This window comes from Rhinoderma darwinii, chromosome 3 (genome assembly GCF_050947455.1).
Source record: "Rhinoderma darwinii isolate aRhiDar2 chromosome 3, aRhiDar2.hap1, whole genome shotgun sequence".
NCBI classification, from domain to species: domain Eukaryota; kingdom Metazoa; phylum Chordata; class Amphibia; order Anura; family Rhinodermatidae; genus Rhinoderma; species Rhinoderma darwinii.
In genome coordinates, this window is record NC_134689.1 from 70,752,241 (window position 1) to 70,824,329 (window position 72,089).

The following is a 72,089-nucleotide window of genomic DNA, read 5'->3' on the forward strand; positions in this document are numbered from 1 at the left end:
GTCCCTGCATCGCTGCCGGACAACTGTCGCGTACTGAAAACATGATTACAGTACGGCCGCAGCGAGGCAGGGACTCCTAGAATCGTACATAACTATGATGCTAGGAGCCCGGCTCCCTGCATATTGTGTATATGTGTGTGTGTATATATATATATATATATATATATATATACACACACACATACACACAATATATATATATAGTAGGTGTGAGTGCAGAATGCTATAGCTATTCTATTTATTTCACTCGTAGTTTAAATTCTGCAGATTTTACCAATGGATTTAGTAGTGGAAAATCCGCAGCATAACGCTCGTCCACGCGTGTTGGAATTGCTGCAGAAAATGGTGCGTATTTTGCTACGTTTTTCTCAATGTTGGGGGATGGTGACATATTCTCTGAAAACGCAGCAATTCAGTCCTCTTTCCGCAGCCGGGATTGACATGCTGCAGTACGAAAAATACGCACCACAGGTCAATTTCTGGTCAAATATTTTACACAGCGAGTGGATGGGATTTGATAAATATTACCCACTATGCTCCTACTGTAATATGCTGCGTATTTTCCCTCTGCAATTCCGGATGGAAAATATGCAGCAATTCCATTACATGTGGACCAGCCCTAATACAGTAGCAGCAGAGTGGATGAGATTTGAACAAATCTCATCCACACGCGGCGTAAATGATAAGCGGAAAAAAACGCTCAAATTTACCTGCGGTGCAGTATTTTAATCTGCAGCATTGCAATTGTATTTGCGTAAATGCTGTTTATTTGTTTTGGGTTTTCCCCATTTACTTCAAAGGGAAGTAAAATCTGCAACAAATAGCAGATGTTGTTTTTTTTGCGGCGGAAAAGCAGCAATTCCGCCATAAAAAAATAAATTCAGAACATTTTTTAATCTTATACTTACACACAATTCTGTTTCTTCGTCCGGGCCGGCCTCCTAAGATGACGTTTCATCCCATGTGACAGCTGCAGCCAATCGCATATACGTCACCCCAGGTCTGTAGGATGTAGGAGGGAAGCGTCGCCATTGTAAGTATACATTTTTTTTTTCTGTTCAGTTTTCCGCAGCGGCCATTCCTGGCTGAAAAACTGCACTACAATTTGGTGCAGTTTTTCAACTGGGATACTCTGTGTGCTTTTACACAGTGTATCCGCCCTGAGTGAACATACCCATACAGTATATACATATAGTAGCTGCTGTCTTACATCGATACAGCTGCAAACCACACCAACATGCTGCATTCCCACAAGTCAGCGCAGTTTTCAAATTATTGTTAATGTCCATGAAGTTTTTTTGCAGACATTAACCCCTTCCCGCCGCAGCCCTTTTTCAGATTTTCATTTTAGTTTTTCCTCCCCACCTTCCAAACGCCATAACTTAAAGTCGATATAGTCCTATGAGGGCTTGATTTTTGCGGGACAAGTTGTAGTTTTTGTAGCACCATTTATTGTGCCATATAATGTACTAGGAAATGGGAAAAAAAATATTTGTGGGGTAGAAAATAAAAAAACAGCTATTCCTCCATTGTTTTTTGCACATAGTTTTTACGGAATTCACTGTGCAATTAAAACAACATGTTAACTTTACTCTGTGGGTCAATACGATTACAGCGATACAAAATACATATAATTTTGTCTATATTTTATAACTTTTACAAGTAAAAAACGTAGTGTAAAAAATAAAATTTATTTTATGTCGCCAAATTCCAAGAGCCATAACTTTTTTATTTTTCTGTCGATTATGTGGTATGAGGGCTTATTTTTTGCGGGATAAGCTGTAGTTTTTAATAATACCATTTTGTGGTACATGCGACGTATTGATCACTTTTTATTTAATTTTTTGTGGGAGATGGGGTGACCAAAAAATAGAGATTCTGGCGTTTACAATTAATTGATTTTTTTTACGGCGTTCACTGTGTGGGTTAAATAATGATATATTGTAATAGTTCAGACTTTTACGGACGCAGCGATACCAATTATGTTTATTTTTTAATTTTTTGTTTACATGAAAAAACAAAACCTTTCATTTTACTCATTTTTACTTTTTTATTAGTCCCCCCTAGGGGACTTCAACCAGCGATCGCTTGCACTATATACTGCAATATTAATGTATTGCAGTGTATCGTGATTCTGACAGGCTTCTACTAAGCTCTGCCGGAGACAGGGCTTAATAGGAGCACAAAGATGGCGAAACTTCATTAGGCCCCCAGGCAGCCATAGCAACCATCGCCACCCCGCGATTTCATTGCGGGGGCGCGATTAGCTGTTAGAGGGGGTCATCCCCCTCTTTCTAACTATTTAAATTCTGCGGTCACTATTGACCGAGGCATTTAATGAGTTAAATGAGCGGGATCGTGCTCGAGCGCAATCTCGTTCGTTACTCTGAACTGTCAGCTTTAACAAACAGCATCGTATGTAGCGCGTTCAATCCGTGAGCCCATTCCATACTTCCCCTACCCAACTTTGGCATATGGATACGTTAAATGTCGGGAAGGGGTTAACAATCATTTAAAAACTGCAGCAACTTTTGGTAAAACTGCATGTGCTACGTGTTTTACTGGACAATGGTTGTTACGACCTGATTGCATTAAAGGCTGTGTACACCATTCAAAGGGAGCGTCCCCGCTCTTAAAGGGGCAGCGCGCGCACCCTGCGGGCTCCGGCGAAGGTGAGTGGATGCAAGCGCTGGCGTCTCCTGAGGAGGAGGCTGGGGCCAGCGCTTGCCGACTCGTGGCTGCGGCTGTCAGCGGGAGGCTGGAGCTGACAGCCCGCAGCCACGGACGTTACATCTTGTATAGCTGAAAGGTGGTCCCAGCCCAACACTGGCAGCTGCGTATGGCCTGTGGTGGGCCTGTGTGCTTAAAAATGCCAGGGCTGATTTTAAGTCCAAGTCCAGCCCTTACCGTGGTCTCAACCAGATCACGGTCCAGAACACATACCCGCTGCCACTTATACCTGAACTGTGTGACCATATACGAGCATAATTTGACCCGAATCCGTCAAGGTGACGAGTGGAAGACTGCGTTCAACACCCGAGACGGGCACTCCGAATACCTGGTGATGTCCCATGGCCTGTGTAACGCTACCGCGGTGTTCGAGGAATTAGTCAATGATATCTTCCGAGATCTCCTTTATGTCTGTGTTGTAGTCTATCTCGATGATATTTAGATTTTCTCCCCAGATCCGATGACTCATCAGAGGCATGTCCGTCAAGTTCTACTGCGAATAAAAGAGAATGATCTATATGCCAAGCTGGAAAAGTGTGTCTTTGAAAATAATTCTCTGCCCTTCCTGGGCTACATCATCTCGGATCAAGGTCTCAAGATGGATCCTGAGAAAGTAAAGTCTGTTCTGGAATGGCCACGTCCTCAAGGCCTGAGGTCCATACAATGTTTTTTGGAATTCGCCAACTTCAACTGGCAGTTTATCCCAAATTTCTCATCACAGACAGCTCCCATCTCTACCCTTACCAAGAAGGGTGTGAATGCCAAGTTGTGGACCCCAGAGGCAGAGTCTGCATTTAACAGCCTCAAGAAAGCCTTCACTTCAGCCTCGATCCTTCATCATCCTGACAAGTCTAGGCAGTTCTCATTGGAGGTGGACGCTTCTTCTGTTGGTGCAGGTGTACTTCTGTTCCAGGTGAGTTCCAGTGGAAAGGCAGTAGTATGTGGCTTTTACTCGAGACTTTTTTACTCTGCAGAGCACAACTACTCTATTGGGAATCGGAAGCTACTGGCCATCAAATTGGCTCTGGTGGAGTGGAGACATCTGCTAGAGGGCGCAGCTCACCCCATCCTCATCTACACCGACCACAAGAACCTCACCTATCTCCAGTCGGCTCAACGACTAAACCCCCGTCAAGCCAGGTGGTCGCTGTTCTTCACCCATTTCCAATTTGTACTCCACTACCGTCCCGCTGATAAGAATGTGAGGGCCGATGCCCTGTCCAGGTCATTTGAGATGGATGACACGGTGGAGTCCTTTTATAGTATCATAGACCCGTCCTGCATTGTCACTTCCAATCCTTTGCAGGTTAGAGACATCCCTCTGGGGAGGACATTTGTTCGGTTGGCAGACAGGAGAAGAATTCTCCGCTGGGGGCACAGCTCTAAACTGGCTGGGCACGCTGGTGTTCGTAAGACTCAGCCTGCTCATACCTCTGCTTGTACCCAATGTCCCCTGGCAGCACATTGCGATGGACTTTGTCACAGACCTTCCTCCCTTATCAGGATGCAACACTGTCTGGGTGGTGGTGGACCGGTTCTCGAAGATGATACATTTTATCCTGCTGACCGGCCTACCTTCTGCTTCCTGACTGGCGAGTCTCTTCATTCAGCACATCTTCCACTTGCATGGCTTGCCCCTTTGTATACCAGCCTTTTAAAACCCTTCACATCGTGTCCGATCGGGGGGTTCAATTTACCTCAAAACTCTGTAAACTCCTGGATGTGAGATTGGACTTTTCCTCAGCCTATCACCCCCAGTCAAATGGGCAAGTCGAGAGGATTAACCAGATCATGGAAAATTATCTCCGCCACTTCATCTCCATGCAGCATGATAACTGGGTACAGCTTCTTCCATGGGCCGAATTCTCGTCTAACAACCACGCAAGTGAGTCCACCACTTTCACACCATTCTACATTGTATACAATCAACATCCTAGAGTCCCTCTTCCTGTGTCGGCTACATCTCAGGTACCCGCTGCTGACTGGCAACAGACCCGGTCCTCTATTTTGCTAGCAGTCGATCGCATGAAGTGAAAAGCGGATATAAAAAGATTCGCCTCAGTATTTTCCAGGTACTAAAGTCTGGCTATCCTCATGGAATATTCGTTTAAAGGTGCCTTCATACAAGTTTGCTCCCAGGTTTCTCAGTCCTACTACAAAAGATAAACCCTGTCTCCTATAAGCTTTGGCTGCCTCCTACACTCAGAATCCCCAACTCCTTTCATGTATCCCTCCTGAAACCAGCGGTCCTGAACCTCTACAGTAAGACTCGCAGTCCCGCAGTTGCTCCCAGCGGTTCATCTGATGTGTTTGAGGTGAGGGAGATCCTGGACTGCAAAAGGATAGGAGGAAGGACTTTCTATTTGGTGGACTGGAGAGGGTCTGGTCCTGAGGAGAGGTCCTGGGAGCCGGTAGAGAACCTCAGTGCCCCTGCCCTCATTAAGAAGTTCCTCCCTCGCTCTGGCCCCAAGAAGAGGGGGGATACAGTAGCGTCCATGGCCGCGGGTTTTCTCATACTCCGGCGGCCTAAACCATGAATCTGTGAGCGCTGGCTCGCATCTCCTTCCTAGGAGACGCCAGCGCTCACTTCCGGTCCGGTCCACTGTGTCCCGTAGGGTGCGCGCGCACGTGTGTGCCCGGCCTTAAAGGGCCACCGCGCACACATGGGAATCATCATCATCATCAATTAGCCCATGATTCCCCTGGACTATAAGAAGGGCCCTGCCCCTTTGCTCATTGCCTGAGCGTTGTTAGTATTCCCATGTCAGTCTTGCAAATGGTCCCTTAGTGTTATGCTGTTCCCGTTGTTTCCTGTGCCCTGCTACATGTATCCTGTGCTGTGTCCTTGTTCCTGAGCCTGTTAGTGTTGGAGTCGTGTCCTACTGCACCTGCTGTCATCTGCCACGTCCCGTGTCATCTGCCACATCCAGTGTCATCTACCATATCCAGTGTCATCTACCATATCCAGTGTTATCCTCCACGTCTGGCGCAACCTGCTGCACCCAACCCATCTGTGCTAAAGCCTCGGCCACTGTCTGGACTACTCGGGTACCCCAGAGTTGAACTTTGTATTGATTGGGTACTCTGTTGCTTGGCCAGCTGCCTCCTCATTACGGCGGTGCGGCCTAGTGGGTCCACATACCCACAGACCAAGACACTAAGTACATATTAACAGCACTAGAACAAAGCTCCGTACATAAATACAACACCAGACCCAAGCTCAGTACATATATACAGCACCAGAACCAAGCTCAATACATATATACAGCCCCAGAACAAAGCTCAGTATATAAATACAACACCAGAACCATGCTCAGTACATATATACAGCACCAGAACCAAGCTCAGTACATATATACAGCACCAGAACAAGCTCAATACATATATACAGCCCCAGAACAAAGCTCAGTATATAAATACAACACCAGAACCATGCTCAGTACATATATACAGCACCAGAACCAAGCTCAGTACATATATACAGCACCAGAACAAAGCTCAGTACATATATACAGCACCAGAACCAATACATAAATACAGCACCAGCACAAATACTGCTCCGTACAGAGATCATTTGCAAATTCAGTTTAACCCCTGCCATATAATTTTGAACGACATAAAATGACAGCTCTCAGTATAGCCAGAACAATGGTTAGGACATGCTGGGAGTTGTGTTTTTACAAATTAGAATGATACACCCATCATCTCACTGCAGATCATACAGTGAACACAGTACTGATCAGCCACAGGGAGAATAAACATTTACATTGAGTGACTCACAGGTGACGCCCCACATTCTTTTTTGTTATTTTTCTCTTCTCCATCCGGTCCAGACCTCTATGATGACTTCTCTTGGCCACAGCTCATTTCTGCAGAGTTTGCCTCTCCAATGTTTTCGGCTCCTCACTTTTCCAACATTTTTGCACCTATAAACGAAGATAAAATTCTCATTGTGCCACACTGCATGCCCCTGAAAATAATAGTATCACATACACTGCCACTGAATACAATAGTGCTCCTGAATATAATAGTCCCCATGAATTAAATTGTATCAAACACTGTAAAATAAAACACCACACACACACTAACAATGGCCCCTGTAAATAACACCCATCACAATGCCCTCTGTAGATAGCGCCATTCACAATGCCCTCTGTAGATAGAGCCATTCACAATGCCCTCTGTAGATTGCGCCAGTCACAATGCTCTTTGTAGACAATGCCAGTCACAATGCCTTGTGTAGATAATTCCAGTCACTGCCCCCTGTAGATATTGCCCAGTGTAGATGTTACCCAGTTTAAATAGGGCCCCCTGTAGATATTGCCCCCAACACTGCCCACAGAAAAAAAAAATACATTCTCACCTGTCCCCGTTCCCGCGTCATCCTCCAGCGACATAGTACTGGTCAGTGAGGCGAATGGTGAGGCGGGAACTGACAGTTTCAATCTTGCCAGTGCAATAATAATCAATTGTATCCGCGTCCTAAGGATGCGAATACAATTGGGTGAGAGGTCCCGCTTCACCCGGTTCTCTGAACACGCTGTAATTTTAACTACCAGTTAACTGGGCACCCTTTTAGCCTCGGGCCCTGGGCACGTGCCCAGATTGCCCTCATTGTAATCCGCCCCTGAGGCTAATAATCTAAATACCCTATTTCGAACACTACAGCCAGTTTCATAGAAAGCCATTTACCCTATGAGTAGTTTTTTTGGATTGTGGATGGAAACCCACGCAAACACAGTGAGAGCATACTAACTCCATGCAGATGCTGTCCTTGGTCGCATTTAAATCCAGAACCCCAGTTCTGCAAGGCGTCTTTGCTTCCCTATACAATATTTGTACTGAGAGAAATGTTAATCAGGCACTTGGAGCGATTTCTCAAAACATCGATCTTCCATCTGTTGTTTGAAAAATTGTCCTGTTTAAATTTGTTAATCGAATCACTGAGCCAAAAGAGGCAACTGTATGGTAAAGTAAGTGCAATATCTACAGTACCTAATAAGAAAGCAATAAATAAATGTCTTTGTGACAAAGGAAACACCACAAGGGCATCATGAACAATAAATATTGGCAGGACAACAAGGCAAGAAATAAAACCCTGCCAGTGATTAACAGGAGTCCTATATCATCTCACCTTTCCGCAGAGGCAGCATACTATAACCTGCACACACTGCTGAGCTCATTCTGCAAACCTTTCTCACACTGCATAACTCGACTAACATTCTATAATGTTTCAGCCGTGTTAGTCAAAGGAAGAGGCTTAGTGTAAAGAATAATGCAATAGGCAGCCATTTCTAATTGCTCCCCTGGTCCCCAGCAAGTAAAAACCGCATTACACAGCATTCATTCTGAGATGTTAATCAACTTTCTGTGCTCAGGAAAGCAGCTGAATAAGCAGTTTACTTTATTTGTAATTTGTCTGTAACATAAAGCCAAAGTAAGTTCCTTATGCAATAATTTATGTAATCAATTCCTCATAGAAATGGCTGTTAATTATTTGGACAACTGGTATCATCAGTTATATTAAAGTAGCTATAAAATATTCATGCTTTATTTATTTATCCTTAGCATTTCAAATGACTAATCTGAGACATTGATAAGATCTGCAGAGCACACACGCACACTAGTTGTACTCTTTGTACAGTCAAGTGGCTTACAATGTTAAAAATAAAATTTCTGATAAGCTTACTTTATTAATTCTATGTTGGTGCCCGCCCTATCATGTCGTCATTGCAAAGTGGTGTCAGGCAGACCAACATGAATACTGCAGTCAAATACAGATGTGTCCACCGTTACATTTTCTTGAATTGGCTCAAATTATAGCATTTATCATGCCAATTCATCACAATTTTGAAACATCTAGTAAAAAAGGTATACATTTAAAACATTACATTTCTATTGAACAAGTTAAACAGTTCACATAGATACAATGTTCCAGGAGTGTGGGGGATACTGCTGAATGAAGGGGTCAAGTTCTCATGACTAATGTAAAAGGGGGGCCAGGGAAAGTAGTCAGATTAGGGAATATTATATGCCTGTCTAAAAAAATGTGTTTTCAGGGCACGTTTAAAACTGTGGATGTTGGGAATTGATCTGATTGTCTGGGTAGAGCATTCCAGAGGACTGGTGCAGCACGAGAAAAATCTTGGAGACGAGTGTGGGAGGTTCGGATTATGGTGGATCTTAATCTAAGGTCGTTGGCAGAACATAAATCGTGAGAAGGGTTGTAGACAGAGATGAGGGAGGAGATGTAAGGTGGTGCAGCACTGTGGATAGCTTTGTGGGTGAGAGTAATAAGTTTATTCTGAAGGGGATGGGCAACCAGTGCAGTGACTGGCACAGAGTAGAGGCATTGGTGTAGCGGTTGGTCATAAATATGAGCCTGGCTGCTGAATTAAAGATAGATTGGAGAGGGGAGAGTTTAGTGGGGGGAAGACTGACTAATAATGAGTTACAGTAATCAAGACGAGAGTGAATAAGAGCGACAATGATAGTTTTGTCTGTTTCCACAGTAAGAAAAGGGTGTATTCTGGAGATATTTTTAAGGTGAAAGTGACAGGAGTGTGGATGCAGGGCCGGCCTTAGGGTAGATGGCGCCCTGTACGAAATTATCTTTCAGCGCCCTACGCCATTATAAAAAATGCCCCATGAAAAAGCATAATTCCTCCCCACAGTAAAATGCCCTATATAGTGCCCCCACACAGTGTAATGCCCCTTTAGTGCCCCACACACAGTATAATAATAATAATATTTAATAATGTAATATATTATAACGCCTTCAAGGACACAGTATTTTGTCCTCTAATTGTGCCCACACAGTGTTATGCCCCCTAAGTGCCACACACATTATATTGCCCCCTGTAGTGCACACAGTATGATGTCCGCTTAGTATAATGCACCCACAGCCCCCCTTGTAGAAAGTGACCCCTGTAGATTGTGCCGTACAGCCTCCCTGTAGATGTCACACAACCCCCTTGTAGGTCGTGCCACACAGCCCGCTTGTAGGTCATGCCACATAGCCCCCTTGTAGGTCGTGCCACACAGCCCCCTTGTAGGTCGTGCCACACAGCCCCCTTGTAGGTCGTGCCACACAGCCCCCTTGTAGGTTGTGCCACACAGCCCCCTTGTAGGTCGTGCCACACAGCCCCCTTGTAGGTCCTGCCACACAGCCCCTGTGTAGGTCCTGCCACACAGCCCCCTTGTAGGTCGTGCAACACAGCCCCCTTGTAGGTCGTGCCACACAGCCCCCTTGTAGGTCGTGCCACACAGCCCCTTTGTAGGTCATGCCACACAGCCCCTTTGTAGGTCGTGCCACACAGCCCCCTTGTAGGTCGTGCCACACAGCCCCCTTGTAGGTCGTGCCACACAGCCCCCTTGTAGGTCGTGCCACACAGCCCCCTTGTAGGTCGTGCCACACAGCCCCCTTGTAGGTCGTGCCACACAGCCCCCTTGTAGGTCGTGCCACACAGCCCCCTTGTAGGTCGTGCCACACAGCCCCCTTGTAGGTCGTGCCACACAGCCCCCTTGTAGGTCGTGCCACACAGCCCCTTTGTAGGTCGTGCCACACAGCCCCCTTGTAGGTCGTGCCACACAGCCCCCTTGTAGGTCGTGCCACACAGCCCCCTTGTAGGTCGTGCCACACAGCCCCCTTGTAGGTCGTGCCACACAGCCCCCTTGTAGGTCGTGCCACACAGCCCCCTTGTAGGTCGTGCCACACAGCCCCCTTGTAGGTCGTGCCACACAGCCCCCTTGTAGGTCGTGCCACACAGCCCCCTTGTAGGTCGTGCCACACAGCCCCCTTGTAGGTCGGGCCACACAGCCCCCTGTAGGTCGTGCCACACAGCCCCCTGTAGGTCGTGCCACACAGCCCCCTTGTCGGTCGTGCCACAAATCCCCCCTTGCTGCACAGCCCCCTTGTAGGTAGTGCCACACAGCCCCTTGTAGGTAGTGCCACACAGCCCTCTTGTAGGGAGTGCCACACAGCCCTTTTGTAGTTCGTACCACACAGCCCCCTGTAGGTCATGCCACACAGCCCCCTGTAGGTCGTGCAACACAGCCCCTTTGTAGGTAGTAGGGATGTCACGATACCTGAATTTGGACTTCGATACCGATACTTCGTGTAGTATTGCGATTTCGATACCAAAATTATACTTTGCCAACAGTAATAAAAAAAAAAAAAAGTTCTTCCATTTTCTGATGTGAGGCACGTGGTGTGATGAATTTAACCTCCATGTGCCTCACATTAAGGCTGGATTCACACGAACGTGTATTGCGTCCGTGCGGGCCGCATGGTTTTCACGCGCCACGCACAGACCAATGCAAGTCTATGGGGCAGTACAGACAGTCCGTGCTTTTTGCGCAGCGTTTGTCTGCTGCGCAAAAAGCGCGACACGGTCAATATCTCCGCGTATTTTGCGCATCACGCACCCATTGAAGTCAATGGGTGCGTGAAAACCACGCAGGTCGCACAGAAGCACTTCCGTGTGAACTGCCTGTTTCGCGCACCAGCTGTCAAAAGGATGAATGTAAACAGAAAAGCACCACGTACTTTTCTGTTTACAAACATCCGAATGGAGTGTCATAATGATGGCGGCTGTGCGAAAAGCACGCAGCCGCGCATCATATGATACTGCCTCACGGAGCAGTTAAGTGTCGTTTGCGCAGGCAAAACGCCGCGTGTTTTGCGTGCGTAAAAACGCCACTCACGTCTGAATCAGCCCTAATAGTAATTAACCCCATCATGTTTCTCAGTCATAATGGGTTAATGTGTGAGGTACATTCACCTTGTGCCTCACATTAATAAGTGAAAGAAGTTTTGTTTTTTTTGTTTTTTTACAGCGTACACATCATAAATGACGCAAATAAATTGTTGTGCAGGTTATTACGGCCGCGCCAATACCAAATATGTGTATATTTTATGTATTGAGACTTATTTTAATGTTTGTTGTAAAAAAAAGCAGTATGTGTATTTTTTTTAAATTTAACATTACTTTTTACTTTATTTTTAAACTTTAATATAGTGGCATATATCAGATATAGGCCTGTACATTAGCCTGTGTATGTATAGTACACAGGCAATTGTTAGAACATACCTAAGTATGCCCTAACAACAGGAAATATGGTAAGACAGCCCTGGGGTCCTTCACTAGACCCTGGGCTGTCTGCCCATATTTGGTATGGCCCTCGATCGCTTCACATGAATTCCCTGTGACACGATCCAGGGGCATCCCCCCTCCTCACTTTCCCCTGAATGCTGCAGTCGGCTTTGATCGCAGCATTCAGGAGAATAGCGGCGGAGATAAGAGGTTTCTCTGATCTCCGCCGTTATAGAGCGGGGCTGCGGCTGTGTAATACAGTCATTGCCCCGCTCCTGACATTAAGTGCACGCGCGGTCAGCATGAGGTGATGCGCAGACACCGAAGACAGAACACGGGGGTGTTTTGCAGTGCGGCCGCCATGTTCTGTTTTCAGTGCCGCCGCTCATTAGTGCAGCACTGGCCGCATCGCATAATCCACGCGTCGAGCACTTGTCAGGACTCAGGAGCGGGGCAATGGCTGTATTACACAGCCGCAGCCCCGCTCTCATTTATCATGTATTACTATACTTAGCTGTGTGGCTCAAACCATTTGGGGATGCACAGTATCAAAACAGTATCGAAGTTTTGATGCATTGTGCATCCCTAGTAAGTAGTGCCACAAATCCCCCCCTTGCCGCACAGATCCCTTGTAGTGCCACACACACCCTTGTAGGTAGTGCCACACAGCCCCCATGTAGGTAGCACTCCCTTCCTGTAGATAGCGCCACTGTAGCTCCCTGTGGCTGGGGATTCCGCTCCTTGACACTCCGGCTTGATGTCTCTGTCCACTTAAAAATTGAATAAAAACGGATCAAAAAGCCGCATGCACCCCATGAAAAGTACAATGAATTCCTCAAGGGGTCTAGTTTCCAAAATGGGGTCACTGTTGGGGGGTTTCCACTGTTTTGGCACCACAAGACCTCTTCAAACCGGACATGGTGCCTAATAAAAAGGAGGTCTCATAATCCGCTAGGGGCTCCTTTGCTTCGGAGGCCAGTGCTTCAGTCCATTACCGCACTAGGGCCACATGTGGGATATTTCTCAAAACTGGAGAATCTGGGCAATAAGTATTGAGTAGCGTTTCTCTGGTAAAACCTTTTGTGTTATAGAAAAAAATGCTATAAAAAGGATTTTCTGCCGACATTTTTTTTTTTTAAATTTCACCTCTACTTTGCTCTAAATTCCCGTGAAACACCTAAAGGGTTCATAAACTTTCTAAATGCTGTTGTGAATACTTTGAGGGGTCTAGCTTCTAAAATGGGGTGTTTCATAGGGGTGTCTAATATATGGGCCCCTCAAAGCAACTTCAGAACTGAACTGGAACCTAAAAAATAAATAAATGAGGCAATACTTCGCTTCTTACATTATACTGATAATGAGCACTGCCCACCCCGAGATGAACCCAGTTGTGACCGTTTGTATAAACGGAGACCCCTATCAGACCGTTTCAGTGCCCGGTTTTTCCAAGCATACACCCCAGAGACGTGTATTTCTATTGAGTCCTTGGTAGATTTTAAAGGGAGGCTTCAATTCCGCCAGTACCTGCCGAGTAAGAGGGCAAGGTATGGCGTGAAGTTGTATAAGCTGTGCGAGAGTGCATCAGGGTATACCTACAAATTTAGGATATATGAAGGGAAGGACACCAGTATTCAGCCCCCAGAATGCCCCCCCCCCTTCTTACTGGGAGTTAATGCAAAAATTGTGTGGGATTTGGTGCACCCACTGCTGGACCAGGGTTACCAACTCTACCTGGATAATTTTTATACCAACGTCCCACTCTTCAACTGCCTCACTTCCAGTCCTGCGGCATGCGGCACTGCTAGAAGAAATCTGAGAGGCCTCCCTAAGACTCTGCTTGGGCAAACAAGAAGGGGTGAGAGCAGGGCACATTCTAGCAGCAACATATAGTGTGTCAAGTACAAGGACAAGAGAAATGTTCTTGTATTGACAACAATACATGGCCACACCAGTACCCATGAACCTGTACAGAGACCCTGAAACCAGACTGCATCCAATAGGTACATGGGAGGGGTGGACTTGTCAGATCAAGTCCTGAAGCCCTACAGCGCCATGCGGTGTGGTATAAGAAGCTGGCCGTGCACATCATTATCAAGAACCTAATCCTTAGGGACTGTAACGTCTAAGGCCACGGCCCGTCTATCGGTCGTTAACCCCGACGGCCGTGGCCAAGAACAGCTTACCTGCCTGCAGCGTCGTCCCCCAGTCAGGCGCCGACACTCTCTTCCGGATTTCGAGTGTCTCCGGCGGGTGCGCGCGCCCGCACGTGCACGGCCTTAAAGGGCCAGTGCGCGCGTTTTTGCAAAAACTGCAATCTGGCCCAGGATGCCCTGGGCTATAAAAAGGGCTCTGCCCTCTTGCCCTTTGCCAGAGCGTTGTTAGTTTTCCCATTGTTCGTCTTGCTTATGGTCTCCCAGTGACTTCCAGCCTCCCAGTGTACCCTGCTCCTGTATTCCGTATCCCGTATCCTGTTTCCGTGCTACCTAGTGCTATAGGCGTGCTGTGCTACCTACCGTGCTGTCCTAGAGTCTACGCTGCCCTGCTACGCCTCACCGAACGACTTCCCACCGCCTGGTTCTGGACGTGTCCGCCTCGCTACTGCCTACGATTGCCTCAGGTACTCTCGCTGAACCATTGAACTGTGTACTTTCCGGTTTGGCCAGCTGCCATCCCCGCTACGCGTTACGGCCCAGTGGGTCCACACCCCGCATCGTGACAGGGACCAAGAAGGGGGCACCCAGTACTTCTGGAAGCGGGACCACAGGCATCGTACCAGGGCAACACTTTCCAGAAGAAGTTCCCCAAACTGGCAAGAAGGGAAAGAGTCAAAAGAGGTGCAAAGTCTGCTATAAGAGGGGGTTAAGGGAGGACACAATATATCAATGTGACACGTGTCCCGAAAAACCAGGGCTCTGTATGAAAGTGTTTTAAAATTTATAGTACATCCCTTAGATTTTTTATCTACCCTGATGCACTCCACACAGCTTATCCCCCTCATCTTTCCCTTCTGAGCCCTGCTGTGTGCCCAGGCAGCTGATAACAGCCACATGTAGGGTATTGCCGTACCTGGGAGAACCCACATTACAGTTTATGGGATGTATATCTCCGGTGGCACATGCTGGGCACACTATATCGGACACTGAAATGGCATTGATATATAGAAAATTGCAAATCTCACACTGCACCATCTGCTGCGCATTATCTTTTACACAATACCTGTGGGGTCAAAATGCTCACTACACCTCTAGATGAATGTCTTAAGGGGTGTAGTTTTTAAAATGGGGTCACTTCTCGGGGGTTTTAACTGTACTGGTACCTCAGGGGCTTCTGCATACATGACATAGCACCAGAAAAGCTCCAGTAGGCCAAATGGTGGTGTTTTCCTTCTGAGCCCTCCCATGGGCCCAAACTGCAGTTTATCACCACAAATGGGGTATTGCTGCACTCAGGAGAAATTGGGCAATAAAATTGGGTATTTTGTTCCCTGTGAAAATAAGAAATTTTGATCAAAAATAACATCTTACTGGAAAAAATGAATTTTTTTTTCATTTCACAGCCCAATCCAAATACGTGCTGTGAAAAAACTGTGCGGTCAAAATGGTCACAGCAACCATAAATTAATTCCTTGAGGGGTGTAGTTTCCAAAATGGGGTCACTTCTGGTGGGTTTCCATTGCTTTGATACCTCTGGGGGTCTGCAAATGCGACATGGCACTCGAAAACCAATCCAGCAAAATCTGGACTCCAACAAACACATAGCGCTACTTTGCCGTCTGGGCCCATGGGAGGGCTTAGAAGGAGTTTATCACCACAAATGGGGTATTGCTGCACTCAGGACAAATTGGGCAACAAAATGGGGTATTTTGTTCCCTGTGAAAGTAAGACATTTTTATCAAAAATGACATCTTATTGGAAAAAATTACATTTTTTTAATTTCACAGCCCAATCCAAATACGTGCTGTGAAAAAACTGTGCGGTCAAAATGGTCACATCAACCATAAATTAATTCCTTGAGGGGTGTATTTTCCAAAATGGGGTCACTTCTGGTGGGTTTCAATTGCTTTGATACCTCTGGGGGCAGGGGCGTAGCTAGGGGGGGGCAAGCGGGGCATGTGCCCCGGGCGCAGTTCAGAGGGGGGCGCCAGCGCCCCCTCCTCCTGCACTATAATTGTACCTGTGTCGCAAGGACACAGGTACAATTAGAAGCAATGAATGACCGGGTACGTTCCGTGCCCGGCCATTCAGCGCCTCTCCACGAATGAAGCGACTGGTACGTTTTGTACCAGTGACGCTTCCGTCCATGAAAGGCGCTGACTGGCAGGGAAAGTCATCCTGCCCAGCCAATCAGCGCCTTTCATAGACGCCACGTTCAACCCCTTGGAGATCAGCGCAGAAGAGAGCAGGTCTCCATGGCTGCCGGACGGCGTGGGAGAGGGAATAAGGTGAGTTTGAAATTTTTTTTTTTTTAAATTGTAATAGAAGTGTGTGGCTATATCTGCGGGGGGACTTTGTCTACACGGGGGACTTTATCTACGGGGGGTGTCTATCTACAGAGGGACTATATCTACAGGGTTGGGCTATATACAGGGGTACTATATCTACAGTGCTGGGCTATATCTACAGGGCTGGACTATATACAGGGGGACTATATCTACAGGGGGACTATATATACAGGGGTACTATATCTACAGTGCTGGGCTATATCTACAGGGCTGGGCTATATACAGGGGGACTATATCTACAGGGGGACTATATCTACAGGGGGACTATATCTACAGGGGGACTATATCTACAGGGGGACTATATCTACAGGGGGACTATATCTGCTGGGCTATATACAGGGGGACTATATCTACAGGGAGGCTATATACAGGGGGACTATATCTGCTGGGCTATATACAGGGGGACTATATCTGCAGGGGGGCTATATACAGGGGGACTATATCTGCTGGGCTATTTACAGGGGGACTATATCTACAGGGGGGCTATATCTACAGGGCGGGCTATATACAGGGGGACTATATCTACAGGGGGGCTATATACAGGGGGCTATATAGAGGGGGACTATATCTACAGGGGGACTATATACAGGGGGACTATATCTACAGGGGGGCTATATACTGGAGTGGGCTGTCTATAGAGCACCATATACAGGGGTGGGCTATATAGTATATAGCCCCCTGTAGATATAGCCCACCCCTGTATATGGTGCTCCATAGATAGCCCAACCCAGTATATAGTCGCCCTGTAGATATAGCCCCCTGTAGATATATTCCCCCTGTATATAGCCCCCCTATGTATAGCCCACCCCTGTAGATATAGCCCCCCTGTGTATAGCCCACCCCTGTAGATATAGCCCCCCTGTGTACAGCCCTGTAGATATGGTCCCCCTGTAGATATGGTCCCCCTGTAGATATGGTCCCCCTGTAGATATAGTCCCCCTGTAGATATAGTCCCCCTGAAGATATAGCTCACCCCTGTATATAGTATCCCACAAATAACTCCCCCTATAGTGCTCCACAGAAAGCCCACCCCTGTATATAGCCCCCTTGTACATATAGTCCACCCCTGTATATAGTGCTCCACAGATAGCCCACCCTTGTATATAGTATATACAGGGGTGGGCTATCTGTGGAGCACTATATACAGGGGTGGACTATCTAGTGGAGCACTATATACAGGTGTGGACTATATGTACAAGGGGGGGCTATATACAGGGGTGGGCTATCTGTGAAACACTATATGTGGAGCAGTATATACAGGGGTGGGCTATATCTACAGGGGGGCTACATACATGGTTGGGCTATCTGTAGAGCTCTATTTACAGGGGTGGGCTATATCTACAGGGGGCTATATACAGGGGTGGGCTATCTGTAGAGCACTATAGGGGGAGTTATTTATGGGACACTATATAAAGGGGTGGTCTATATGGGGGCACTATCTACAGGGGCTCTATGGCAGGCACTATCTACAGGGGGCACAGTGTGTGTGTGTGTGTGTGTGTGTGTGTGTGTGTGTGTGTGTGTGTGTGTGTGACATGGTGTATGGTGCTATTATAATTAGAGGTGCAGTGTATGGCGCTATTATATTTAGGGGCGTAGTGTGTGGTATAATGATAACTTTATATTTATTTATAGGTGCAGAAATGTTGGAAAAGTGAGAAGCTGAAGACATGTCAGCGGCAAACTGCAGAAATGGACCGGGAGAAGTCATCATAGAGGTCTGGACCAAATGGAGAAAAATAACTAGAATCTGAGACGTCACCGGTGAGTCACTTAATGTAAATGTTCACTCTGCCTCTAATCAGCACTGTAGTCACTGTATGATCTGCAGCGAGATGATGGGTGATATGATTATGATAGGATTTATTTTTTGTGAAACGGCATCTCCCAGCATATCATTCTCATTTTTCAGGCCATGCTGGGAGCTGTAGTTTTACGCCGTACAAACCTATACGGCAGGGGTTGCACTAAATTGATCTGTATTTGTGCTGGGGCTGTATATATGTACCGAGCTTGGTTCTGGTGTTGTGTATAGAACCATATTGCTTGTGAAATGTACAAATAATTTTATGCTCGCGTTACATAAAAAGAAATGACACGTCGATTGGTAGAGATGTCGGGAAAGAGGTTGGGGGGGGGGCGCCAAACTGAATCTTTGCCCCGGGTGCTGGAGAACCTAGCTACGCCTCTGTCTGGGGGTCTGCAAATGCGACATGGCACTCGAAAACCAATCAAGCAAAATCTGGACTCCAACAAACACATAGCGATAATTTGCCGTTTGGGCCCATGGGAGGGCTCAGAAGGAGTTTTTTCCACCACAAATGGGGTATTGCCGCACTCATGACAAATTGGGGAACAAAATGGGGTATTTTATTTCTTGTGAAAATAAGAAATTTTATCAAAAATGACATCTTATTGGAAAACATTTCATTTTTTAAATTTCACAGTCCAATTCAAATACGTGCTGTGAAAAAACTGTGTGGTCAAAATGGTAACAACAACCATACATGAATTCCTTGAGGGGTGTAGTTTCCAAAATGGGGTCACTTTTGAGGGATTCCTACTGTTTTGGCACCTCAACACCTCTTCAAACCCGGCATGCTGCCTAAAATATATTATAATAAAAAAGGGGCCTCAAAATGCACTAGGTGCTTCTTTGCTTCTAGGGCTTGTGTTTTAGTCCATGAGCGCACTAGAGGCACATGTGGGACATTTTTAAAAACTGCAGAATCTGGACAATACATATTTAGTAGTGTTTCTCTGGTAAAACCTTCTGTGTTACAGAAAAAAAATGGAATAAAATTGAAATTCAGCAAGAAAAATGAAATTTGCAAATTTCACCTCCACTTTGCTTTAATTCCTGTGAAATTCCTAAATTGTTTTAAACTTTCTAAATGCTGTTCTGAATACTTTGAGGGGTCTAGTTTTTAAAATGGGGTGTTTTATGGGGATTTCTAATACATAGGCCCCTTAAAGCCACTTCGGAACTGAACAGGTACCTTAAAGAAAAGGCTTTTGAAATTTTCTTAAAAATATGAGAAATTGCTGTTTATGTTCTAAGCCTTGTAACGTCCAAGAAAAATAAAAAAAACGTTTCAAAAAAACGATGCCAATCTAAAGTAGACATATGGGAAATGTGAACTAGTAACTATTTTGGGTGGTATAACCGTCTGTTTTACAAGCAGATGCATTTAAATTCAGAAAAATGCTATTTTTTCAAAATTTTCTATAAATTTTGCAATTTTTCACAAATATACACTGAATATATCGACCAAATTTTACCACTAACATGAAGCCCAATGTCTCTCGAGAAAACATTCTCAGAATCGCTTGGATAGGTTTAAGCATTCCGACGTTATTACCACATAAAGTGAAATATGTCAGATTTGAAAAATGGGCTCTGAGCCTTAAGGCCAAAACAAGGCCTGCGTCCTTAAGGGGTTAATCATATTTTTTGTATGTGCCATTCATATATTTATATAAGTTAATCATGTCCCCCCTTAGTCGTCTTTTTTCAAGGCTAAATAGGTTTAGTTCTTTTAATCTTTCCTCATAACTTAGATTCTCCATGCCCCTTAGCTTCGTTGCTCTTCTTTGTATTTGTTCTAACTCCAGGACATCCTTTCTATGAACTGGAGCCCAGAACTGAACTGCATATTCTAGATGAGGCCTCACTAATGCTTTGTAAAGTGGCAATATTACATCCCTGTCCCGTGTGTCCATGCCTCTTTTAATACACAACAATATCTTGCTGGCCTTTGAAGCAGCTGATTGACACTGCATGCTGTTATTTCGTTTATGATTTACAAGTACACCCAGATCCTTCTCAACAAGTGAATCCCCCAGTGTAGCTCCCCCCTAGGACATATGATGCATGCAGGTTGTTGGTACCCAGATGCATAACTTTACATTTATCTACATTAAACTTAATTTGCAATTGGACGCCCAAACACTCAGTTTGTTTAAATCCACTTGCAATTCACGAACATCTTCCATAGTCTGAACTATATTACATAGCTTGGTGTCATCGGCAAAAATAGAAATAGTGCTAATAATCCCATCCTCTATAGAATTAATAAATAAGTTGAATAATAGTGGTCCTAGCACGGAACCCTGGGGTACACCACTTATAACCGGGGACCATTCCGAGTAGGAATCATTTACCACAACTCTCTGGATACGGTCCTTGAGCCAATTTTCAATCCAATTACAAACTATACTTTCTAAACCTATAGTCCTTAATTTACCCATTAGACGTCTATGAGGGACAGTGTCAAATGCCTTTGCAAAGTCCAAAAACACTAAATCCACAGCGGCCCCTCTATCTAGGCTTCTACTCACCTCTTCATAAAAACAAATCGGGTTTGTTTGACAACTTCTGTCCTTAGTAAAACCATGCTGGCTGTCACTTATAATAATATTTATTGTCACATAATTCTGTATACAGTCCCTCAATAGCCCCTCAAACATTTTCACCACAATAGATGTTAAGCTACACTGGTCTATAATTACCAGGGGAAGACCTAGAGCCCTTTTTGAAAATAGGCACCACATTTGCCCTGCGCCAGTCCCTTGGCACTATACAAGTCACTAGAGAATCTCTAAATATTATGAAGAGGGGGACAGAAATAACTGAACGAAGCTCCTTAAAGGAAGGGTGTCGCAAATTTATTTATTTTTTATATCAATTTGCTTTTAGTATTTTATTAAAAAATGTTTTATTTATTTGTGTGTTTGACTTTTTTTTATTTTTGAACTTTTTCTTGTCTATGGGGGGTTGCCATTTTTTTTTCATCTCTGTATGTGTCGATTAACGACACATACAGACATGGAATACGGCACATACAGCCCCATAGTGAATGCGAATGGGACCCGTTCCATTCACTATGCTGTACGCCGCCTGTGTGGGAACGGCGCATGCCACACAGTCCAAATGGAAGGTCTTCGACCGAGCGACGTCCGGCGCCATTTTCTTGTGGACCTGAAGCCGCGGCCGGACAGTAAGATTACTACTTCCGGTCGCGGCTTCCGGACATGTGTTCTAATGCAAGCACTAGGAGCGGAGGGGACGGACCGGAGGGAGCGGCGGCGGCAGGAGCAGGTAAGTTAGTTCTCTGTTGCTACGTGTTTTAGTGTGTGATTACTACTGTATGTAAGCCTACTACACTGTGTGTTCGCTCAAAAAATGGCGACACACCGTGTAGGAGGTTTGAACGTTCAATCCCCTCCTTTCTCCTGTCACTAGCCAGGATAAGGGAGGGGGGATTGTTTGAGGACGCTAGAGCGAGTGTGTCTTCTCAAATTTTGCAGCATAAAGCAATGTGGTTACTTTACCACATTCCAATGCTGCAATTTTGGGAATTGATCCATCTAGTGACCAGCACTGGGAAATGTTATAAATTAGAATCTAATTTATAATATTTCCTGACTTAAAAAAATTAGAACAATGTTTAATCATTTATACACTAACTGTTTAACTAAAAAAAAAAAAAAAAGAACTCTTTAAGAACTCTAGGGTGTAACACATCTGCTCCCGGAGCCTTGTGTACGTTTATTTTATTTAATTTAGCTTGCACCATATCTATATTAATCCAATTCAGTATATTAACAGCACTGGCACCAGCTATATCAGCTGTTCCAACTCCCCATTAACACTGTCTAGGGGACCTACATGTTCAGACCTTGGCTTTTTTGCATTTATATACTTGAAGAATTTTTGGGGATTTGTTTTACTATTCTTGGCCACCTGCCTTTCATTTTGTATTTTTGTTGATTTTATTACCTTTTTACAGATTTTATTAAGCTCTTTATATTTTACAAAGGCTACAGCTGTACCCTCAGATTTGTATTTTTCAAATGCCCTTTTTTTGTCAAGTATTGCCCTTTTTACAGAAAGTGTAAGCCATGTGGGGTTTTATTTTAGTCGTTTATACTTGTTACCTATAGGAATAAATATTGCACTATAATCACCGAAAATAGATTTGAATATCTCCCATTTATCATATATACCATTATTGTAATGTCGGGGTAGGGAGACAGAGAGGTGAGCCCTAATCTACCCGCCACTCAGTCCCTGCCTACTTGCACGGCCTGTCCTAGGCGAGGCCTTACAACTGTGCGATGGTCCCTACGCTCAATATGTGCACGACAGACAAACAGACAAGGGTACACAGAAGCTAAGGGAAATGGGGCAGTTGCCCACGGCAACACCGTGAGCAACAAGAGTAGTGAACGAGCCGAGTCAATCCAGGAGTGTACGAGGTACCAAACGCAGAGCAGGAGCGTAGTCAGTAAAGCCAGGGTCAATATGAAGCAGAGGTCAATAGTAATAGCAGGAACAGCAGAGCCAGGAAACAATAGAGAATCACAGGCAAAGGACAAGCAGCAAATAAAGGTATAAATAGACCGAGGGCGGGAGCTAGAACCGTCTGGCCAGCCTGTGTGGTAGCAGATCGAGTCACTCTACCAGACCTAGGAACAGATGCAGACTGATTAACCACGGGCGTCGACACAGGAGCTGTGTCTGGCAGATCCTTTACAATTATTTGACATTAGTTCTTCCCAGTCTATATCCTGAATTACAGCCCTCATCCTGGGGAAATTGGCCTTCTTAAAATTAAGTGTTTTTGCCCTCCCAGCCTGTGTTTGTTTTTTACAGTATAGGTAAAATGTAACTATATTGTGATCACTGTTACTGAGGTTTTCACGAACATTGACGTTCCCAACAAGCTATGCATTGTTAGAAATGACCAGATCCAACAGAGCTTCACCTCTAGTCGTGTCTTCCACAAACTGGCCCATAAAATTTTCCTGCAATCGGTTGAGGAAATGTCTCCCCTTTGCAGTTAAAGCCGAACCATGGCACCAATTAATATCCCGGTAATTAAAGACTCCCATTATCACTACGGTACCAGCCTGTGCAGCCCACTCCATCTGTTTATATATCTGACCTTCCATCTCCTCAGTTGTATTGGGGGTCTTTATATTACACTAAAAGTAATTTTACAGTGTTTACCTCCCTTTGTAATTCCACCAACAAGGTTTCAACCTCCTCACAATTTTCACCCTCTAATGTCTCTTTCACACTCGCCTTCATATCACTTCTCACATACAGACATACACCACCACCTTTCCTTTTCACCCTGTCTTTCCGAAACAGTGTAAAACCCTGTATATTTACAGCCCAATCATGTGAAGAGTCCAGCCATGTTTCAGCAACACCAACTATATCTATATATTCTTCCAGTAGCAAGGCCTCCAGCTCCCCCATTTTGCTTGCTAGACTTCTGGCATTTGTGAACATACACTTTAACTTGCCTTTAAATGTTTCACTTTCAGTATCAGAAATGTGATTATTTGACATTATTTTGGCATTTTTATTTTCACTGCTGTTTTGTAACAAAAGGATCTCTGTAAAGGATCTGCCAGGCACAGCTTCGGAGTTAACTCCCATAATTAATCAGTCAGCACCTGAATCTACATCCCTGAGACTGACTCCAGCTTCCACCACTCAGGCTGGCAGGCTTAGGAGTGGGAGATCCTATCGCAACCTGGCCAGACTCAGCAAGCTCCCGCCCTCGGTCTATTTAAGCCTGCCCTTCCTGTCCCTCGGTGCTTGTGATTCTTTTCGTGTGGTTTCCTGGCCCAGCTACAGCTCCTTCTATTTTGATCCTGCTCCATACAGACCCTGGCTTACTGACTACTCTTCTGCTCTTCGTTTGGTACCTCGCACACTCCTGGCTTGACTCGGCTCGTTCACCACTCTGGTTGCTCACGGTGTTGCCGTGGGCAACTGCCCCTTTCCCTTGCTTGTATTCCCTTGTATGTTTGTCGTGTTTGTCGTGCACTTACTGAGCACAGGGACCGCCGCCCAGTTGTACCCCGTCGCCTAGGGCGGGTCGTTGCAAGTAGGCAGGGACAGAGTGGCGGGTAGACTAGGGCTCACTTGTCCGTTTCCCTACCCCCCGTCATTACAATCTCCTTATCTTGTTGCCTAGTCCTCTCCACACAGTCTGTTTCTCCCCCCTCTCTAACCTAACTACCCCTTTATTTTCCACCTTGGCCTCCCTCTTCAGACCTAGTTCAAATACTCCGCCACCCCAGCTAGAATTCTCTCCCCCAGCACAGCGGACCCCCTTACATTTAGGTGCAAATCATCTGCAGAATACAGTTTGTACCCCAATGAAAAGTCAGCCCAATGCTCTAGGAACCCAAAGCCTTCTCCTCTACACCAAGACCTAAGCCGTGCATTTAACTGCCTGAGCTCCCGCTGTCTTTCCACATGGCACAGGCAGTATTCCTGAGAATACTACCTTGAAGGTCCTTCCCTTCAGCTTGTAGCCTAGATCTTTAAAATTATTCTTAACTGCTGATTGGACCCACAGCAGGGCTCAGAAGGGATACAGCGCCATTTGGATTTTGGAGCACAGATTTTGCTAGAATGATTTTCGGTGCCATGTCGCGTTTGCAATGTCCTGGAGGTACCAAAACAGTAGAGACCCCCCAAAAATGACCCCATTTTGGAAACTACACCCCTCAAGGAATTTATCGAGGGGTATAGTGAGCATTTTGACCCCACAGGTTTTTTGCTGACTTTAGTGGAATTAGGCTGTGAAAATGAAAATCGACATTTTTTCTAATACAATGTTGACATTTTTTTATTTTTACAAGGCATAAAGGAGAAAAAGCACCCCAAAAGTTGAAAAGCTATTTTTCCCGATTACGGCAATACCCCATAAGTGGTCATAAACTGCTGCTTGGACACACGGCAGGGGTCAAAAGGGAAGGAGAACCATTTGGAGCTCAAATTTAGCTGGAATGGTTTTCGGGTGCCATGTCACATTTGCTAAGTGCCCGCGGGACCAAAACAGTAGGAACCCCCCAAAAGTGACCTCATTTTGGAAACTGCACCCCTTAAGGAATCTATCTATTGGTATAGTAAGAATTTAGACCCCACTGGTCTTTTGCAAAATTTATTGGAAATAGGCCATAAAAATAAATATTTGTGTTTTTTCCACTAAAAAGTTTAATTTTTTCATTTTCACAAGGGATAAAGAGGAAACAGCACCCCAACATTTTTAAAGCAATTTCTCCCGAGTACGGCAATACCCCATATTTGGTAAAAAAAAACCTGCTGTTTGGACACACAGCATGGCTCAGAAAAGCAGTAGCGCTATTCGGCTTGCAGATTTTGCTGGCTTGGTTTTTGGGCGCCATGTAGCATTTGCAAAACCCTGAGGTACCAGAGTACAGTAGAAGCCCTGAAGAAGTGACCCCATTTTGGAAACTACACCCCTCAAGGCAGTTAAAGTTTGCCTGGACATATGACAGATCTCAGAAATGAAGAGCAACATTGGCCCACAATTGCAGGGCTCTGAGGTCAAATAGCAAAACAAACCCCCAAGTAGAGAACCCTATTTTGGAAATGACACCCCTTGAGGCATTTTAAGGGGTGTAGTGAGCATTTTGCCCACACAGGTGTTTTTCCATCAGTAATTAATGCACAGCGGATGGTGCAAAGTGAAAATTGCAATTTTCCGCTGATATGCCATTTTAGCGTGCAATATGTTGTGCCCTGTTTGTGCCACCGAAGACACACATCTAGTAAACTGCTAATATGGTTCCCCCAGGTATGGCGATGCCATATATGTGGACGTAAACTGCTGTTTGGGCACACTGTAGGGTTCAAAAGGGAGGGAGCGGCATTTGGTTTTAGGAGCGCAGATTTTGCTTGGCAGTTGTTCTGTTTGGGGTTTTGCTGGTATTTCAGTTTCTAATGTGGGGGCATATGTAAACTGTGCAGAGTACAGCAGGGCATAATAAGAGGGTATAGTAATGCGGTAAATAAATAATATTTCAGAGATATGTGGCCGATGTCGCACTGATAAATGGGGCCAGACGTTATCCGCTTTTGAACACTCTGCACATTATGTGTCGCTATTTTCTGAGAGACAGAACTTTTTTTATTTTTCAGTCAAAGAAGCTGTGTAAGTGCTTGTATTTTGCGGGACAGGTTGTAGTTTTTATTGGTACTATTTTGGGGTACATGCGACTTTATGATCACTTCTTATTCCATGTTTTGTGAAGGGTGGTGATACAAAAAATAGTCACTCTGGCGTTTTTTTGTTTTGTTTTTTTTGCGGTGTTCACCGTGCGGGAAAAATAATATAATAGTTTTATAGTTTGGGTCGTTACGGACGCGGCGATACCAAATATGTGTACTGTTTTTAACATTTTCACTTTTTTCCAATAATAAAAGTCTTATTATAGGAAAAAAGGCAGTGTTTCTTTTTATTAACTTGAAACTTTTATTTTAACACTTTTATGAAACTTTTTTTATTATCTTTTTTCAACATTTTTTCTTGTCCCACTAGGGGACTTGAGGTCCTGCACATCTGATCTTTACTCTAATGCATTGCACTACTCACGTAGTGCAATGCATTAGAGCTGTCAGTCATTCACTGACAGCAAGCCTATTAGGTCCCGTCTGTGGGCGAGGCCTAATATGCTATCGTACGTGGCAGACCAGGAGGGCATTATTAGGCCTCCGGTTGCCATAGCAGTGATCGGATTAGTCACGATAACATCGTGTCGATGTCGATCACTACAAACCACTAAGATGCTGCGATCGCATCTGAGGGGTTAATGGCAGGGATCGGAAATAGCTCCGTTCCCTGCCGTTACAGCACGGTGTCAGCGGTAACATACAGCTGACACCAACGACTGATGTCGCAGGCTCAGCTTCTGAGCCTGCGCCATCTTGAAATTGCGGCCGGACGCCTTTTAGGCCCCGCCTTTGGGGGGGACCTAGCAGGCTACCGTACTTGGCAGACTGCCAGAGCAGTCATCGGAACCCCGCGATTTCATTGCAGGGCTCCAATCGGCTTGTAAACACTATAGATGCAACTCTCGGTTTTGAGGGCTGCATCTAAGGGGTTAATCGGCCAGATCGGAGGCTTGCTCCAGTCCTGGCCTTGAAGCTGTGATAGCATTAAGCTATCACTGCTTTAAAACTGTGTCTGCAGACGTGTCAGTACCCTGTTAATGCTGTGACGTAATAGTCCGTCAGTTTGCGTTAACAGGACAACTCCTGTGACGGACTATTATGTCACATAGCGGGAAGGGGTTAAGAAGAGAGGTAGGATGAAAATTGGATGTGGTATCAGTTCACTTCCCTAGTTTTGGCAACGTAACAATAAGGGCAGTAAGCATTTCTTTAGGAAAAACTCCAGTAGACATCACCACGTTAAACATCGATAGCATATAGTCTAGTAGAGTATTGGCAATTTTTTTATAATAGTGGTTCGAAAGCCCGATGGGGCCGGGAGATTTGTGGAAGGGCAGGGAAATGGTAACTTTGCTAATTTCATCCTGGGTGATCGGCATATTCAACCAGGAGAGTTGGTCTGGGGGGGATTTTAGGTGGTTGAAACTTAGCCAAAAATGACTCTATGCCGTGTGAGATAGGTTGGAGTGTATTACTGCCATTCTTCAGATTGTAGAGGGATTGGTAGTAATCCTTAAAGGCATTCGCAATACCTCTTTATGTACAAATGGGTTGATGGATAAATGGGTGTTTGATGTGTGTTATTCTAGATTTTTGTGTCAGGGATTTGAGCCTTTTAGTGAGAAGTGCTCCGGATTTGTTATCCTGGGAGTAGAAACGGGTCTTCAGTAGTTTTAGAGTTTTAGAGTTTTGTCATGTTTTTTGCAGTAATAGATTCCTCAAATGGAGTCTAGAATTGGCCAGGTCTGTGGAGAGTTGGAAGGAATATTGTCGTTTGTTCTGTAGCTCTAGCTTTTAGATTTTATCTAATGACTACCGTATAGATTTATCCATCTGTTTCCTGAGCCTACTACCTAGTTGAATAAAAGTCCCCCTTACATAGGCTTTGTGGGCATTCCAAAGTGAGAATTAATTTGTTTTTGAATTTGAAATAAGCAGAGAGTAGTGACTGTATTTCTTGGGAATGTAAATAGTGAGAAATAATATATGAATTGGCCCGCCAGTCATAGTCAGAGAATTTTGGGAATTGGTCTTTTAACCTGTTAGTGACCGCCAATACGCCTTTTCACGGCGGCCACTAACGGGCTTTATTCTGAATCATATGCCTTTTTACGGCACTGCATCAGGATAAAGTAAACAGAGCAGGAGCCGTCAAATCTCCCTGCTCTCAGCTGCCAGAGGCAGCTGAGGGCTGGGAGCGTCCCTGCTCTACCGTGTGAGATCGATATTAGTATCGATCTCACCCGTTTAACCCTTCAGATGCGGTGCACAATAGCGTGCACCGCATCTGAGTGGTTTTGGAGAGAGGGAGGGAGCTCCCTCTCTCTCCCACCGACACCCGGCGATACGATCGCCGAGTGTCTGTGTCTCCAATGGCAGCCGGGGGCATAATAAAGGCCCCCAGGTCTGCCTGTGATGAATGCCTGCTAGATCATGCCGCAGGCATGACCTAGCAGATGCCTGTCCGTTTTAAACGGACAGGCAATAATACACTGCAATACAAAAGTATTGCAGTGTATTATAATAGCGATTGGAGAGTCGCATATTAAAGTCCCCTAGAGGAACTAGTAAAAAAGTGAAAAAAAAGTTTAATAAAGTTAATTTAAAAAAAATTTGAAAAAAAATTAAAAACCCACCCTTTCCCCTTACAAAATGCTTTACTATTAAAAACCAAAATAAAGTAAAAAAGTTACACATATTTGGTATCGCCACGTCCGTAACGACCCCGACTATAAATCAATTATAATATTTTAACCGCATCTACTCCAAAATTGTACCAATTAAAACTACAAGTCTTCCCGCAAAAAAAAAGCCCTCATACAACCGCATCGGCGAAAAAAAAATTATGTTACGGCTCTTCATATATGGAGACAGAAAAACAAATAATTTTGAAAAAAAAAAAGAGTTTTTACTGTGTAAAAGTAGTAAAACATACAAAATCTATACAAATTTGGTAACGTTGCAATCGTAACAACCCGCTGAATAAAGTTATTGTGTTATTTATATCACACGGTAAACGGCGTAGATTTAAGACGCGAAAAAGAGTGGTGAAATTTCAGGTTTTTTTCTATCCCCCCCCCCCCCCCAAAAAAAAGTTAATAAAAGTTAATCAATAAATAATATGTCCCCCAAAATGGTGCTATTAAAAAATACAACTTGTCCCGCAAAAAACAAGACCTTATAAAGCTATGTCGAAACAAAAATAAAAAGGTTATAGCTCTTGGAATGCGACGATGGAAAAACTTAAAAAATGGCTTGGTCATTAAGGGGTTAAGGTTAGAGTTATAGGAGCGTGGTCAGACCAGTGAATTGTGCCTAATTCTGCCGAGAACACACGGTATATAAGTTGTTCATCTACCCAAAACATGTCGATATGAGAATAGGATTTATGTCTGGCAGAAAGAAGGGTCTAGTCCCTTTCATTAATATGTAGTAAGCGCCAGATATACAGATTCTCACTCAGTCTTAGTGCACTAATAGTAGCTCTTCTAGCGGTAGAGGGCGAGGAGGAGTCAAGTAGAGGATCACATATAGCATTAAAATCTCCACATAGTATTAACCCCTTAGTGACCAGCCCATTTTAGGCCCTAATGACCAAGCTATTTTATTCGTTTTTCTATAGTCGCATTCAAAGAGCTATAACGTTTTTATTTTTTCGTCTACATAGCTGTATGAGGACTTGTTTTTTGCGGGATTAGTTGAGCTTTTTAATAGCACCATTTTTGGGTACATATAATTTTTATATTAACTTTTATTAACCCTTTTGGGGGGGATTATAAAAAAAAACTGAAATTCCGCCATTGTTCTATGCGTTTTTAAATTGACGCCGTTCACTATGCGACGTAAATAACATGTTACCTTTATTCTATGGGTCGGTACGATTACGCCGATACCACATATGTGGAGGTTTTTTTATGTTTTACGACTTTTGCACAATAAAAACACTTTTGAACTAAAATTATTTGTTTTTGCATCGTCGCTTTCCAAGAGCCGTAATAATTTTATTTTTCCATCAATGTAGTGATTTTTTGGGCTTGTTTTCTGCGGGACAAGACGTAGTTTTGAATGGTACTGTTTTGGGGTGCATGGAACTTATTGATTCATTTTTATTATGACTTTTTTGGGGGGCAATGGAAAAAAAATGCAATTTCGCCATGGTTTTTTGCATTTTTTTTTACGGTGTTCACTTTGCGGTTTAAATGACATATTAACTTTATTAATGGAGTCATTACGGTCGCGGCGATACCACATATGTGTACTTTTTTTTTTTTTTTTTACACTTTTACTAAATAAAACCACTTTTTATGGAAAAAAATGGTTTTATTTATTTTTTTACTGTACTTTTTATTAATAATCTTTATTTCACTTTGATAACTTATTTTATTAGTCCCACTAGGGGACTTTACTGTGCGATGTTCCGATCGCTGCTATAATGCTCTGGTATACTTCGTATACCAGAGCATTATTGCCTGTCAGTGTAAATCTGACAGGCAATCTGTTAGGACGTGCCTCCGGCGCGTCCTAACAGGAATATGTCCAGGGCAGACCTGGGGGCTTTTATCAAGCGCCCGGCTGCCATGACACCCCATCGGAGACCCGCGATTTCATTCGCGGGCCGCCGATGGGTGACAGAGGGAGCGCACTCCCTCTGTAAACAAAGTTAAATGCCGCGGTCGCTATTGACGGCGGCATTTAACGGGTTAAACGGCCGCGATCTAAGTAAACTTCGATCGCGGGCGTTGGAGCAGGAGCTTAGCTGTCATCAGACAGCAGAGCCCCGGCTCCTGCCTGCACGGGAGACCCGTGCAGGACTTAGACTAGGCTGACGTGAAAAGGCGTCAGCCTAGCCTAAAGCCCATTAGTGACCGACGTAAAAAGGCGTACTAGTGGTCACTAAGGGGTTAATGAACCCTTCTTAACCACGTTGAGTTTCCTCAATTGCTTTTCAAAAAATCTAGACTGATTACAATTCGGAGCATATAGGCTAACAATAGTGGATTCTATAGAGTTAATGGAACAGCAAACCATTATATAACAACTTTGAGGGTCTATTATTGAGCTACGGACAACAACCGCGAGGCTAGCGTGAAACGCAAGTTAGACACCCCTCTTGTTTTTTTCCAAATGAGGAGTGAATAATAGTAGGAAAAGCTGTAAGTTTAAATTGGGGGGGATTTTTGTTTCAGATATGAGTCTCTTCTATACATGCTATGTCGCAGTGCTGTTGAGACAACTCTTTCCACATAGTGGACCTTTTAAAGGGGCTGTTAAGTCCCCATACATTCAGGGAAATGAGCTTAAAGAGGCTCTGTCACCACATTATAAGTGGCCTATATTGTACATGATGTGATCGGCGCTGTAATGTAGATAACAGCAGTGTTTTTTATTTAGAAAAACTATCATTTTTGACGGAGTTATGACCTATATTAACTTTATGCTAATGAGTTTCTCAATGGACAACGGGGCGTGTTTTACTATATGGCCAAGTGGGCGTTGTGGAGAGAAGTGTATGACGCTGACCAATCAGCATCATACACTTCTCTCCATTCATTTACACAGCACATAGCGATATCTATATCGCTATGTGCAGCCACATAAACACACTATAACGTTACTGCAGTGTCATGACAATGAATATACATTACCTCCAGCCAGGACGTGATGTCTATTCAGAATCCTGACACTTCGCTAACACAATCCCCACACTACAGCACAGGAATCGTAATCTCACGAGATTACGCTTTAAACTGTAATTTCAAACGAGATTACGCTTGCTGTGCTGTAGTGTCGGGATTGTATTAGCAAAGTGTCAGGATTCTGAATACACATCACGTCCTGGCTAGAGGTAATGTATATTCATTGTCATGACACTGCAGTAACGTTGTAGTGTGTTTATGTGGCTGCACATAGCGATAAAGCTATATCGCTATGTGCTGTATAAATGAATGGAGAGAAGTGTATGATGCTGAGAAACTCATTAGCAATTAGCAAATATAGGTCATAACTCTGTCAAAAATTATCGTTTTTCTAAATAAAAAACACTGCTGTAATCTACATTACAGCTCTGATCACATCATGCACAATATAAGCCACTTATAATGTGGTGAGCCTCTTTAAGAGCCATGGAATCTCAACATAGTCTTACATCCTGCGTAGGTGATATATTGAAAGGGAAAAGGGGGCTGGGCCAACCCCCAGATGCCATCTAATCCTCTCTCTGGTGTGGTTGTCATAGAAACAACATATAGTGTGATAAATACAGTGCGACAATTACATACAAAAATAACAATTATAAACAGAAACCAAAACATAGACAATAAAGCACTACAGTTCTCTGGTATCAAAATTGAACCAATAGTTCAGGGAAATGAGAACTGTCTAGAGTTCCAATGGAGACCTGTACACGACAATCGGTACTCACTTGCATGTAGTATAAAGAAGAATGGTGAAGGATCAGGTGCCATCAGCTACAGTCCAGTCACTGTCCAGGCGACGAAAAGGATGTCTGGTCGCAGGTGAAGAAGTTGCATGTGTCGCCTGGACATTCCAATTTTTCAGCAGGTCAACCCCCTCCTTTGGGGATGTGAGAACATGGATGGCACCTGCACGGTTGTTCAGAAGCTTGGTGCGGAAGACCCATCTATAGAGGATGGAAAACTTTGCGGAGTGCAGTTGTAATGACTGTAAAATCTCTCCTCGCTTGGAGAGTCGCCGCAGATATATCCGCAAAGAGTTTAATTTTGGCATATAATAATAATAATAATCTTTATATAGCGCCAACATATTACGCAGCACTTTACAATTTAGAGGGGACATGAAACAAACAATATCAGACATTACATAGTGACAAAGTTCATTTACAATTCAACCTGGGGAGTGAGGACCCTGCTCGCAAGAGTTTACAATCTATGAGGACATAAGGGAGACACAAAGTGTAACAGTGTTTGTTCTGTACAATGGTCCGGCCATTTTTATACACATGCGGTGGTAACCTAAAGCTGCATGAGCCGGTCACCAGCCAGTATCTGTGTATGACGGACATGAAGAGAAGGAGTGTGAGGGAACCTTATTCTGATGACTAATCTAAAAGGAGAGCCATGGAAAGGAGTCAGATTAGGGAATGTTATAGGCCTGTCTAAATAGATGTGTTTTCAGGGCATGTTTAAAACTGTGGATATTGGGAATTAATCTGATTGTCTGGGGTAGCGCATTCCAGAGAACGGGTGCAGCACGAGAGAAATCTTGGAGATGGGAGTGGAAGGTTCGGATTATGGAGGATTTTAATCTAAGGTCGTTGGCAGAACGTAGAGCCCGAGTAGGGTGGTAGACAGAGATGAGGGAGGAGATGTAAGGAGGTGCAGCACTGTGGAGAACTTTGTGAGTGAGAGTAATAAGTTTGAATTTTATTCGGAAGGGGATGGGCAACCAGTGCAGTGACTGGCACAGATTAGAGGCGTTGGTGTAGCGGTTGGTCATAAAGAGTCGGGTGTGGTTGAATTCTCCTCGCTTTTTCCATGAGGCAATCTTTGGTGGTAAAAAAGGTGTAACGAGCAAGAACGTCTCTAGGAACTGATCTATAGGCCCGTTCAATGCTGAGTTCGTATTCAACACATGATGTGAGCATACGCTTGGTAAATTGCTGTAGGTAAGTCTTGAGATATGAATTGGGGATGTTTTCCGGAAAGCCTCTAAATTTTATATTATTCCGCCGTTTCCTATCCTCAAAATCCACCATTTTATCTTATAACATAGAGAACTTTTCTGCCAAAGAATTGTGCGAATCAATCACTGCATTGTGGGCGGATACGAAACAGTCCATTTTATCTTCCACTTGAAAGACTCTATTCCTCAAGTCTGATATAGCTGTTTGAAAAGGCAATACGATTTTAGTAAAGTACCCCCATGAAGTGAACCCCTTAGAGCAAGAAGCATAGCTGTCAGCGTTATTTAAGACATCATTTTGCCAGATGTTTGGAATTTAGAAAATGTGTCTTGAGTCTCTAGAGGAACAGGAGTTATAGAAGAAGAACAAGAGCTTTTACCTGTGGAATCCTCATTATCTGACAGTCTCTGTTTCACAGGGCTGGATATAGGCAACTGTGATATGCTGGGAGTGGAAGCCGGCGATGTGGAGAGGGTGAATTCCATTCTCCGTTCAGGGAGAATTGTCTCGTTTGTAGAGCAGCTGAGGCATTGTCTAGTTCAGCATGCATTCCCGCCTGTCTTCTGTGTAGGAGGAGAGGGCCGTTCTCGCCCCGTAAGCGGACGGCGGCAGTGAGCATCTTTGTTTCTGCCGTCTGAGAAAAAGAAGCGTTCTAAGGATCTATCAGACCCAGCTTTTTGGTTCTTTTTCCTGCGCTTCTCTGCTAGGAGTGTTACTGTAACGTCCGCGGTCGCAGACCGCAGACTCATATCATCCTGCAGATGTCTTCCTCCCCAGAGATGCCAGCACATGCGGCTGTCCTGTCCTGTCCTGCAGTGACCACTAGGGTGCTCGAACTCATTCCCGGCCTAAATGGCCCAGAGCACACACATGTTTTAGATTAACTGATTGCTCCCATGATCACCCTAGACTATAAGAAGGGCCCTACCACTTCCTTCATTGCCTGAGCTTTGTTGTGTTTACCCATGTTAGTCTTTGCAAATGGTCCCTTAGTGTTTTCCAGTTCCCAGTGTTACTGTTCCTGCTACCTGTATCCTGTATCCCGTGCTAACTTGTTCCTGTGCCGTAGAGAGTTGGAGTTGTGTTGTGTCATATACTACGCCTGCTGTATTTCACCACACCTGGTGTCTGCCTGCTGCCAAGGTCCCATCCAAGCCCGCCATCGCTAATGTCTGTATTGCCACATGTACCCTTATTCGAACTATTGACTTTGCCTTGGTATCCTGTTTAACCAGCTGCTATCCCGCTATGGCGGTACGGCCCAGTGGGTCCGTACAACCATCGTGACAGTTCCCGTCTTCAGGGTTGTAGGTAATGTCGCTGGCAGTAGCTTTAAAGTATCTGAGTGAGCTCCGATATACTAGAGCTAGGAAGATATGCGACCATCCGGATAGTCGTTCAAGTCACTTCCCAATAAGTAAATTGTGGCATGCGCCACGATTTATTAAAACACATTAACCATAGGCAATACAGCGCAAGAGGAGCCTGACCTCAATCGTGACACGGCACTCCCTGAGCTGGGGCCCGCCTGCCCTCAGCTCGCATCCTGTAACAAAGGCCAGCCGTGCCCCCTGCCACGGCTGTCCCCCCAGGCAGCCGCCGGACCGTCATCCGACTTTCGTGACTGCCCAGGCCCAAAACATCCTGGGGACCTGCCGTATAACTAGTGTCCCCCCACGTGCGCGTGTTCACCCTGCCGTATAACTAGTGGTAACTCGCCGTGGTCCACCACCGAAACCGCTCTTAGCAGGAGTGCAGTGCCACGATCCGCACTGGCTTTACATCACATCGCATCACATAGCATAACATAGCATAACATAACCTAGCCTGGCCTACCATACATAGCATAACCTAACATAACATTATTTCTAACAAGGGAGGGTTGGGTTGGGTCTTTGCTTCTCCTGGTAAGTACTGTCTTACCTCCCCCTGCTTTCTGGACTTATAAACCCTTATCCTGCTCCCCTAACCTCATTACCTATGCCTCCTATAGTTCTTTCCACTATCACCCCCCTTTCTACACTAATCTCACAGTGAACAATGAGTTCACCCTCCCCCTCCAGCCAGCACCATTTTATATCCCTTGCTTCCTCTAACCAAACTCATCAGGGACGCCCTGGCCCACCTTATGCTTCCTCGGGCCTAGTCGTCCCTCGTCCTAAATTGTTATAAAACTTGCATTTAATTTTTTCTGCAGTACTCCCTTTGATCCCTACTTTGAAATGTGTTTCTGTGTTGTAATTGTGTTTAGTGCTAGCAGTGTGTGTGTGTGTGTGTGTGTGTGTGTGTGTGTGTGTGTGTGTGTGTGTGTCAATGCATGTATGTGTATGCTTGTGTATATTAAAGGGGTTGTCCCAAGTTGACTCAAATTTTTTTTTTAAACATTCTAAGCAGGAAATGAATTTTAAAACATTTGCTGTTAAAAAATTAAAAAAATTCATTTCCTAAGTGCCTTTTTTTTACATTTGATAACTCAGCAAGTGCTGGTTATCTTTTCTAAAAAGGGGCGTCAGCGGCTTGATGTCAATCAAGCCGCACCGCTCTGCAGTGTGCGCGCTCCCGATGTTGCTAGATACTGTAGTTCTAGCAACATCGGGAGAATGTTCGTCTCAAGCGGGCATGGTAAGCCCGATTGAGACGAACTTACCGTGAATATCATCAACCCTACACTACACTACATTCACCCCCGTTTCGGCAAACAACTTCTCCCCCCCCCCCCCCCCAACCCTGTCCCTACATCTAATGTTTGTACCCGCCGCACCGGTGCTGCATCAGCACCCGGCGAACAACGAAAAATATATATAAAAAATAAACTCACCTAAGACGTTCTAACGGCACTCTGAACGATCCCGTCACTTGCCATCTTCCTTCTTCTTGGCGCCGCTCGCATTCATAGTAAGGGTATGTGCACACACACTAATTACGTCCATAATTGACGGACGTATTTCGGCTGCAAGTACCGGACCGAACACAGTGCAGGGAGCCGGGCTCCTAGCATCATACTTATGTACGATGCTAGGAGTCCCTGCCTCTCTGCAGGACAACTGTCCCGTACTGTAATCGTGTTTTCAGTACGGGACAGTAGTTCCACGGAGAGGCATTGACTCCTAGCATCGTACATAAGTATGATGCTAGGAGCCCGGCTCCCTGCACTGAGTTCGGTCCACTACTTGCGGCCGAAATACGTCCGTCAATTACGGACGTAATTAGTGTGTGTGCACATACCCTAACAATGCGTTGTGGCGCAGATGACGTAATCATATCAGGCCCACGTGATTACGTCATCTGCGCCCACCGCTCTGTTATTGTGAATGGGAGAAGAAAAGTGACGGGACCGTTCAGCTCTTCGTGGGAACGTCTTAGGTGAGTTTATTTTTGTATGTATGTTGTCATGTATGTGTATATGTGCATGTATGTTTGCATGTATGTATGTATGTATGTATGTTTTCTTGTATGTATGTTGTCATGTTTGTATGTGTATATGTGCATGTATGTGTATATGTGCATGTATATATGTATGTTTGCATGTATGTATGTTTGCATGTATGTATGTTGTCATGTTTGTATGTGTATATGTGCATGTATGTTTTCATGTTTGCATGTATGTATGTTTGCATGTATGTATGTTTGCATGTATGTATGTTTGCATCTATGTATGTTTGCATGTATGTATGTGTATATGTGCATGTATGTTTGCATGTATGTATGTTTCCATGTATGTATGTTTTCATGTATGTATGTATGTTTGCATGTATGTATGTATGTTTTCTTGTATGCATGTTGTCATGTTTGTATGTGTGTATGTTTTCATGTATGTATGTTTTCATGTATGTATGTTGTCATGTTTGTATGTGTATATGTGCATGTATGTTTGCATGTATGTAAGTTTTCATGTATGTATGTTTGCATGTATGTATATATGTACATGTTTGTATGTATGGTTGAATGCAAGTATGTATATTTGCATGTATGTATGTTTGAATGTATGTATGTTTGCATGTATGTATGTTTGCATGTATGTATGTTTGCATGTATGTATGTATGTATGTTTGCATGTATGTTTGCTTGTATGTATGTTTGCATGTATGTATGTATGTATGTTTGCATGTATGTATGTATGTATGTATGTTTGCATGTATGTATGTTTGCATGTATGTATGTTTGCATGTATGTTTGTATGTATGTATGTTTGCTTGTATGTATGTTTTCATGTATGTATGTTGTCATGTTTGTATGTGTATATGTGCATGTATGTTTGCATGTATGTATGTTTTCATGTATGTATGTTTTCATGTATGTATGTTTGCTTGTATGTATGTATGTTTGTATGTATGTATGTTGTCATGTTTGTATGTGTATATGTGCATGTATGTGTATGTTTGCATGTATGTATGTTTGCATGTTTGCTTGTATGTATGTTTGCTTGTATGTATGTTTGCTTGTATGTATGTATGTATGTTTGCTTGTATGTATGTATGTATGTTTGCTTGTATGTATGTATGTATGTATGTTTGCTTGTATGTATGTTATATTTGTATTTGTATATGTGCATGTATGTTTGCATGTATGTATGTTTTCATGTATGTATGTTTGCATGTATGTATGTTTTCTTGTATGTATGTTGTCATGTTTGTATGTGTATATGTGCATGTATGTGTATATGTGCATGTATGTTTGCATGTATGTATGTTTGCATGTATGTATGTTTGCTTGTATGTATGTTTGCATGTATGTATGTGCATGTATGTTTGCTTGTATGTATGTTTGCTTGTATGTATGTATGTTTGCTTGTATGTATGTTTGCTTGTATGTATGTATGTTTGCTTGCATGTATGCATGTTTGCTTGCATGTATGTATGTTTGCTTGTATGTATGTTTGTATGTATGTTTTCTTGTATGTATGTTGTCATGTTTGTATGTGTATATGTTTGCATGTATGTTTGCATGTATGTATGTTTGCTTGTATGTATGTTTGCATGTATGTATGTGCATGTATGTTTGCTTGTATGTATGTATGTTTGCTTGTATGTATGTATGTTTGCTTGTATGTATGTATGCTTGCTTGTATGTATGTATGTTTGCTTGTATGTATGAGAAGAAGCAAAAAACACGGCGCCACATAGTGCAGGTTACCCAGGTATAGAGTGGTGTAAAAGAAGAGTGGTACTCACCTGGTAACGGGTGGTAGAAAGCAATAAAGAATAGAGGTACAGCTGCTGCCAGGACTCGGGACCGGTGATTCGGATGAACGACCGCGAAGGTAGTGCTGGGTTAGCAGAAAAAGGAGTCACCGCGGGCGCTGCTGCACTTCAATGGAACCAAAATGCTTAGAAGGTTCAGATCGTTGGTAATAATGTACGGAAGAGTGTAAGAATAAATGAGATTTATTGATAATATGACTACGCGTTTCAATGCCGTACCGGCATCTTCATCAGGTCATGAATGAACATACAAAAGTCACTGTTTAAATAGCCATGTTAATGTTGAAAAAAACCCGCCAATGTGAATGGGGTCAAGGTGTTTAAGTGACGTCATAGTTCAAAGTTCAAAATTCAAAGGACCGGATAAACACACAAAAAACAGTAAAAGTATGTCATATAATAAAAACAATTAAAATAAATAGAGAAAGAAGAGTATTAAATATGTGAAAAGAAAAAAATAATGAAAACCATGTAATTAGGAAGACTTGAAATGTAGTACGGAATGTATGCCGAAGCGACACGATAAAAAAGCTGCCCGATAATATAGGATACTAATGTAAGTGGATACAGATATAAATATGGACTACATATATGGTGTGTGGTATAAAGGTTCTAACCTTTATGTTCCAAAATAGTTTTTAGAATGATAGCCATAATGTCGGCAATAATTCCAAAACGGCAATATGCATATAAGGAATTGGGAAAATAAAAACCACTAGTCAAAGGCAGGCTAGATTTCAGAAATATTAAAAAGCCAAAATTGTATAGTACGTTTGAATATAAAACACTATATACAAAGTATGCTAAAAATGAAAAAAAATATATAAAAGGTAAAGGTGGAAATATATCGGCAATGGAAAAAATTATTTTCATAGTAAGAAATTTCAATACGAATTACATTATAAAAAATTATAAAAGTACACAAACTAACAGAACTGTCAGGAAATGCCAGAGAGGTAATAGCCTTATAGATTAAAACAAAGTCGGCAAAGCCGATAAATTGTAATTAATGACCCAACGAAATTGAGAGAGCAATGTGTCATGAATGAAATTCAAAAAGGGAACGTAATGAAAAATATATCTGAGGGGGGGAGCATCAAAAATGTGTAAGAAATTAACCAGTAACGTGGTAAACGGGTTATGTGTAAAATAGTGATATATATAAGAGATACAGTAAACTGTAAAGTCGGCAAAGCTTGAAAATGTATTTGGTGATGCAATGAAATCGATGTCATGGGTACAAAAAATTATAATAATGAATGAATAGATAAAGACAAAAAATAATAATAATAATAAATAATAGTAATAATAATAAAAATGAAAAAATAAATATGAAAATAAATATAAAATTAAATATAAATGTAAATAATACTAAAAATAAAAAAGCATAACCAAAAGTATAACTGAAAAAGGGGCATCATAATGTACATGAAAATCACCAGAAACGTAATAAAAGGATATGTATAATATAAATTTGCATACACAATAATATAATATAATATAATGATAAGTTAATAATCAATGATGTTTAACAGCAGAAAACAAAAAGTTAGATCATAAATAATAAAGTGATATACTAATCAAGAGTGGATTCAGATATATCATTAAGGCCATCCGGTTGGAGGGTCTTCATTTTAAAGATCCAGTAATTTTCACGCTGTTTAAGCTTACTGAATCGATTGTTAATGCTAAGTGGAATTTGCTCTATAGGCGTGATACGTATACTACTGAACTGGCTGTTGTGTATGATGGAAAAGTGTGGAGAGACACTGTGTTTCAAAAAACCAGTGTTTATATTGAATCTGTGATTATTGATCCTTGTACGTAAACATTGTGTAGTGCGGCCAATGTATTGGAGATGACATGGACACTCCAACATATAAATAACAAACGAGCTTCCACAATTGAGAAAGCTATTAATATTAAAAGATTCTTTAGTTACTGCAGATGTGTAGGTAGATGTTTTATGGGTTATATTGGTACAACACATGTAGCGCTGTCGACCAAATTTGTAAGAAACTCTTGGTAACTAAAGAATCTTTTAATATTAATAGCTTTCTCAATTGTGGAAGCTCGTTTGTTATTTATATGTTGGAGTGTCCATGTCATCTCCAATACATTGGCCGCACTACACAATGTTTACGTACAAGGATCAATAATCACAGATTCAATATAAACACTGGTTTTCTGAAACACAGTGTCTCTCGACACTTTTCCATCATACACAACAGCCAGTTCAGTAGTATACGTATCACGCCTATAGAGCAAATTCCACTTAGCATTAACAATCGATTCAGTAAGCTTAAACAGCGTGAAAATTACTGGATCTTTAAAATGAAGACGCTCCAACCGGATGGCCTTAATGATATATCTGAATCCACTCTTGATTAGTATATCACTTTATTATTTATCATCTAACTTTTTGTTTTCTGCTGTTAAACATCATTGATTATTAACTTATCATTATATTATATTATATTATTGTGTATGCAAATTTATATTATACATATCCTTTTATTACGTTTCTGGTGATTTTCATGTACATTATGATGCTCCTTTTTCAGTTATACTTTTGGTTATGCTTTTTTATTTTTAGTACTATTTACATTTATATTTAATTTTATATTTATTTTTATTTTCATATTTATTTTTTCATTTTTATTATTATTACTATTATTTATTATTATTATTATTTTTTGTCTTTATCTATTCATTCATTATTATAATTTTTTGTACCCATGACATCGATTTCATTGCATCACCAAATACATTTTCCAGCTTTGCCGACTTTACAGTTTACTGTATCTCTTATATATATCACTATTTTACACATAACCCGTTTACCACGTTACTGGTTAATTTCTTACACATTTTTGATGCTCCCCCCCTCAGATATATTTTTCATTACGTTCCCTTTTTGAATTTCATTCATGACACATTGCTCTCTCTTAATTTCGTTGGGGCATTAATTACAATTTATCGGCTTTGCCGACTTTGTTTTAATCTATAAGGCTATTACCTCTCTGGCATTTCCCGACAGTTCTGTTAGTTTGTGTACTTTTATAATTTTTTATAATGTAATTCGTATTGAAATTTCTTACTATGAAAATAATTTTTTCCATTGCCGATATATTTCCACCTTTACCTTTTATATATTTTTTTTTCATTTTTAGCATACTTTGTATATAGTGTTTTATATTCAAACGTACTATACAATTTTGGCTTTTTAATATTTCTGAAATCTAGCCTGCCTTTGACTAGTGGTTTTTATTTTCCCAATTCCTTATATGCATATTGCCGTTTTGGAATTATTGCCGACATTATGGCTATCATTCTAAAAACTATTTTGGAACATAAAGGTTAGAACCTTTATACCACACACCATATATGTAGTCCATATTTATATCTGTATCCACTTACATTAGTATCCTATATTATCGGGCAGCTTTTTTATCGTGTCGCTTCGGCATACATTCCGTACTACATTTCAAGTCTTCCTAATTACATGGTTTTCATTATTTTTTTCTTTTCACATATTTAATACTCTTCTTTCTCTATTTATTTTAACCCCTTCCCTCTTTGGGCACTTTTGACCTTCCTGACAGAGCCTCATTTTTCAAATCTGACATGTTTCACTTTATGTGGTAATAACTCCGCAATGCTTTTACCTATCCAAGTGATTCTGAGATTGTTTTCTCGTGACACATTGGACTTTATGTTACTGGCAAAATTTGCCCGATACATTCAGTATTTAATTGTGAAAAACACCAAAATTTAGCGAAAAATTGCAAAAATGAGCATTTTTCTCAATTTAAATGTATCTGCTTGTAAGACAGGCAGTTATACCACACAAAAATTTTGCTAATTAACATCCCCCATATGTCTACTTTAGTTTAGCAGCATTTTTTGAACATCATTTTATTTTTCTAGGACGTTACAAGGCTTAGAACTTTAGCAGCAATTTCTCACATTTTCAAGAAAATTTCAAAATGCTATTTTTACAGGGGCCAGTTCAGTTGTGAAGTGGCTTTGAGGTCCTTAGATATTAGAAACCCCCAATAAGTCACCCCATTTTAAAAACTGCACCCCTCAAAGTATTCAAAACAGCATTTAGAAAGTTTCTTAACCCTTTAAACATTGCGCAGGAATTAAAGCAAAGTAGAGGTGATATTTACAAATTTCATTTTTTTTTGGAGAAATTCATTTTTAATCCCTTTTTTTTTGTAACACAGAAGGTGTTACCAGAGAAACGCAATTCAATATTTGTTGCCCAGGTTCTTCAGATTTAGGAAATATCCCACATGTGGCCCTGGTGTGCTTATGGACTGAAGCACAGGCCTCAGAAGTAAAGGAGCACCTAGTGGATTTTGGGGCCTCCTTTTTATTAGAATATATTTTAGGCACCATGTCACGTTTGAAGGGCTCTTGCGGTGCCAAAACAGTGGAAACCCCCACAAGTGGCACTATTTTGGAAACTACACCCCTTGAGGAAATTATCTAGGGGTATAGTGAGCATTTTGACCCCACAGGTTATTTGTAGAAATTTTTGGAAGTAGGCCGTGAAAATGAAAATCTACATTTTTTCAAAGAAAATGTAGGTTTAGCTTATTTTTTCTCAATTCCACGATGACTAAAAGAGAAAAAGCTCCACCAAATTTGTAAAGCAATTTCTCCCGAGTAAAACAATACCCCACATGTGGTCATAAACGGCTGTTTGGACACACAGCAGGGCTCAGAAGGGAAAGAGCGCCATTTGGCTTTTGGAGCTCAAATTTAGCAGGAATAGTTAGAAGAGGCCATGTCGCATATGCAAAGCCCCTGAGGGGCCAAAACAGTGGAAACCCCCCACAAGTGACCCCATTTTGGAAACTACACCCCTTGAGGAAATTATCTAGGGGTATAGTGAGCATTTTGACCCCACAGGTTATTTGTAGAAATTTTTGGAAGTAGGCCGTGAAAATGAAAATCTACATTTTTTCAAAGAAAATTTAGGTTTAGCTTATTTTTTCTCAATTCCACGATGACTAAAAGAGAAAAAGATCCACCAAATTTGTAAAGCAATTTCTCCCGAGTAAAACAATACCCCACATGTGGTCATAAACGGCTGTTTGGACACACAGCAGGGCTCAGAAGGGAAAGAGCGCCATTTGGCTTTTGGAGCTCAAATTTAGCAGGAATAGTTAGAAGAGGCCATGTCGCATATGCAAAGCCCCTGTGGGGCCAAAACAAAGGAAACCCCCCACAAGTGACCCCATTTTGGAAACTAAACCCCTTGAGGAAATTATCTAGGGGTATAGTGAGCATTTTGACCCCACAGGTTATTTGTAGAAATTTTTGGAAGTAGGCCGTGAAAATGAAAATCTACATTTTTTCAAAGAAAATGTAGGTTTAGCTTATTTTTTCTCAATTCCACGATGACTAAAAGAGAAAAAGATCCACCAAATTTGTAAAGCAATTTCTCCTGAGTAAAACAATACCCCACATGTGGTCATAAACGGCTGTTTGGACACACAGCAGGGCTCAGAAGGGAAAGAGCGCCATTTGGCTTTTGGAGCTCAAATTTAGCAGGAATAGTTAGAAGAGGCCATGTCGCATATGCAAAGCCCCTGAGGGGCCAAAACAGTGGAAACCCCCCACAAGTGACCCCATTTTGGAAACTACACCCCTTGAGGAAATTATCTAGGGGTATAGTGAGCATTTTGACCCCACAGGTTATTTGTAGAAATTTTTGGAAGTAGGCCGTGAAAATGAAAATCTACATTTTTTCAAAGAAAATGTAGGTTTAGCTTATTTTTTCTCAATTCCACGATGACTAAAAGAGAAAAAGATCCACCAAATTTGTAAAGCAATTTCTCCCGAGTAAGACAATACCCCACATGTGTTCATAAACGGCTGTTTGGACACACAGCAGGGCTCAGAAGGGAAAGAGCGCCATTTGGCTTTTGGAGCTCAAATTTAGCAGGAATAGTTAGAAGAGGCCATGTCGCATATGCAAAGCCCCTGTGGGGCCAAAACAAAGGAAACCCCCCACAAGTGACCCCATTTTGGAAACTTCACCCCTTGAGGAAATTATCTAGGGGTATAGTGAGCATTTTTACCCCACAGATCTTTTGCAGAAACAATTGGAAATAGGTAGTGAACATGAAAATCTACATTTTTTCAAAGAAAATGTAGGTTTAGCTAATTTTTTCTCATTTCCACGAGGACTAAGGGCGGGTTCACACATGGCGGATTTTCACTTAAATTCCGCTGCGGACACTCCGCAGCGTTAATCCGCAGCGGAGCCGTTTCTCCATTGACTTTCACTTTAATTTCGCAGTGTTCGTTTACACGATGCGTACAATTCCGCTGCGGAGCATAGGCTGCGGAGCGGAATGTGGTGTCCGCAGCATGCTCTGTCTGTTGCGGAGCAGTGGCGGACTGGTTGCGGACTCATGGCGGAATTTCTCCATTGACTTCAATGGAGATTCTAAGTTCCGCAATGAAGTCCGCAGCTGTCATGCACATGTTATGTGTGGTGCGGAGCGTATTGGTTTTTTAACATGACATTTCTTCATTCTGGCTGGACCTATGTATTTCTAGGTCTACAGCCAGACTGAGGAAGTCAATGGGGCTCCCGTAATGACGGGAGCGTTGCTAGGAGACGTCAGTAAATAGTCACTGTCCAGGGTGCTGAAAGAGTTAAGCGATCGGCAGTAACTGTTTCTGCACCCGGGACAGTGACTACCGATCCCAATATACATGTATCTGTAAAAAAACATATAAGTTCATACTTACCGAGAACTCCCTGTTTCTGTCTCCAGTCCGGCCTCCCAGGATGACGTTTCAGTGGAAGTGACGGCTGCAGCCAATCACAGGCCAAGCACAGGCTGCAGCGGTCACATGGACTGGCGCGTCATCCAGGGAGGTCGGGCTGGATGCCGAAGGAGGGACGCGTCATCAAGACAACGGGCGGTAAGTATGAATTTCTTTTACTTTCACTAGGGAAAGTGCTGTCCCTTCTCTCTATCCTGCACTGATAGGGAGAAGGGAAGCACTTTTCCTGCAGTCCGCAGCGGCCAGTCCGCATCAATTTTCTGCACATTTTGTGCAGATCCGCAGCCGTAATCCGCAACCCGGATTAGGTGCGGCATTGATGCGGACAGTTGCGGAGGAATTCCGCCATGTGTGGTCATGCCCTTAAGGAGAAAAAGCTCCACAACATTTGTAAAGCAATTTCTCCCGAGTAAAACAGTACCCCACATGTGGTCATAAACAGCTGTTTGGACACACTGCAGGGCTCAGAAGCGCCATTTGACTTTTGGAACTAGGATTTAGCTGGATATGTGTGTGGACACAATGTTGCTTTTGGCATAATAAAAGGGGTTAATGAATTATGAAATTACTAATTATTGGATGTATGGTACTCTTTGAAGCAATCCTTGATACACAGGCCTGGCTTTTCGGGGCAGGTTTCACAGTGGAAAATAGTGTCTTTTCTTATTCCCCTTTTGGAACACACTCTGCACCTTTTTTGTGTCCTTCTCTTCTTCGAAATTTGGGGCACTTCATTGGGGAAATGTTGCCCTGGTACAATGCGTGGAGTATCGCTACCAGCAGATGTGCTTGGGCCCTCCCCTGCCTGGTTCCCAAATAGAAGTGCCTTGATCACCACCTCTTGGAAGTTAAGGAATGTCCCTGTCCGGCCTGCACATCGGGATAGTACGTAAGCATTATACATTGCCATCTGTACAATGTGCACGGCCAGCTTTTTGTACCATGTCTTTGTTTTCCGTAGGGCACTATAAGGCTTCAGTACTTGATCAGAGAGATCAACCCCGCCCATGTACTTATTGTAGCCCAGGATGCAATTTGGCTTCTGGGTCACTGTGGTGGTACCTCGTTCAGGGACAGGGGTGCTGCCGCTACCATCAATTGTGGTCAATATAAGGACATCCCTCTTGTCCTTATATTTGACGAACAGCATGTTCTCGCTGCATAGTTCCCTGCTCTCACCCCTTCTGAGGCTTTGGCTAAGCAGTGTTTTAGGGAGGCCTCTCTGATTTTTGCGCACAGTACCACATGCTACAGTACTTCTGGCAGAAAGGCACTTAAATAGTGGGATGCTGGTATAGAAGTTATCGACGTAAAGGTGATAACCCTTGTCCAGCAATGGGTGAATCAAATCCCACACTATTTTCCCACTAACTCGCAGGACGGGGGGGCATTCTGGGGGTTCAATAATAGAGTCCTTCCCTTCGTAAACCCTAAACCTGTGTGTATACCCACATGTACTCTCACACATTTTGTACAATTTAATTCCATACCTTGCCCTCTTATTGGGCAGGTATTGGCGGAATTTAAGCCTCCCCTTAAAATGAACAAGGGACTCGTCTATGGAAATATATTTATCGGGGGTGTACACTTGTGAAAATTTGGTGGAGAAATGATCAATGAGTGGCCTGATTTTAAAAAGACGGTCAAATGTGGGGTCATTCTGGGGCGGGCACTGTGCATTATCATTATAATGCAAGAATTTTAAAATGGCTTCAAAGCGAGTCCGGATCATGGCCATGCGGTAAATTGGGGTGCTGTACAAAATATCCGCACTCCAGTATTGCCTAAGCTCTGGCTTCCTCACTAGTCCCATATGCAGCACAAGGCCCCAAAATGTCATCATCTCCGCTGCATCTACTGGGGTCCACGTAACAAATGATGAAGAGGGGTTTTGGGTTAAAAATTGTTGGGCGTACAGATTTGTCTGGGCCACCATTAAATTAACAAACTCCTCAGAGAAAAAGACCTTGAAAAAGTCCATTTCTGTGAGGCCTTCAGTCTCAAATTGAATTCCTGAGCTGCCTATAAAATCAGGAATTTGAGGCTCATAATTTTCGGGGAGTGGAGTCCACACGGGATCAATCATTGGGGTTGGCTCAGCTGCTCTCCTGGGTCGCCTTTGGGGGGGTTCCTCATCACTGGAGGAGGAAGAGGAGGAAACTAAAAGGAGTGGGGCATATTCTTCCTCTCCCTCGCTGGCCGACTCAGTGTCAGAGGCAATGATGGCGTATGCCTCCTCGACTGAATACATCCTTCTGGACGATTGAGACATTTTGATTTATTACAAGGGGTTGTGTGGTGTTTTTACACGTGTAATCAACTTTTATTTTTACACAGGGGGGTGTGTGTATGTGTGGTGTTTTTACACGTGTATAGTGAACAGAAATTAGAAGATAAGAAAGAAGAGAAGAAAAGGAAAAAAAAAAAATAGAATTTACTGTACAATCGTCAGTTAGTAAAAAAGCAACTGAACGTCCGTCAGTAACTGACGCTATCTATTACTAAAAAAAACCTGTAGTCTAACTAACTTGCTACAGCAAAACTAGGTTCTAAAAATTTACTGGACGAACGTCAGTAAAAAAGCAACTGAACGTCCGTCAGTAACTGACGCTATCTATTACTAAAAAAAACCTGTAGTCTAACTAACTTGCTACAGCAAAACTAGGTTCTAAAAATTTACTGGACGAACGTCAGTAAAAAAGCAACTGAACGTCCGTCAGTAACTGACGCTATCTATTACTAAAAAAAAACTGTAGTCTAACTAACTTGCTACAGCAAAACTAGGTTCTAAAAATTTACTGGACGAACGTCAGTAAAAAAGCAACTGAACGTCCGTCAGTAACTGACGCTATCTATTACTAAAAAAAACCTGTAGTCTAACTAACTTGCTACAGCAAAACTAGGTTCTAAAAATTTACTGGACGAACGTCAGTAAAAAAGCAACTGAACGTCCGTCAGTAACTGACGCTATCTATTACTAAAAAAAACCTGTAGTCTAACTAACTTGCTACAGCAAAACTAGGTTCTAAAAATTTACTGGACGAACGTCAGTAAAAAAGCAACTGAACGTCCGTCAGTAACTGACGCTATCTATTACTAAAAAAAACCTGTAGTCTAACTAACTTGCTACAGCAAAACTAGGTTCTAAAAATTTACTGGACGAACGTCAGTAAAAAAGCAACTGAACGTCCGTCAGTAACTGACGCTATCTATTACTAAAAAAAAACTGTAGTCTAACTAACTTGCTACAGCAAAACTAGGTTCTAAAAATTTACTGGACGAACGTCAGTAAAAAAGCAACTGAACGTCCGTCAGTAACTGACGCTATCTATTACTAAAAAAAACCTGTAGTCTAACTAACTTGCTACAGCAAAACTAGGTTCTAAAAATTTACTGGACGAACGTCAGTAAAAAAGCAACTGAACGTCCGTCAGTAACTGACGCTATCTATTACTAAAAAAAACCTGTAGTCTAACTAACTTGCTACAGCAAAACTAGGTTCTAAAAATTTACTGGACGAACGTCAGTAAAAAAGCAACTGAACGTCCATCAGTAACTGACGCTATCTATTACTAAAAAAAAACTGTAGTCTAACTAACTTGCTGCGCACACTATGTAAAGCTGCGGGTGAAAAAAAGACCTAAAAAAACCTGCGTAAAAAAATTACCACAGATGCTGATAACTAATCAGCAATCTGTAGCCGCAGGGTGCACACAGATAGATGGTGCAAATTTATAATTGGAAAAAAATGACAAAAATAAAAAAACCTGCGGGAAAAAAAAACCACGGATGCTGATCAGTGATGGCGGTCACTAATCAGCACTTCGTGGCCGCAGGGCGCACGCAGGGAGATGGTGCAAATTAGAAAAAAATAAATCCTGCGCCAAAGATTGAGCACAGATGCTGATCAGTGATGGTGGTCACTGATCAGCGCTCAGTGGGCACAGGACTCGGACAGGGAGGGGGTGGGGTGGGGTAGATTGGGACAGGGAGGGGGTGGATTGGGACAGGGACAGGCCCAAGGGCAGGGACAGGCCCAAGGACAGGGACAGGGCCAAAAAAATCTGTCTGATCACAAAAAAATAAAAATAAAGGTGATCAGACAGAAGCAGCAAAAGGGCTTTCTTATTTTTCACACAGTAGTGCAGGATGCACTACAAATTCCAGAAAATCCGCAGCAGACACTCTCTCAACCGCTCTGCACGCTGCCTCAAACTGGAATGGCGGCGTGCAGAGCAGTGTCGATGTACACAACACTGCCTGGTGCACTGATTGGTCGGTCGTTACAGACCGACCAATCAGATCGCTCCTAGAGGTGGCATCACTGCCACCTCCCTAGGTGACGTTGGTGGCGATGGGTGTTGTCTTAGACAGCACCAATCGCCACTGTCTAACTGTGCCCTGTGACTCCAGGGCGCAGTTTTAACAAAAATCCCTGCTATTGGCCGGTCAGAATTGACTGGCCAATAGCAGCGATCGCCGATGCGGGGGGGCCAAAACGGCACCCTGGGCGAGTAGTAGAGATGGCCTGCTGTCATGGACAGCAGCCATATTTACTTTGTCACGGTGCAATTAGCACCGATGACCGTTTCCCGTTGCGCCGTATATATACGGCGCTTTGCGGGAAGCACCTCCCGACAGCGCCGTATATATACGGCGCATGTCGGGAAGGGGTTAATTGTTTTTATTATATGACATACTTTTACTGTTTTTTGTGTGTTTATCCGGTCCTTTGAATTTTGAACTTTGAACTATGACGTCACTTAAACACCTTGACCCCGTTCACATTGGCAGGTTTTTTTCAACATTAACATGGCTATTTAAACAGTGACTTTTGTATGTTCATTCATGACCTGATGAAGATGCCGGTACGGCATTGAAACGCGTAGTCATATTATCAATAAATCTCATTTATTCTTACACTCTTCCGTACATTATTACCAACGATCTGAACCTTCTAAGCATTTTGGTTCCATTGAAGTGCAGCAGTGCCCGCGGTGACTCCTTTTTCTGCTAACCCAGCACTGCTTGTATGTATGTATGTATGTTTGCTTGCATGTATGTATGTTTGCTTGTATGTTTGTATGTATGTTTTTTTGTATGTATATTGTCATCTTTGTATGTATATATTTGCATGTATGTGTATGTTTGCATGTATGTATGTATGTGTGTATGTTTGCTTGTATGTATGTATGTTTGCTTGTATGTATGTTGTCATATTTGTATGTGTATATGTGCATGTATGTTTGCATGTATGTATGTTTGCATGTATGTATGTTTGCATGTATGTATGTTTGCATGTATGTATGTTTGCTTGTATGTATGTTTGCATGTATGTATGTGCATGTATGTTTGCTTGTATGTATGTATGTATGTATGTATGTTTGCTTTATGTATGTATGTTTGCTTGTATGTATGTATGTTTGCTTGTATGTATGAATGTTTGTTTGCTTGCATGTATGAATGTTTGCTTGCATGTATGAATGTTTTCTTGCATGTATGAATGTTTGCTTGCATGTATGAATGTTTGCTTGCATGTATGAATGTTTGCTTGCATGTATGAATGTTTGCTTGTACGTATGTTTGCTTGTATGTATGTCTATATGTGCATGTATGTATGTATGTTTGTTTGTATCAATGTCTGTATGGCCATGTATGATACTGTCTGCTGGCGCCCAGTATCTAAGCCAACTTTGCCGCAGGCTTCTATACATGGTATAACAGTCAGTATCACACATGAAAGTGAAACTAAGCCTACGACATGTTTTATTTAATTTTTTTAAAATATTTTTTATTTTTTACAGGTTTGGTGTTTGGACTACGTCGGTTTCGAGGACTACTTAGATGACGCTTTTTTTTTCATCAATAAAATGGTTAATGAGGGTTGTGTTGGGGGTGCTTTATTTCAATAAAATATTTTATCTATATCTTTGTGTTTTATTTTCAAGTTTTATTACTATCACTTTAGTAATGGCCGCTGTCTGAGTGACAAGGTCCATTACTAAGGGGAGGCTTAGTGTTAGCCGGTACAGAGGCTAACACTAAACACCATTATTACCCCGGTACCCACCACCACCAGGGGTGCCGGGAAGAGCTGGGTACGATACAGTACCCGACCATCTATTGTGATGGTCGGGCTCTGGGGCGGCCGCAGGCTGGTATTAAGAGGCCGGGAAGGGCCAAAAACAGTGGACCTTCCCACCCTTGTAATGCTAGGCTGCTGCTGCTGTGTTGTATCTGGCTGGTTATAAAAATGGGGGGGACCCCACGTCATTTTTTTTTATTATTTATTTATTATTTTTATTAAAAAGACATGGGGTTCCACCCAATTTATCATGACCAGCCACAAACAACACAGTGTTATTAGCCTGGGAATGTACTAAACCAGTGGCCCCTCCCACCCGTGTAATGCCAGGCTGCTGCGGCCTTGTATATGGCTGGTTATTAAAAATGTGGGGGACCCAACGTCTATTGTTAAATTTTAAAAAAAAACGACGTGGGGGTCCCTTACATTTTTATAACCAGCCCGATACAACACAGCAGCAGCCTAGCATTACAAGGGTGGGAAGGTCCACTGTTTATGGCCCTTCCCAGCCTCATAATACCAGCCTACCGCCGCCCCAGTACCCGACCATCACAACAGATGGTCGGGTACTGGATCATACCAAGCTCTTCCTGGCACCCCTGGTGGTGGTGGGTACCGGGGTAATAATGGGTGGTTAGTGCTAGCCTCTGCACCGGCTAACACTAAGTACCGCCTTTATAATGGACGCTGTCAATCAGCCAACTACCATTATCTAGGCACTAATAAAGTTTGAAAAAAAACCACAAAGACAATTTTTCTTTATTGAAATAAGAAATCCCCAACAAAACCCTCGTTAACCATTTTATTAAAAATTTCAAAAAACGTAGATCTACGCAGTAGTCCAACGAATTCAAGACGTAGTCCAATTGGTACATCAAAATCTGCAACAACATAAAAAAAAAGTTATCAATGTGAACAATACCGATACTTATACTCTCCTACACACACACAAACAACCACACACAAACACATATAAACACACACCCATATATTACACAAACACACACATAAACACATACACACAAACATATACACAAACACACATATACACACAAACACACACATATATACACAAACACATGTACACAAACACCCATATATACACAAACATATACACACAAACATATACACAAAACACACACATATACACAAACACACACACATATACACAAACACACCCATATATACACAAACACACACATATACACAAACACACACATATACAAAAACACACAAACATACACACAAACATACACATGCACAAACACACCCATATATACACAAACACACACACACACACATATACACACACACATATACACAAACACATGTACACAAACACACACAAATATACACAAACACACATACACACACACACACACACACACAAACATATACACAAACACACCCATATATACACAAACACACCCATATATACACAAACACACCCATATATACACAAACACACACATAAACTCCAAAAAACACACATATACACACAAACCTATACACAAACACATGTACACAAACACACCCATATATACACAAACACACATATACACAAACACACAAATATACATATACAAAAATACACACACATACACACAAACATATACACATATGCACAAACACACCCATATATACACAAACACACATACACACAAACATATACACAAACACATGTACACAAACACACCCAAATATACACAAACACACATACACAAACACACACACACAAACATATACACAAACACACCCATATATACACAAACACACCCATATATACACAAACACACTCATATATACACAAACACACACACATATACACAAACACATGTACACAAACACACCCAAATATACACAAACACACATACACAAACACACACACACAAACATATACACAAACACACCCATATATACACAAACACACCCATATATACACAAACACACACATATACACAAACATATACACATATACACACAAACATATGTACACAAGCACACCCATATATACACAAACACATACACAAACCCACACATATACAAAAACACACACACACACACACACAAAAACATATACACACAAACATATACACAAACACACCCATATATACATACACACACACACACATACACAAACACACACATATACACAAAAATATACACAAACAAATACACAAACACAAAAAAACACCCATATATACACTCACACATAAACACACACATATACACAAACACATATACACAAACACACCCATATATACACAAACACAGACACACACACACAAACATATACACACTTACCTTTAGCGGAGCGCAGACTTCTCCTTGCGACGGGTGCCTTCCACTGCATCTTCTGCGCATGCGCCGAGAAGCGCCGAGATGCGCGTTCACGAGCAAATGACATCCTCTGCTCAGGACGCAGAGGTTGTCATTACGCATGCGCGGCCACCACTAAAGGTAAATAGCGGTGGCCGGGAACCTAGGCAACGAGCAGGATACAAAGAGGGACCGACCGCAATTTCAATCAAGAATAGCAAGAAAACGACATCGCTGGACGACGGACAGGTAATTAGAATTCTTCTTATTTTTACATGGGGGAGCTTTATAGCTCCATTTATCAATTTGGGACAACCCCTTTAAGTATTAGGGTTTTCCTTGGGCCCACCAGAAAAAAATATTCTGATGTCTACTTTTAATTTCACAGTAACCTTTGTTATCATTGCACACACAGAACATAGCCTCAATAAGGTCTAAAAGGTTATTTTGGAAAAACATAGTGACAAGTGATTGGCTCCAAAGTCAGCTGCAAATGGGGTTGCTGGACATTAGGTGCCCATTATTGGGCCAAATCCTGGGTCTATCTGGTGATCCTTTGGTACTCTGGTGGGCCAGTCCGTTCATGTGTGTATGTACTATATGTATGTGTGCATGCATGTATTTGTGGATGTGTATCTGAATGTGTATGATTATACAGTATATGTTATACTAGAAAAAGTATCCGGCACTCCCTGGGTAAAAAGCTTTGGTCTGTCTGCTTGTGTGTTAATTGGATTTGTTCCAAGGGTGCCCAGGAGGCCAATCTATGCCCTAGTGTTTTTTGTTTATGGGGAAATCATTAGTAGCTCTATATAACCTGGCAGTTACACACGCTTTATTTCATTTTTAGCCTCCTAAATACTTAACAGATAAACTGGTAGGTGAAGTCATGTCAAAGCATGTCATGTCAGCTCGCTTTCTGGCCTAAGTTTGAGCAGCAATCTCTGCACTTCTGTCTGATCTGTTGCTGAGAAAGCCGGGCCCGAGTTTCCTGAGGAGTTTCAGCAGCTTGAGCAGCAGTATGACACATTTGATCAGCTTACAGTCGGGCAAGAGTTTACTGAGGAGTCTCTGCAGCTCGTGATGCAGCTTTCCTCCTGGCCATTAGCGACTTCCTGTCAATGACAGGAGTTCTTTTTGGCGGCATTTTGCAAATCGAAGGTAATGGTTAGTTCAAATTGTTAAGTTTAGATCCTGAAGGTTTTGTGGCTGGCTTAGAAGCCGAGTGCAATACACTTTAGAAACGTGAAATCTCATGGCCAGAGTGGCTCTAAGCCTCCACTGGACTTTATTTTTCAAGACTTCTTAATGGGTCCAAAGGATCCCACTGAAGTTTGGAAGATCAACTGAAACATGGCTAGACTGTTCACACAACTGGGCTGTAAATCGACAGGGTTTTACACTGTTTCGGAAAGACAGGGCAAATTGGAAAGGCGGTGGTGTATGTCTGTATGTATGTGAGAAGTGATATGAAGGCGACTGTGAAAGAGATAATTGTGGGTGAAGATTGTGTGGAGATTGAAACCTTGTGTGTGGAATTACAAAGAGAGGTAAACACTGAAAAAAATACTTTTGGTGTAATCTATAGGCCCCCAATATAACTGAGGAGATGGAAGGTCAGGTATATACACAGATGGAGCTGGATGCACAGGGGGGCACTCTAGTGATAATGGGAGATTTTAATTATGCCGATATTAACCCTTTCCGGACATTTGACGTATCCATACGCCAAAGTCTGGTTGGGGAAGTATGGAGCGGGCTCACGGAGTGAACCCGCTTCATACGATGCTGGTGTCGGCTGTTTGTTACAGCCAACACCTCAGAGTAACTAGCGGCATCGCGCTCGAGCGCTATCCCCCTCGTTTAACTCGTTAAATGCCGCGGTCAAAAGAGACCGCAGCATTTAAATCATTAGAAAGAGGGGGCGACCCCCTCTAACAGCTCATCGCGCCACCCGCAACGCAATCGCGGGGGGACAATGGTTGCTACGGCTGCCTGGGGGCCTAATGAAGGTCCCCAGGTCCACCATCTTTGTACACCTATGAAGCCCTACATCCGGCAGGGCTTAATAGTTGCCTGTCAGAATCACGATATACTGCAATACATTAGTATTGCAGTATATCGTGCAAGCGATCTAACGATCGCTGGTTGAAGTCCCCTAGGGGGACTAATAAAAAAAGTAAAAATTAGTTAAAGAGGCTCGGTCACCAGATTTTGCAACCCCTATCTGCTATTGCAGCAGATAGGCGCTGCAATGTAGATTACAGTAACGTTTTTATTTTTAAAAAACGAGCATTTTTGGCCAAGTTATGGCCATTTTTGTATTTATGCAAATGAGGCTTGCAAAAGTACAACTGGGCGTGCTGAAAAGTAAAAGTACAACTGGGCGTGTATTGTGTGTACATCGGGGCGTGTTTACTACTTTTACTAGCTGGGCGTTCTGATGAGAAGTATCATCCACTTCTCTTCAGAACGCCCAGCTTCTGGCAGTGCAGATCTGTGACGTCACTCACAGGTCCTGCATCGTGTCGGCCACATCGGCACCAGAGGCTACAGTTGATTCTGCAGCAGCATCAGCGTTTGCAGGTAAGTAGCTACATCGATTTACCTGCAAACGCCGATGCTGCTGCAGAATCATCTGTAGCCTCTGGTGCCGGCTCGTCTGACACGATGCAGGACCTGTGAGTGACAACACAGCGTGATCTCTCGAGAACACGGCTGTGTCTGCACTGCCAGAAGCTGAACGTTCTGAAGAGAAGTGGATGATACTTCTCATCAGAACGCCCAGCTAGTAAAAGTAGTAAACACGCCCCGATGTACACACAATACACGCCCAGTTGTACTTTTACTTTTCAGCACGCCCAGTTGTACTTTTGCAAGCCTCATTTGCATAAATACAAAAATGGCCATAACTTGGCCAAAAATGCTCGTTTTTTAAAAATAAAAACGTTACTGTAATCTACATTGCAGCGCCTATCTGCTGCAATAGCAGATAGGGGTTGCAAAATCTGGTGACAGAGCCTCTTTAAATAAAGTTTTTGTTTTTTGTGTAAAAAAACAAAAACAAATAATAAAAGTAAAAAAAAAATACCTTTTCCCATTTTCACCCTAGGACATAGTAAAAAAATAAATAAATAAACATAATTGGTATCGCCACGTCCGTAAAAGTCTGAACTATTACAATAAAACATTATTTAACCCGCACAGTGAATGCCGTAAAAAAAAAAAATTGTAAATGCCAGAATCTCTATTTTTTGGTCACTTAATCTCTCACAAAAAATGAAATAAAAAGCTAAGGTCTGAACATGTAGGACCTCTAAATAGTGGTAATGGGGAGTTGGTCACAGGGGATCAAGAAAAGGCAGATTTAGGCCCCATGCACACGAACGTAAAAACGCCCGTAATCACCCTGGACAGTGACTTCCGATCACACTATAGATCAACGTGTAAAAAAAATATAAGTTCATACTTACCCAGAAATCCCTGCTTCTTCCTCCAGTCAGGCCTCGCGGGATGACATTTCAGCCCATGTGACCGCTGCAGCCAATCACAGGCCAGTCATAGGCTTCAGCGGTCACATGGACTGCCGCGTCATCCTGGGAGGTCGGACTGGATGTCAAGAGAGGGACGCATCACCAAGACAACGGCCGGGTAAGTATGAATTTCTTTTACTTTTACTACGGAAAGGCCTGCCCCTTCTCCTTATCTTGCACTGATAGAAGGGGCTGCCGATTAGTGCAGTGCAATTTTGCAGCAAAAACGTGCCCGTAAATATGGGTGGAATACTGGTGACACCGGACCCGTATTTACGGGCGTGGGTTCCTAAATACTGGTGCAATACGGGTTGAATAGGTGTGACCAAGGACCCGTATTTACGCCAGTATTTACGGGAGGGAAAAAATACGTTCGTGTGCATGAGGCCTTACTAAAGGGGTTCCTTAGCTCTCTATATACAACAGAAGGAGGCGCCAGCGCTCACTTCCGCTCTGGTGCGCGCGCATACTGGTTCCCGGCCTTAAAGGGCCAGCGCACGCACAAATGGAATCCTCATCATCAACTGCCCATGATTACCTGGGTCTATAAAAAGGGCCCTGCCCATCTGATTCTTGCCCCTATTCCCATGTCAGTCTTGCAGTTTAGTGTTATCCCGTTCCTGCTGTTACCCGTTCCCTGTTACCTGTATCCCGTGCTGTGTTCTTGTTCCTGAGCCTGTTAGTGTTGGAGTTGTATCCCACTGCATCTGCTGTCATCTTCCACGTCCAGTGTCATCTTCCACGTCCAGTGTGATCCGCCACATCCGCCGCAACCTGCTGTACATGCTGTCATCCGCCAGATGTTATTTAGATGATATTTAGAGAAGAATTTGGGACTCCAGAAAATAATTATTCTAGGGTTTAGATTCACTGTTCCCTCTAGACCACATTGAAACCTGGCGGATTTGTTGCAGATTCTTAACTGAAAATCCACAACTAAGTACACTCTATTCACATGCAGTGGATTTGTTTGCTGCAGCTTTTCAAATCTGCAGCACGCCTATTATGTAGCATTTTTTACACAGATTTTTACTTTGCAAGGCAAAGAAACAGCCAGTTATCACAGGATGACCCGGTTTCCATTCCCTGGACTCAATTGTAGCCACGTGGATACAATTGATTATTGTAGTGGCGCTGCAGGGGCATCATTGCCTCTATGGTTCTGCAGGAATCTGGCCAGGAGTGGAAGAGGCTGGATGCTGGCACGAGAAAGTCGGGAGGTAAATATTCCTTAATCGGTGACACAGTGTAGGCCCTTTTTTTTTTTCAGCGAACACACTGTGGAGCATATTTTCATTCTCGGGCACAGAAGACATCTGGGTGGCAAATTCTGCAGAGATGAGTCGTGGCTGGAAGAAGGTGTCATGATCTCCTTCCCTTTCTTCTCCATCTGGTCCAGACCAACTCCAATTAAATTGGCACCAATGACAAAGTTAGGGGCAGGTGGTTAAAATTTATTTCAGGGTCTTAGTTCATACACTTACGGCAAGGACCTGAAATATAGTATTTTCTGAAATACTACTTGTGCCACACGAGAGAGGCAGCATGAGATTAGGAAGGTGAACAAGTGGCTCAAGAACTGGTGTAAGAATGAATGCCGTGGGTTATTGGAGAACTAGGCAAACTTCTCTGGCTACATTGGCTACAAGCTCTTCGGTAGGGATGGGCTGTACCCTAACGGGGAGGGTGCAGCTGTGCTTGATGGAAAAATGCCTAGGAGTTTGGAAGAGTTTTTAAACTAGTGATCAGGGGAGTGCAACTACACATGTAGAGGGCAAGATATTGTAAAAAGAGAACTTGGGAAGACCCCTAAGCATCACTAAAGCAGCCTGAACTGTAAAATCTGAACTGCGTCTCCCAACACTGACCACCATACTGTACACTGTACAGCAGTCTGCACTAGACTACAAGTTGACAAGACACAAGTGTTGCAGCGGTCACCAGACGGCGAGCAACAAGGAAAGGAGCGACGCCACAGAAGATGCTGGGAGGTATGTATATAATGGTGGTGGCAGGGAGTGGAGGCTGTTACACAGGACACTGATGACAGTCACATCCTTCTTATTAAACAGTCACGATGCTGGGAAACCATGCAAACTGAGGCTTGGACCCTACAGGCCTTCCTTCACACGGCTCATTCCGCCAGGCCCTCCCTGACACAATCTTCCTGTAAGACTGCCTACTTACAGGACAGGTTTTTTACAGAACTGGAGCATGACAGGCAGCCATAGATGCCTTCTAGCAAAACATTTAGCCCTGTTGAACAAGATGTACGCTGTTAGCTGCAGGAAGAACATCAGACTTCTCTGTCGCAGCAGCAAGCTGAATAGTGTTGTCTAGACCTGCTGCCACCCAAAGTCACTGTTTAGTGAGTTTGTGCTAGTCGCCAGAGCTGGCAATAGGGGGGCGGCAAACAGGGCAATTTCCCAGGACCCCATCCTCCCGGGGGATCATTATTACCATCTGAGCAGTGTGGAATACAGGTTTGTTTAGAGGATGGGGTATAGGTGGGCAGGGTGCTGGAAAAGCGAGAAACCAACATGTCTTTGTCTCAAATTCTGCAGAGACGAGTTGTGGCTGAAAAAGTCGTCACAGTGGTCTGGGACAGATGGAGAAAAAAAGGGAAGGTGAACGAGTCTAATCAGACAAAACATCACCTGTGAGTCACTGGATATAAATGTGCTGTAATCGCTTATATCATCTGTAGAGCTCCTTTGTATAACTGGCATCTACCACTATATGGTCCCTATATGGTGGTAATATTGGTCTTTGTGTAGTGGTTTTTATTCAGTAAAAGTATGGGGGTATTATTCAGTCACTATTTGGTTATTGTGTGGCAGTATTATTTGTACATTATTGTAAAGGATCTGCTAGACACAGCTTCTGTGTCAACGCCCGTAGGTAATCAGTCTGCACCTGCTCCTGTGTCTGTGAGACTGACTCCATCTTCCACCACTCAGCATGGCAGGCTTAGGAGTGGGAGTGCCTATCACAGCCTAGCCAGACGGAGCTAGCTCCCGCTCACTTTCTATTTATACCTGCCTTTCCTGTTCCTCCTTGCTTGTGATTCTGCTCTGCTGGTTTCCTGGCATTGCTGCAGCTGCTTGAACTACTGATCCTCTGCTTGTTATTGACCTTGGCTTACTGACTACTCTCCTGCTCAGCATTTTGTACCTCGCTCACTCTTGGTTTTGACTCGGCTCGTTCACTTCTCTTGTTGCTCATGGTGTTGCCGTGGGCAACTGCCCCATTTCCCGGGCTTTGTACCCTTGTCTGTTTGTCTTTCGTGCACTTATTGAGTGTAGGGACCGTCGCCCAGTTGTACCCTGTCGCCTAGGACGGGTCGTTGCAAGTAGGCTGAGTGGCAGGTAGATTAGGGCTCACCTGTCTGTCTCCCTACCCCGTCATTACAATTATATTGTGTTATTATTTGTAGTATTGGTCTTATAATAGTGAGTTGTGTTCAGTAACCGCATGCAGGTAATATTTAATCTGTATAGTGGTATGATTTAATAACGGTGTATGTACAGGTCAAGACTTAGGGGTGTGCGACATGTGCGAGTGCACAGGGCACTGCAGCCTCCCAGCTTGCATGGGGCGCCACTGTGCAGGCTGTTTGAACTCTATGTTCTCTGCTCCTTGTCACACACACACGGAATTAGCAGGGGCAAGAAGAGCAGAGGAGGAAGCTCCGCCCCCGGCCCGTCCTGTAAAAAGCCTGTGCAGCAAGGAGAGATAGTAAGTTCCTTTTTGTGTACATATGTCTCTGTGCGTGTGTGCGTGTGTGCGCGTGTGCGTGTGTGTGTGTGTGTGTGTGTGTGTGTAAATGTTCCAGCATACCTCCCAACTTTCAAGTATCACAGAGAGGGATAACCGTTGCGGTGCAGCAATTATTTTCCTTTTAAGCCATGCCTCCAATTCCACCCAATTCCTGCCCATACACATCCATTTCAGCCCACACAGTATCGTGCTCACAAATTCCCCCATACAGCATAATGCCCCATAGCTGCTACCATGCAGCATAATGTCCCCATAGCTGCCCCTGTACAGTATAATGCCCACATACAGTATAATACCCACACAGATGCCCCCATACAGTATAAAGCCCATATAGCTGCCCCCATACAGTATAATGCCCCCTTAGCTGCCACCACACAGTATAATGCCCCCACAGCTGCCCATGTAGTGCTAAAATAATGCCTCTATAGATTTTCCCATATAGTATCATGCCACCATAGCTGCCCACATACAGTATAATGACCCCTTAGCTACCACCATATAGTAGCTGCCCCATATAGTATAATGCCCTTATAGCTTTCCCCATACAGTATAATACCCCCATAGCTGCCTCATATAGTAAAATGCCACCTTAGCTGCCACCATACAGTATTATGCCCCTTAGCTGCCACCATACTGTATTATTCCCCCTTAGCTGCCCCTAGTGCCAGTGCCCACGTAAAAATGCTGCAGTGCCCACATAGACAGTGCCCATGTAGATTGTGCCTGTCACGAAGGGTCTGTGGAGCCACTGGGCCGTACCACCTTGGCAGTAGGGCAGCTGGCCAACAGGGCGCAGGTCACATTCTATGGTATATAGGGTACCTGTGGCAGCACGGACAGTAGCTTGGCAGGAACTGGGCAGCGGGTGGACATCAGGCGTGGAGAAGCAGGCAAGCGTGGTATCCAGCACAGCACGACTATAGCAAGCACAGCACTAGATCGGGATACAGGTAAAGGAACGGGAACAGGAACACTGGGAGCAGATAACACTAGGGGACCATTTGCATAGACAGACTAAGGGATACACAACAACGCTCAGGCATAGAACTAGGTCGCTGGACCCCTCTTATAGTCCAGGGTACTCACGGGTCAAAGTTCGTCCGTCCGGTGCGCGCGCTGCCCCTTTAAGAGCAGGCACGATCATGCGCGTGCACCCTACAGGATCCGGCAGAGGTGAGTGGACGCGAGCGCTGCCGTTTCCTGAGGAGGCTGGGGCCAGCACCTGCCGACTCGTGGCTGCGGCTGTCAGGGGAAGGTTAGAGCTTACAGCCCGCAGCCACGGACATTACAGTATCCCTCCTCCTACGCCCCCTCTTCTTGGGACCAGAGCGAGAGAGAAACTTCTTCAGAAGTGTAGGGGCATTGAGGTTCTCCTCTGGCTCCCAGGACCTCTCTTCAGGGCCGAACCCCCTCCAATCTACCACATAAAAAGTCTTTCTTCTCACTCTCTTGGTGTCCAAGATCTCCTTGACCTCAAAGATGTCCGAAGGGCTGCTGGAGGCAACCGCAGGGCTGGGAGTCTTGGAATAGTGGTTCAGGATCACTGGTTTCAGGAGGGAGACATGTAAGGAGTTGGGAATCCTGAGGGTAAGAGGCATCCAAATCTTGTAGGCGACAAGGTTGATTTGTTGCAGGACCTCGAACAGTCCGAGGAACCTGGGGGCAAATTTACATAAGGGTACCCTCAGTCGGATATTCCTAGACGACAGCCAGACCTTAGTGCCAGGAAGAAACCGAGGGGGCTCTCTTCTCCTTGTGTCAGCTTTCCGTTTCATGCGGTCCATTGCCATTAGGATGGAGGCTCGAGTCTGCTGCCAGATTTCCAAATTGTCTCTAAATGTGGAGTCAGCTGCAGGTACTTCGGAAGTATCAGGCACCGGAAGAGGAATTCGTGGGTGTATGAATGAAGTGGGCCATCTTCGAAAATCGGTCCACCACCACCCAGACAGCACTGCATCCAGCAGAGAGAGGCAGATCCGTGATAAAGTCCATCGCTATATGCTGCCAGGGAGCATTGGGCACAGGCAATGGCTGGAGAAGGGCAGCAGGTCTGGAATGGGTGGCCTTGTTCGCTGCACATACAGCACAGGAAGAAACAAAGTCCACAGTATCCTTGGGCAGAGTGGGCCACCAGAAGTGGCAAGCAATTAAATTCCGGGTCTTACGTAACCCCGAGTGACCTGCCAGTCTAGAGGAGTGTCCCCAACTTGCAGGGGATTGACAATGCAAGATGGATCAATAATGTTCTGTGGATTCTCAATGGTGTCTTCTGTCTCGAAAGACCTGGACAAGGCATCGGCCCTCACATTCTTGTCGACCGGGCGATAATGAAGCTCAAAATGAAACCTTGCAAAGAACAGTGACCACCTGGCCTGACGAGGGTTCAGCCGTTGGGCCGTCTGGAGGTAGGTCAGATTCTTGTGGTCCGTAAAAATCAAGATCGGGTGAGCTGCGCCCTCTAGTAGATGTCTCCACTCTTCCTGGGCCAATTTGATGGCCAGTAAGTCCCGATCCCCAATCGAGTAGTTGCGTTCTGCGGAAGAGAAGAGCTTAGAGAAGTATCCACATACCCTTGACTTGCCCTTGGGACCTCTCTGGAAAAGGAGTGCACCAGCACCGACAGAGGATGCGTCCACCTCCAACGAGAACTGCAGAGAGACATCCGGATGAGGAAAGATAGAAGCTGACGTGAAGGAACTCTTCAGGCTGTTGAATGCAGACTCTGCCTCGGGAGTCCACACCTTGGCGTTCATACCCTTCTTAGTAAGGTTAGAGATGGGAGAAGTCAGTGAGGAGAAGTTCGGAATAAACTGCCTGTAAAAGTTAGCAAAACACAGAAAGCGCTGTATGGCCCTCAAGCCTTGAGGACGTGGCTACTCCAGGACAGACTTTACCTTCTCAGGGTCCATCTCGAGACCTCGATTCGAGACGATGTAGCCCAGGAAGGGTAGAGTATCCTTGTCAAATACGCACTTCTCCAACTTGGCGTACAGATGATTCTCCCTTAACCGCAGCAGAACCTGACAGACATGTCTCTGGTGCGTCATAGGATCTGGGGAGAAAATCAAGATGTCATCAAGGTAGACTACAACACAAAGATAGAGGAGGTCACAGAAAATGTCATTCACAAACTCCTGGAAGACCGTGGGAGCATTACACAGGCCGAAGGACATTACTAGATACTCATAGTGTCCATCACGGGTGTTAAGTGCAGTCTTCCATTCATCGTCCCGGCGAATCCGGATTAGGTTGTAGGCCCCACGCAGGTCTAGTTTAGAAAAAATCTTGGCACCACGTATACGGTCAAACAGTTCATAGATCAGTGGCAACGGATATTTATTCTTCACCATGATCTGGTTAAGACCACGGTAGTCGATGCAATGACGAAGAGAGACATCTTTTTTTTTTGACGAAGAAGAACCCGGCTCCTGCCGGGGAGGAAGACTTTCGTATGAAGCCCATTTCTAAGTTCTCTTTTACATAGGAAGACATGAACAGAGTCTCTGGCAAGGAGAGAGGATATACCCTACCACGGGGAAGGGATGCACCAGGTATCAGTTCAATAGGGCAGTCATATGCCCGATGTGGAGGCAAAGTCTCCGCCTCCCTCTTGCTGAAGACGTCCAAGAAGGCAGCATAATGACCTAGCAATCCTGCCAATGACCGAGGCAGCGAAGGCTGAGCCGAACGAATGCCCACCAGGCAACGACCTTGACACTCAGGACCCCACTGAAGAACCTCTCCAGAATTCCAGTCCAGAACCAGAGCATGCAGACGGAGCCAAGGCAGGCCCAGCAACACAGGGTTAACAGCTTTAGGCAGGACATAAAAAGGTAGAAGTTTGGAGTGAAGAGCTCCCACTTGGAGCCTCAGCGGCTTGGTCACCGCTAAAACCGGGTCTGGCTGAGGTAGTACATTTACTGAAGCAACAGTCAACAGGCTCTCCAGGGGGACGGTGGGCAATTGTAGAAGGTCCACCAGATCTTTGCAGATAAAATTAGCAGCGGAACCAGAGTCCAGATACACAGAGACCTGATGCGTTCTCTCGCCGGACACTATAGTCACGGGTATGGACAATTTAGACGGAAGTCCTTCTTTGCCCAAGGTCGTCACTCCAAGCAACCCCAGGTTTTGGGACTTTTGGGAACACAGGCGCACAAGATGGCCCTCGACGCCGCAATAAAGACAGAGTCCAGATGTGAGTCTGCGTTGTCTCTCTTGGGTAGATAACTTACACTGATCCGTAGTTACCGATCTCTTAGGAGGATCAGCATCTGAGGACAGCAGGGTTTGCTGCAACATAGGGGCCAGACTAGGAAGGGTTCCCTCCCGTTGAACCTCTTGGAGGTGTTCACGGATCCGTATATCGATCCGGGCAGACAGAAGGATGAGGTCATCCAGGGTAGACGGCAGATCCCGAGCGGCAAGCTCGTCTTTAATTCTGGAAGATAGTCTGTGCCAGAATGCAGCCACCAGAGCCTCAATGTTCCATGCGAGCTCTCCCGCCAGGGTGCGGAAGTGGATGGAGTACTCACTCACGAAGGTGTCTCCTTGGCGTAGGTCAAAGAGGCCGCTGCAGATGAGACCCCTCCAGGCTCCTCAAACACCATGCGAAAAGTCCGGAGGAAGGCAGGGAATTCACGGGTCTCTGGTCCTTGTCTCTTCCAGATAGGGTTCACCCATGCAAGAGCCTCTCCAGTGAGGAGGGAAATGATGAAAGCGACCCTGGCACCATCAGACAAAAATGTCCTAGCATACAAGCTGAAGTGGATCTGGCATTGAGTAAGAAAACCATGACAGGTACTTGCATCTCCGTCATAGCGATCAGGAAGTGGCAAAGAAAGGCGTGGGTCAATAATGCCAAGAGGTGTAGACTGATGATCCACATTGCCAGGAGGTGTAGTAGGAGGAACAACACCTTGTGCCTCCTGCCAACGTGCAAGAATGTTCAACGCTTGGAGGAGTTGGTCCTGTCGGGACCGGAGGTCCAGCATATCTGCTCGCATCTCCTGTGTCGTCATCATAGTCTTTAACCGGCCAGCGGGGTCCATAGTCTGAGCCTACTGTCACGAAGGGTCTGTGCACCCACTGGGCCGTACCGCCTTGGCGGTAGGGCAGCTGGCCAACAGGGCGCAGGTCACAGTCTATGGTATATAGGGTACCTGTGGCAGCACGGACAGTAGCTTGGCAGGAACTGGGCAGCGGGTGGACGTCAGAGGTGGAGAAACAGGCAAGCGTGGTATCCAGCACAGCACGACTATAGCAAGCACGGCACTAGATCGGGATACAGGTAAAGGAACGGGAACAGGAACACTGGGAGCAGAAAACCTCAGGGGACCATTTGCATAGACAGACTAAGGGATACACAACAACGCTCAAGCAAAGAACTAGGGGGCTGGAACCCTCTTATAGTCCAGGGTACTCACGGGTCAAAGTTTGTCCATCCGGTCCGTGTGCGCGCGCTACCCCTTTAAGTGCAGGCACGAGCGCGCGCACCCTATGGGATCCGGCAGAGGTGAGTGGACACGAGTGCTGGCGTCTCCTGAGGAGGAGGCTTGGGCCAGCGCTTGCCGACTCGTGGCTGCGGCTGTCAGGGGAAGGTTGGAGCTGACAGCCCGCAGCCACGGACGTTACAGTGCCACACACAGTGCCCATATAGATAGTGCCACAGTGTCCTCTGTAGATAGTGCCCCTCTATAGTGCCACAGTGCCGATATAGATAGTGCCACACCCCCTTTTAAGATGACACTACCCCCCCCCCCTGTATATAGCGCCACTGGGACTCCCTCTAGGAGCGGAATCCCCAGCCAGAGCATAGGCTGGGGATTCTGCTGCTAGAGAGAACCCCCTGATGTCACTGTCTATATATAGACCGTGACGTCAGGGGCTACTCCTGGAGCGGAATACCCTGCCAGAGCTTGGCTGACGCTGTGGCCGGGTTTTCCGCTTCAGGAGAAGCCCTTGACTACACTGTCCATATACGGACAGCGAAGTCATGGGCTTCTCCAGGTACAGCGCTTAAAGGGAACCTGTCACCAGCATTTTAGCTATAAAGCCAGCAATACCTGGTGAAAGTGGGTGAAAAATCATTGTAATCTAAGCTATGAATATGTTCTAAGTAAGTTCTGCAGCTTTAGTATTCCGTTTTTCAGTGGTCCCACACCGTATGCAAATGAGCAGAAAAGAGTAAAATCTTCATCTGAAAAGAGTCAGGTTTTCATTCCTCCAGCATCTCAGAGTGGACTCCACCTCCTTCTTTTTGATTGACAGCTCCTTAGCCAGTCAGGGCCGGACAGGTGGTGGCAGTGGGCGTGGTTAAGAAGTTGCATCCCAGTGGGAAAAATAATTACCATAAAAGGCGGGAAAAGTTTAAACGACTATATTTACTGACAGAGGTGGACTTCAGGAAAGAAGAGAACAGGAACGAACTCTGGACAGCTGCGGCCATTGAGGGGTCAGGTGAGTTTAACAGGTAAGATGTCGATGACAGGATCCCTTTAAAGAGGCTCTGTCACCACATTATAAGTGCCCTATCTCCTATATAAGGAGATTGGCGCTATAATGTAGGTGACAGTAATGCTTTTTATTTCGAAAAACGATCTATTTTAAACCACTTTATGAGCGATTTCTAGCTTTATGCTAATGAGTTTCTTAATGCCCAAGTGGGCGCGTTTTTACGTTAGACCAAGTGGGCGTTGTACAGTGGAGTTTATGACGCTGACCAATCAGTGGCCAATCGGCGTCATACACTTCTCTCCATTCATTTACACTGCACTAGCGATATAGTATGTGCAGCCACATACACAGTGGCGTAGCTATAGGGGTCGCAGCGGTCGCAGTTGCGACCGGGCCCCTAAGCCTGGGGGGCCCACGGGCCCCCGTTGCCATACAGCATGTTTTCTAACTAAATCTTCTGTGCCGTGAAGCCGGCACTTCCTGGTTACGGTCACATGGTACACTTAGTGTACCATGTGACCGTGTTGTCACGTGACACGGCTTCCAGACAGAGCAGAAGAGTCGGTGCGGAGGACTCCAGGTAAGCTGCAGTGTAATGTAATGTACTGTGTTGTAACGTTATGTATTGTAATGTAATGTAATGTGTTGTGATGCCTTGTAATGTATTGTGTTGTTTGCGGTGGAAAAGGGGGGGGCGTTAAATCACAGTCCCCCCCTCCTCCACCGCAAACTGCACAATACAGTAGAGTACACATGACTATGAGAGCGGGGCTGCGGCTGTGTAATACAGTCACTGCCCCGCTCCTGAGTCCTGACATGTGCGCGCCGTCAGGATGATGTGATGCGGCCGGAGCTGCACTAATGAGCGTCGGCACTGAAGACAGAGCATGGTGGGCGCACTACAAAACACCCCCATGTTCTGTCCTCAATGCCTGAACCGCTGCTCATTAGTGCAGCGCCGGCCCCATCTCCTCATGCTGACCGCGCACGCACTTATATTAGGAGCGGGGCAATGGCTGTATTAGACAGCCGCAGCCCTGCTCTATAACGGCAGAGATCAGAGAAACCGCTCATCTCCGCCGCTATTCTCCTGAATGCTGCGATCAAAGCTGACTGCAGCATTCAGGGGAAAATGAGAAGGGGGGATGCCCCTGGATCGCGCCACAGGAACTTCCTGTGACGCGATTAAGGGACATTCCATATATGGGCAGACAGCCCAGGGTCTATTGAAGGACCCCAGGGCTGTCCTACCATATTTCCTGTTGTTAGGGCATACTGAGGTATGTCCTAACAACTGCCTGTGTACTATCAGTACACAGGCTAATGTACTGGCATATAGCTATAGGCCAGTACATTGAAGTTTAAAAATAAAGTAAAAACAAAGTAATGTTAAATTAAAAAAATACACATACACCTTTTTTATAATAAACATTAAAATAAGTCTCAATACATAAAACATACACATAATCGGTATTGGCGCGCCCGTAATAACCTGCACATCAATTTTTTTGCATCATTCATGATGTGTACGCTGTAAAAAATAACATAAAAATTGCTTTCTATCACTTAGGCCCCATTCACACGACCGTGCCCGCAATCACGGCCCGCAATTGCGGGCACGGCCGGCCGCCGACTGCCACCCGCATTTTCGGGCCATGCTCCCATACAAAGTATGGGAGAACGGCCCGCAAAATGCAAAAAGACGGACATGTTCCATAATTTTCGGAACATTTCTACGGCACGGACACCCATCCGTAGCGCTACGTAAATGTGTCCGCGCTCAATGAAAGTGAATGGAGGTTATTTACGGTCGTGTGCATGGGGCCTAATTGTGAGGCACAAGGTGCGATGATGAATTTAACCTCCATGTGCCTCACATTAATAGTAATTAACCCCATCATGTACCTTACATATTAACCCATTATGACTGAGAAACATGATGGGGTTAATTACTATTAATGTGAAGCACATTCAAAATTCATCATCACACCTCGTGCCTCACATCAGAAAATGGAAGAACTTTTTTTTTATTTTTATTACTGTTGGCAAAGTAAACTAAGTATCGGTATCGAAGTCCAAATTTTGGTATCGTGACATCCCTACACTGTGGGTCGCGTCCCCCTGGGGGTTCGTGAGTCACTCACCGAGGTCCCGGTTCCAATCAATGCTGGAGCAAGGAGCTGACATCTCCTTGATCCAGCATTCCCTGCGCCGTGAGCGGCTCAACGCAGGCAGGCGGGATGTAGCGACATCATCGCGCCTGCCTGCGCTGAGTCACTCATAGCACAGACCGGAGGAGGCAAAGGATCGACGTGGGAACGGGGATAGGTAAGTAATTATGCACATATGGGGGCATTATACTGTATGGGGGGGGCTGATATTGTGGGGGGGGCATTATACTGTATGGGGGGCTGATATGGGGAGCATTATACGGTATGGGGCAATTATGGGGGGCAGTATACGTTATGGGGAATTATACTGTGTGGGGGCAGCTATGGGAGCATTAATTGTGTGGGGGCATTATACTATGGGGGCTGTTGGGCAAGGCGTCTGGGCATAGGAGCGCGCAGGGGTCTGATGATGATGGTGGTGCTGGGGAGGGGTAGGGGGGCCCAAGCTGAATTCTTGCACCCGGACCCATGAGCCTTTAGCTACGCCCCTGCACATACACAAACACTAACATTACTGCAGTGTCCTGATAATGAATATACATTACCTCCAGCCAGGACGTGATGTCTATTCACAATCCTGACACTTCTGAATCTTTTCTGTGAGATTCCAGCAAGGCACGCGTAATCTCGCGAGATTTCGATGTCACCTGTCATTTCAAAAGAGTTTACGCTTGCCTTGCTGGAATCTCACAGAAAAGATTCCGAAGTGTCAGGATTCTGAATAAACATCACGTCCAGGCTGGTAGTGATGTATATTCATTATCAGGACACTGCAGTAATGTTAGTGTTTGTGTATGTGGCTGCACACAGCGATATAACTTTATCGCTAGTGCAGTATAAATGAATGGAGAGAAATGCGTGACGCTGATTGGGCAGCATCATACACTCCTCTGTACAACGCCCACTTGGTCTAAAGTAAAACACGCCCACTTGGGCATTCAGAAACTCATTAGCATAAAGCTAAAAATCGCTCATAAAGTGGTAAACAAAGATCGTTTTTCGAAATAAAAAGCATTACTGTCACCTACATTATAGCGCAAATCTCATGTGCTTGGAGAACAGGTGAGGCAAGTCAAAAAAAATTCGGTGTCGGCGATTCAGTGTGGGCGAGTAGTGAAATGAAGGGGAAGCAGCTCTCGTACGAGTGCTGCGGCCCCTTCAAAACAGCTGATTTGCGGGTCCCGAGAGACACATCAGCTATTGATGGCCTATCCTGAGGATAGGCCATCAATGTTTAGGGACTGCACAACCCCTAAGCCTACGATGTAGCAGGCTTAGGGGGCCCATGAGACAGGATCACAGATTGTGTGATCCTGTCTGCTGGGCCCTGTATCTAAGCCAATCACATGGTAGGCTTAGATACATGGCCCATGTGTGATCTTGTCTGGTGGGCCCTGTATCTAAGCCAATCACATGGTAGGCTTAGATACATGGCCCATGCGTGATCCTGTCTGCTGGGCCCTGTATCTAAGCCAATCACATGGTAGGCTTAGATACATGGCCCATGTGTGATCTTGTCTGGTGGGCCCTGTATCTAAGCCAATCACATGGTAGGCTTAGATACATGGCCCATGCGTGATCCTGTCTGCTGGGCCCTGTATCTAAGCCAATCACATGGTAGGCTTAGATACATGGCCCATGTGTGATCCTGTCTGCTGGGCCCTGTATCTAAGCCTACCACACTAGGTTTAGATACAGGGCCCCAGCACACAGTAATCTTATACTGTATAAGA